At 42.5% G+C, this 70,954-nt stretch overlaps 5 protein-coding genes across 8 annotated transcripts; 2 read left to right on the forward strand and 3 right to left on the reverse strand.

The window, feature by feature from the left end:
- Positions 1 to 12,871: 12,871 nt before the first annotated feature.
- LOC4346998 (ABC transporter G family member STR) lies at positions 12,872 to 16,890 on the forward strand. Its single transcript, XM_015757132.3, has 4 exons — positions 12,872 to 13,571; positions 13,948 to 14,127; positions 14,370 to 14,638; positions 15,067 to 16,890. The coding sequence occupies exons 1-4, from the start codon at positions 13,050 to 13,052 to the stop codon at positions 16,718 to 16,720; spliced, it is 2,625 nt and encodes an 874-aa protein (XP_015612618.1). The 5' UTR covers positions 12,872 to 13,049; the 3' UTR covers positions 16,721 to 16,890.
- On the reverse strand, positions 14,985 to 19,862 carry LOC4346999 (TPR repeat-containing thioredoxin TDX-like). Of its 3 annotated transcripts, NM_001403754.1 has the most exons (10): positions 19,705 to 19,862; positions 19,307 to 19,420; positions 19,117 to 19,204; positions 18,890 to 18,970; positions 18,734 to 18,798; positions 18,493 to 18,633; positions 18,254 to 18,367; positions 17,994 to 18,024; positions 17,449 to 17,783; positions 14,985 to 16,695 (listed from the first exon to the last, which is right to left on the reverse strand). In NM_001403754.1, exons 2-9 carry the CDS (start codon positions 19,406 to 19,408, stop codon positions 17,452 to 17,454), a joined length of 954 nt encoding a protein of 317 aa, NP_001390683.1. In that variant the 5' UTR covers positions 19,409 to 19,420; positions 19,705 to 19,862; the 3' UTR covers positions 14,985 to 16,695; positions 17,449 to 17,451. The 3 variants fall into 3 exon arrangements, with proteins under 3 accessions (NP_001390683.1, XP_015612620.1, NP_001390682.1); XM_015757134.3 differs by lacking the exon at positions 14,985 to 16,695 and having other exon boundaries at positions 17,200 to 17,783; positions 19,307 to 19,417; positions 19,705 to 19,839; NM_001403753.1 differs by lacking the exon at positions 14,985 to 16,695 and having other exon boundaries at positions 17,223 to 17,783.
- A 2,435-nt stretch (positions 19,863 to 22,297) lies between these two features.
- LOC4347000 (protein TIFY 6b-like) lies at positions 22,298 to 26,616 on the reverse strand. Its single transcript, NM_001403749.1, has 7 exons — positions 26,366 to 26,616; positions 25,659 to 25,861; positions 25,267 to 25,538; positions 25,076 to 25,160; positions 24,618 to 24,978; positions 24,451 to 24,508; positions 22,298 to 22,994 (listed from the first exon to the last, which is right to left on the reverse strand). Exons 1-7 carry the CDS (start codon positions 26,439 to 26,441, stop codon positions 22,799 to 22,801), a joined length of 1,251 nt encoding a protein of 416 aa, NP_001390678.1. The 5' UTR covers positions 26,442 to 26,616; the 3' UTR covers positions 22,298 to 22,798.
- Positions 26,617 to 50,152: 23,536 nt separating this feature from the next.
- On the reverse strand, positions 50,153 to 53,858 carry LOC4347001 (plant UBX domain-containing protein 2). The gene is made up of 3 exons (XM_015795724.3): positions 53,003 to 53,858; positions 51,851 to 52,129; positions 50,153 to 50,757 (listed from the first exon to the last, which is right to left on the reverse strand). Exons 1-3 carry the CDS (start codon positions 53,777 to 53,779, stop codon positions 50,512 to 50,514), a joined length of 1,302 nt encoding a protein of 433 aa, XP_015651210.1. The 5' UTR covers positions 53,780 to 53,858; the 3' UTR covers positions 50,153 to 50,511.
- An 8,214-nt stretch (positions 53,859 to 62,072) lies between these two features.
- Positions 62,073 to 66,154, forward strand: LOC4347002 (protein XRI1). Of its 2 annotated transcripts, none has more exons than XM_015755381.3 (9): positions 62,073 to 62,343; positions 64,123 to 64,175; positions 64,264 to 64,374; positions 64,456 to 64,592; positions 64,671 to 64,749; positions 64,845 to 64,938; positions 65,029 to 65,081; positions 65,354 to 65,434; positions 65,524 to 66,154. In XM_015755381.3, the coding sequence occupies exons 1-9, from the start codon at positions 62,318 to 62,320 to the stop codon at positions 65,775 to 65,777; spliced, it is 888 nt and encodes a 295-aa protein (XP_015610867.1). In that variant the 5' UTR covers positions 62,073 to 62,317; the 3' UTR covers positions 65,778 to 66,154. The 2 variants fall into 2 exon arrangements, with proteins under 2 accessions (XP_015610867.1, XP_015610868.1); XM_015755382.3 differs by having other exon boundaries at positions 64,845 to 64,926.
- The last annotated feature ends 4,800 nt before the right edge of the window (positions 66,155 to 70,954 follow it).

The raw sequence follows: 70,954 nt of genomic DNA on the forward strand, positions 1-70,954 counted from the left end.
AGCTAGTGGTAAAATTAATTTGTGCTCGCAAAGAGAGAATTGGCGGTCGCTCTACATGTCCACACGCATAGGACAGACCGATATACGCCATCATGAGTGTTAATTTGCTTCAATTTGAAATTAAGGTATAAACTAGCTCTACAAATCCCCGCCAAAAAAAAAACTAGCTGAAGAAATTAATGTGACGGTCAATTTGTAAGAAAATTAGGCCTCCAGGGACTCTGGACTCAGAATTTTTTTTCCAATTTTTTTTGCGGATTTAGAGGATCTAATGCGTTAGAAAAATTGCAAACTGATCGTAATTAACTCGGTCAGTATCTTTTGTGCGTAGTGGAATTTACCTAGTCAAACTCAAATCTCTTAATTATATATTAGCTACTTTCTCCGTTTCCTTGGTTTTTTTTTTCTAAACCAAATTTTCCTAAGTTCGACTATGTTTACATAATAATGTAGCAACATTTATAACGCTAACGTGTTTTCTATAAAAAAGAATCAAAGTGTGCTATAATATGAAGAAATGGAGGGAGTATGTGTTCATTGTAGCAGGTGTACCTACGCTACATGAGTACATGATGCTAAACCTTCAATTTCATTTAGATGTATATATGCTAGGACACACCTAGGTAGGGTTTGTTTTTTTTGGACGGAGGAAGTAGGTATGTGTGTATGGGTGTGAGCGTGTGTATATCTAACGTGCAGTTAAAAAAGAAAAAAAACTACAAAATATTGCATCTTAGTCAAGGGCTTGAACTAGTTTTTTTTAATATTTTGATAGAGACGAAATACAAAGTGAGCAAAAGAAAACCATGATAAATTTACAGCATGCCTTAGAGCATCATATATATATGATTTCCCTTTAAATCTAATTAGAATTTTGTACATTATATTCTTTCTTTGCAAAATACTATATACTACATCCATCTTTGTATTGTATCTTTGTATTGTATGACGCTGGCTAGTTAAATTTAAAGTACTTCATTAACCTCTATAGGCTAGGAAGGCCGGTTAATCTCCTTTAAATCCTCTTCAATCCGAACAAATCTGGCCTACATACAAGTGTAGACATGTATCACATGATGTACAGTATCTCGCGGCGTTCATATTTTTTCTAAACTCTATTAGTAATAGGATGTGTTAAATGATATACTATTATTAGATTTGTATTTTTTATGTGATGGATGGAGTAGTAGTATGTACTGTCACGGCCCGTGTGAGTTGACAAGTTGACACGACCAATGAGACGAATTCTGCAAGCTCACTACAGTCAACTTAAACTATACTATTAACCAGCACAACTTTCTCGTACAGTATGAAACAATGTAAAAGCACGCAGGCACCAACCTGTAGATCTTCTACCACTGGTTATTGTATCTCGTCGCTGTTGCATATACAGTTTCTACACGCACGTACGACAGCAGCAACTCGTGACATATACTCTAGTAGTACTACCCTACTAGCTAAATATGCAACAGCGACAATAACTGATCGATCCATGTCTGAATCAACAAGGTGCATTATGCATGGTGTTTACTCGTTCCGTTCCAATATATAATAACATTTTTTTACGGGACCAATATATAACAACTTAATATAGAATTAGATTTATTATAGAACTACGAATCTAAATATATAATAATTTATAGTCCTAGAATGGATCTAATTCCATCATAAATTACTACACATATTGAAAGTGAGGGAGTACTAATCAGTACGACGCATATGTACACGTACGCATTATTGATCGTGTGAACAGATTTGACGCAACTTGCATGCATGTGTGCTTGTGAGGGCACCCGCAATGGTTATCTATAGACTCTTTATAAGATATCCATATCAGCATATTTTCCTACTTGGAAGAGATTAAATGAAGAGATAGAGCAAAGCTATCTACTGACCTGGAGATAGTTTATACAGAAAAACGAGGCAATGGATTAGAGAGCTATAGATACCCATGTAGATATACCATTAAAGTGGTTTACTATTAATCTAGTCTATTGCTGAGATGTATGTTTTATAGATAGCACCTTACTTTACCATTGCGGGTGCTCTGAGATTTCCAGTATAATGTCACACACAAGTTAATAGTCTTTCACACTAGCTATAGGCAGTAGTTATTTACTAGATAGAAGGGTTTGTGACATTTTTTTCACCGCGCGCTAATGATAGTTTGATTTTTCGATGAGAGCTGCTAAATTTTTCTAGCGTTCCCATTTCGACCAACCTACTTAATTATTAGGTATGCATGAAGATATATAAAAACAATAGTGAATAATTATAGTTTGAGGAAACTTTTATTGCTAGGGTTTCAGCTTTATTAACCAACATTTACATTTTAAACCAGTAACTTTATTTGTGTTACCTTTTAGTTCAAGTGGTCCAAAGTACAGTAACAATGAAATTATTTGATACGTGTACAATAAAAATGCTAAGTAAAGAGTGATCCAAAATAAAATTTTGATAATAAAAGATGACTAAGGGTGTGTTTAGTTCTTTGGGTGTAAAGTTTTTAAAGTATACGGACACACATTTGAAGTATTAAACGTAGACTAATAACAAAACAAATTACATATTCTGCTTATAAATTGCGAGACGAATTTATTAAGCCTAATTAATTCATCATTAGCAAATGTTTACTGTAGCATCACATTGTCAAATCATGGCGTAATTAGACTCAAAAGATTTGTCTCGCAATTTACATGCAAACTATGCAATTGGTTTTTTTCCCCCACATTTAATGACTCATGCATGTGTCCAAACATTTGATGTGACGTTTTTGGCCAAAATTTTTTGGGATTTAAACAAGGCCTAAACTAGCTAAAATGCACGCATAATTTAAAGGGTCATACTATATGTCAGTATCTCTCCGTGGGTAGGGGTGAAGCCAGGGGCAGATCCAACATGGGTGCACCCACAAAACTTATGGATACCCCCTGAGCACCCCCTTCGATTTTTTCACCATGAATGATAAACTAAAGGTCCCTAGATGACCGGAGGTTGAAGAAACTATGTAATTGAGCCTCCCCCCTCCAATTTTTTTTTGTTCCTGGATCCGCCCTTGGGTGAAGCTACGAACTAACATATATAAACATTTATCTAGTAGCTTAGCTACAACTTTCTAAAAAAAAGGAAATTCTAACTATATATCTAGACATAGCCAACATCTTTATATTTGGATGGATTGAATTGAGGCAGTAAGAATAAAGGCGAGTGCCAAATGTTACTTTCTCTAAAATTGCTCTGTTTTTTATTATTATTAAAATGAAGTGTATCACAAATCAGGGGAGAGCTAGCTCTTTGCTTCTTGCTAGCTTCCTTCACCCTTTTTGGTGGAAATGGGATCTCATGTCTTCCTTTTTTTTTTCTCTTGCGATAACATGTCTTATACTTTCTCAATTTTACTGTGACATACCACATATATTCACATATATCAACTTCTCTTAAGAAAAGAATAAATCATTAATTGATATAATAGTACTATGAGCGGTAGTTTTTATTCAAATCATCACTGGTAAAATTTTGTCACATATGTACGCTAATTAGCTACGGTAGTGTGTGAAACCACGATGTGTCAACACCTATACCAGTTTAGCTTGAATTGGAGGCATGCATGGGGCCAAGCCGTTGCTTGCATACAACAATATAATCTTTTTTTTCCCAATGCTAATCAAGCATTGAGTACGTTCTCTCGCTACGTAAACCAATCACAGTCACAACAATTAATAGTGTGGAAGTTATTGATTGTTTGCGGAAAATAATCCTATGAAACTAGGTCTCTGTTTAGACCCTGTTCAGATCGTGACACATATAGGCATATAATTTAAAACCAATTGATTTTAGCTAGGGTGAGTAGCTTTAATTATATACAGGGTTTAAACAGAAACCTGTTCGTATATGATTATTTTCGCATAGTTTGCGAGGGAGATTATCTGATCTCTCCCTACAGATTAAGATCATTTTTCTTCTTTATCTAAAACAAATAAAAATTACATTTAGCTTAATTGATCTATATATCAATCGTGCATGTAAGGTTAATTAGTTACAGTACATGAATTAATCATGATAATCTATTCTACACACGATGGAGGACACATACTAGTGGAGTCTAGCTATATATCTATCAGAACAAGACACGACTTGAAAGAGAAATGCACTTAACTGCTGATGATCAAGTCAAACCCAGCCCTATCTCGTACTATATACTACCTCCATATTTTAATATATGACGCCGTTAACTTTTTATCCAACGTTTGACCATTCGTCTTATTAAAAAAATTTATATAATTGTCATTTATTTTACTATGACTTGATTCATCGTCAAATGCTCTTTAAGCACGATATAAATATTTTCATATTCACACAAAAAATTTAAATAAAATAAAGGGTCAAACGTTGGTCAAAAAATTAACGGTGTCATACATTAAAATACGGAGGGAGTATTTCCAGAGAAACCACACTTGACAGAACGTTTCTTTCCAATGTTTCACCCAAACCTTTCCAAAAGCTTCAATCTAGGTTAAGATCTCTCTTGCAAAAAGGAAATTAATTAGGTAAAGTACCTTTGCAGACACGCTCTCCCCTCTGCATGCATGCATATATACATATGATACCAGAGCTCTCTTCTGGACTCTTCCAGGGGAGGCCCACAGGATGGCTGCCACGTGTAATCCAGCATTTGTGCTGGTTATGATGCCATTGGAGAAAGTGCTCAAATGGAGAAAAGGAAAAGGGCTTGACAATTGTAAGCATGCCAGAGGCTTTAGGCTTTACTTAGCCGATATCCCACTTGACGGCAAATTAATAAAGCTAACAAGGTTGGCAATGTGTCCCTTTGGATGTGTATGACATTGGCATATTTGGAGTGCTGTTCTATTTCCAGCTTCTCAAACAGAAACTTAATTAAGCTAAATTAGAGCAAGTTCAATACATGTGTAAAATTATTTCCCCAACTTTCCCAACTCATATAACTCGTTTTTCGTGCGCATAATTTTTAAACTACTAAACAGTATGTTTTTTTGGCAAAAAAATATTCTATACGAAATTAAGTTGCTTTAAAAAAATTATATTAATTATTTTTTTAAAAAATAATAAATACTTAATTAATCATAGGAAAATCCGTCGCTCCATTTTACGTGCGCAGGAAGTGAGTTCCTAACCTCACCTCCCGAAACACAGCCTAGAACTCACCGCGATCCCTACTGTCTTATAAAGGACGACATGAAACTAGTTTCCAACACTTTTTCATATGGAAACCCTCCATGTGCACGAACTACTTTCGTTAATTTGGAGTATTATGCCAAATAAATGTGAAAAATGTTTGATAAGGAAATCGTTGACTTAATTTTGTAGCATTGTGTGAGAGCTATATATTCTCTAATCGTTTGGTCAACGGCTGATAAGCCGTGAAAAAATAAACGAAGCATCCAAAAATAATTTATTTATAAAATTTTTATACTTATGTTCTTAACAAATTTCAAGCTCATGCATGTTGAAAAATATACTACCGTGAAAAAAACAAATTAACTCTAAATTTAAGCTTTAAAATTTAAATTTTTGGTTGTGGCTGATAAGCCAACAAGCAAACGATAGAGTAGAGACCATGCATGTTAGTATTAATATTTTGAACTTGAAGTAGGGAAAAAATCAATCTCTCGAGAGAATGTTCCCCATTTGCTCAAAAACTATGCAAATGGTTGCAAAAAATTCTTAAAAAAATGTAGTACCTTTCATACAATATACATATACCATGCCACAAAAAATCAAGCCCAACACCAACTAACACATAAAAAAAGACAGATTCAATGTATGAACAATACCAGTACTACTCACATAAGAACTTTGTCTCTTTTTTTTTCTCTCTCAATATGGTGTAGTAGTTCGACTTTGAACTTGGTATTTGGTTGAGTGGTCTTTTTTTTTTCCTCAATGGTGTAGTTCAATTTTGAACTTGATATTTCGTTGATTACTACACTACTAGAGAAATGATCTTTGATGGGTCGACCCAAAACCATAATAGTCCCGGTTTCAAAAAGAACCGAGTCTAAAAATGATCTTTAGTCCCGGTTAAAAACCCCACAGCCATTTTATGATCTTTAGTCCTGTTGGTAACACCAACCGGGACTAAAAATCATCTTTAGTCCCAATTCATCCCCTGTCAGTAGCCTATCAAGGGTCCGAGGATATTTAGTCCACCAACCGGGACTAAAAATCATCTTTATAGTTCTGGTTGGTAATACTAACTGGGACTAAAAATCATATTGATCTTTAGTCCCAGTTAGTATTACCAACCGAGACTAAAATTTAATACGTAGTATATAATCCCTATCACTTATCCTCTCCTCCACAATCACAACCACATCCTCACATATCCCTTCCCCTTCCTCTTCATAGATCTCTCTCCTCCTCCCCTTCCTCCTCCCCTCCCCTCTCCTCCCCCTCCTCACTTCCCATCCGGTGGCCGGCGGCGGTGGCCGTGGCGGGCGGCGGCCGGCGAGGCTGCGCCCGGCGGCGGCCATGGCGGGCGGCGGCGGCCATGGCGGGCGGCGGCGGACAAGCGGGCAGGCGGCCAGCGGGGGCACGCCTGGCAGCGGCCGTGCCCTCTCGTCTGCCGGCCGGCGTCCTCCTTTTTTTTGATAATTTGTGATTGATTGAGATGTATAATTTTGTGATTCATTGCATGTATCTGAGATGTATAATATGTGATGTATTTGATTTGTGTGTATTTTTTAGGATTTGTGATGTATTTGATTTGAGTGTATTTTTTTAGGATTTGTGATGTATTTAATTTATGTGTATAAGTAACTTAAGATTTGGGATGTTACTTTGAATTGGAGGATTTGGGGATTGATTTAGGGATATACATAGCACCAGATTCGGGAGAAAATATAGAGATTAACTCTGGCAAAAGAAACAATAGAAATAATAAAAAAAGGGGCACCATCTACTGCCGCTACTCCCTCTTTAGTCCCGGTTGGTGGTGTTATCAACCGGGACTAAAGATCCCTTTCTTTTGTCCCGATTGGTAACACCAACCGGGACTAAAGATCGATTTTAAGTCCGGGTATTTGAACCGGGACTAAAGATAGCGATCTTTAGTTCCGGATTCGTACTCCCGGTTGAAAAACCGGGACTATAGGCAGGTTACCAACCGGGAGTAAAAAGGCTTTCTCCACCAGTGGTAGGTGTCATTATACTTTTACTATTTTATAAATTTATCATGTTTTTGTAAGTTGTTAGGAAACGATAGGCAAATAAACGATAAAAAACAATTGATCAATCATAGAAGACATGAGATTTAATGTGGAAAACCCTCCCAAAGCAAGATAGAAAAAACCATAGGCGCCAGCCCAGCAAAATATCTTCACTATATCGAGGTGAGGTTACAAACGCCGAACGGCGGCTTACAATAAGTTTATATAAAGGTGAAATCCTAAAATAATAGTGATCCGTACCGCGAGGGCTCCGGCCCAAGCCTCTGGCAACGGGCCTCCGCTTCGCTCCGGTAGAAGTTGTCCTTTATATATGTGCAAATGAATTTGGATCACAACTCAGCATAAGTATGTTATGATTAATACTCCCTCCATTTCACAATGTAAGTCATTCTAGCATTTCCCTCCCACATTCATATTGATGTTAATGAATCTAGACATATATATCTATCTAGATTCATTAATATCAATATAAATATGGAAAATGTTAGAATGACTTACATTGTGAAATGGAGGTAGTAGATATTAGCACTGTGGTGTTAAGTTGTGTTTTGGGATATAAAAAAAAAAGGTGTTGTGCATTCTCTCCAAGAAACAAGTTGTGTTTTCATATATTTCTGACCAGCTGCCATGCATTTATGCACCTAAGTTTAGTTTGTACAAATTACACTCCTACTTGTGACAAACAATTGAACAAAATCAATATGATTTGACGCCAGAGGTATTAGCTTCATTTCCTTTAAGAAAAACAGCTGTACATACATGCAAGATGTCCCAGGCTTTACCAACTCCATGGGTCCTGCACACAATGTAATTGTTTTCCCCCAACATAGCATGAATGTAAACCCTAGCTAACAGTCAAATTATCAATTATACAGGATCTCATCACCCATGATATCACGATGAGGTCAGCAGACCTCTCTCACCTATATGATACGTACGATCTACTAGTCACTAGCTATTTGATCTTTAATTTCTGAGAGCTCTCCCTCGCACATAGTGAGTTGAATTGCATGCCAATGCAAATAGTTTTCCAGTTCAACTTAATTCAAAGTCGCAGTCTGCACAGATTCTGGAATTCATTTCTGGATGAACTGGTCACTTCTGGATGAAATATCATCAGTCGATCGAGCAGAGACCCGCGATATTCAACTTTTGCGGCTGTGCGCAGTCGGCAGTGTCAGGTTCTCGGCAAGATGCATAACAAATTAATTATCTAAAGATATTAAGATTAATTAAGTTGTCATATATATCGTACACATAGTTTGCTCTCAACCCTGAAAAAAATATATGAAACAACCATTTTTTAAAAAACTCTTATATCCATGTTCGTGATCTAAAAGCCAATGCTACAAATAAACTATGATGAGAAAAACTCTCAAAATCAATTCTATTTCATTTTTTTTGGTTTTTTCAAAAGTCTAAAGCTTATTTGTAGTTTTCAAGTGCTAAGTTAACTTGTTGACTAGAACCCAAGAAGTCAGTTCAGGTTAGTATTTATTGGTTGCATGCATTTGTATGGTTCATTGGTTTTGTCGCATGATGGATGAATCAATTACTCATTGGTCTTAGTGACAAAAGAAATATATAGAAGTTTAGTTCACGCTAAAATTGGAAGTTTAGTTGAAATTGGAACGATGTGACGGAAAAGTTGAAAGTTTATGCGTGTAGGAAAATTTTGATATGATGGAAAAGTTGAAAGTTTGAAGAAAAATTTTGGAGCTAAACTCGGCCTTAGTAACTACTGATCAGCTAACATGAATATTTACACGCACGCGCTCGCGCGTTCAGATCATTAATTCTAATATAATTACATATTTTCCACTTTGAACAACATAACTAAGACACCGGCCTTGGTCAGCACACAGTAACGTATACATATATAGTACACGAGAGGGAAAAAAATCTGCCATGCAAATTGCAAACGATTGACGTGACCACTATGACCGAGTTATTTTTGGAGTGATTTTGGTTGGTACCTGTCATGAGACGCCAAGCATCGATCGCAGGTTAGATTTCTAACGAAAATAAACTAATTCTACGAGATATATCTCATGTCTTCAGTTGACAAATCTCACAAAACTTCAAGTCCACGAGCAGCTAGCTAGCATACACGACCGCAATCTCTATCAATTCAATCCAACATGTTCTTAAGCTGACTGGGTAATTTGAAGTTTATGGGGTTTGAATATAAATTGGTAAATACTAGATACACTCCCTTCTTTTTTAAAATTTATGATGTTTTTTTATTTTTAATGTGACTTTGATCATTCATCTTATTCAAATTGAAATTAATTACGTAGATATATAAATCATGCTTAAAATACATTTAGTAATATAGCAAGAGCCATAGCTAGCAAAATAAATTATGCTTACATAGTTTTCTATTAATAGAATCACATATATTTAAAAAAAATGCAGTACTTGGAATTATGCCTGAGCTAGCTAGAACAGGTCATATGCTAGTTCTAGGTTCATCTGGGTTGGTAGTCAGATCATATATCGATAGTACATATGTCCACGTAACACACATACACGTGTACACACCCATAGTACTGCATATATAAATATATAATGCGTTTGTATATAAACAAGGGTTACAAAAAAGACTGAGATGGCCGAAACATGCATTGTCGGATTAATACGAGCATGATTTCACATTCATATTTTAGTTAGGACATCATTTGAGAGAACTGGTATGAGTTGTTTGACTTTGACCGGCGCCTGGCATAAATGGGAGAAACAATGATAATACTGAAGATTAACAATGACGTCCAAGTTCAATTCTCATGCAAAAATCTGTTCAGGGTCGTGCAAAAAATTATTAAGATTATTTTCCAATTACTCCTTTTTCAGGTTATAAGACATTTTGATTTTAATCAAAGTCAAGTTGTTTTAAGTTTAATCAAGCTTGTAGAAAAAAAGTAGTAATATTTTCAACCCAAGAAAAATTTATTTTTATTATTGATTTGATAAAACTAATCTAGTATTACAAATATTACTATATTTACCTATAAGCTTAGTTAAATTTGAAACAGTTTGATTTTGACCAAAGTCAAAACTTCTTGTAAACTATGGAGGGTGTAGCATTTAGTCAGGCCAAAAAGATACTACCTCCGTCCCAAAATAAGTGCAGTCGTCGAAATCCGTGTCCAACGTTTGACCATCCGTCTTATTTGAAAAATTTATGAAAAATTTTAAAAAAATTAGTCACACATAAAGTACTATTCATCTTTTATCATCTAATAACAATAAAAATAGTAATCATAAAAAAATTTCAAATAAGACGAACGGTCAAACGTTGAAGATGAATAATGCAAAACTACACTTATTTTGGGACGGAGGTAGTAAAAAGCATCTTCTGCCATCCTGCCATATGTTGTCCACAGCATGAATCGATCAGACATTGTAGTACACAATTTACACTTTCATTATGGGAACAGCACTCTTCAGTGATCTTTAGTGGAGTCCTGCACGCCTGCCTGCTGCCTCTTCCTCAAACTAAAAGAGCCAAGAACACACTTCAGCTCGAAAAAGAAATACTAAACATTGCTATCCATATCACCTCTGAAAGTAAGTTCACCCCAACAGCAAAATGTACATCGATGGACCCCTCCTACCATCATTATATTACACCCGGATTCTTTGGGCCCTCCAAAGTGTAGGGATAAACAGCATCATCTCACCAAATGATCAGGAGATCGATGAATGTAGTGTCACACTGCCCATGGAATGTCTCTGCATTAGTCAAGTTGACTCACCAACTGATCATCTCTGAAGATTGCAAGCTAGCTATGGCTTAGCTGCATATATGAAAGCTAGAAAAATAGTGATCTTAACACTACCAAACCACTTCAGAGCAACTAACAGCTGACAGATCAGTCAGTCATGGAGCAAATTGATTAATTAATTATCAAAAGCAAAGCAAAGATTAGCTATAGCTAGGATCCTTTTGCAATGATCGACTTGCCACCAATCAGTGGCCTGCTGCTGCTGCCTTCTTGTCCCTGCATTACCTGATGCTGTCCCTACACCCCTTGTAGTGGAGCTCCCTAGGTGTGCTTATGAATTTTAGTATGATTGAGGCTCTTTGAGGTTGTTTTCGCTTTTCAGTGGACACCAGCAGGCAGATGAATTCTGTGGTGATACTCCGCCGGCCGGCGCAGCCGTGTGGTCGTGTCGATCCGGCGCGGCCCGCGAGACCATGCACTCGACGATCGCCGGCCCGCCCCGGGCCCGGTCGGGCCCTTGTATGCTCAAGAATTTAAGGATAAGCACTTGGCTAGAGTTTGATGTGCTGATATTGCCCAGAGCATGTTATGGTTGCAGATGAAGTTAGTCCCTTTTGTCAGGATGAAGGTGCCTGCCCTGGTGCTGCATGAATTAACACTTCGTAGGTCAAATCCAGGCACATTCCAATTCATGCATAAAAGGGTGCATTTCAAGTGCAAGGAAATGATTTCAACCGTTTTGCTTTCTCTCATCTTATGATGGTATCATGACACAAAGATTGGTGGTAGCACCTTCTCCATCAAGCATGATTTCTCAACTATACAGGTCAACAGAAATACAGCATTAGATGGTAAATATTGCCTAGTTTTGTTGTTTTTGGTTCCAGATCAAATAGAGATTGTTAATATATGGCCATTCCCAATTTTTTGGAATGGTTGAATTTGGCTATAAACCAATCAAACTCGAAGTAGTCTACAAACAAGAAACTGAGATAACATGAGACTTTTTATGCTACAAGGGCTAGCTGTTGTGTCGTTAACCATAAATAAATTACCGTAATTTGGAACCATGCCATTATAATTTTGCAAAGTTTGAGATATGCCATCGGTATCTCAATGACATGTAGGACCCACGTGACATGTAGGACCCACGTGAGTCAATGACACGTGGGTCAGTATGGCATATCTCAAATTTTACAAAATTATAATAGCATGGTTCCATTTTTTTTCCAAATAGGTGTGAGGCAAGTATGTGTCACAAACAACTTAAACTAGACTAACTAGACAAACAAGATGAAAACACACATTGGATTGAGCACTTGGGCAAGAGATCCTCCTTCTTCTTCTTGTTATTGCAAACGTAGTGAGATTCGACATTGCAAACATAACAAAATTTCTGTATTAAAAAAAACAGCCGCTAAATTCCACAAGGAAGCAATGCAAACATGCCGGCCATGGCTTACAATGATTTGGCCGAACAATCTACGTCTCGTCTCGTCACGGCCCAATCCACGATGAGTCGGCCCGTTAAGGCCTACTCTCACGAGATCGGACCAAGAATAGCTTTTGGCCCATCACAGCCCAAGCGTATGCGTTTGTGTAGTGCCATTGTACTGTCAGGCTCAGGCAAGTGTGCCAATTAATGGACTCCAATTAACCTAACCATTTCTACACTGATACTAGGTAGAACTACAAGCTGTAACTTAACACAGTAACCATTAGTTATTGGCCCAGACGCCAAGCTTGCATGGGTGACTTGAGCTGCTCTGAAAGTCTGCCTCTACTTCAACGTCGCACAGCTATGTGCTACGCATGCAACAAAACGCCTCCTGCGAAACCAATGCCAAATCAAAGCATTGCCTCCAAAGTCATTTGGCAAGAGACAAATCACCTCAATTTTGGCCGAATTGATGCATTCCATCGCAGCATTGCACACTCAGAAATATATTCTTTTCTTTCTGGAAAAATTCTCTCCAGTAGAAGAACCCTTCTGTTTTTTTTCCCCTCGCAATAAGAAAACGATTTCTTTTTTTTTTTTTGGTTATGCAGCAACTATAAAATGGAGTTACACACCAATGGAGCAATGCAGGCTAGCTAGAAGGCTAACACAACAATGCAGCAGCAGCAGCGCAGCCGTGAGATGGCCAGGGCCGGCGAGCCAGCCGCCGCCCACCGCCACCGCGCCGAGAGGGCCGCCGCCGGCGAGCCGGCCACCCGAACTCACCGGACAGAGAGAGCCGGCGAGCCTGCCGCGGCCACCACCACCACCACCACCCGCCGGCCGCCGCCGACGACGACGGAGAGGAAGGAGAGCCTGGAGAGCCTCCTGGACGCGACGGACGCCGCCCGTGGCGGCCGTCGCGGCGGCGGCGGCGTGAAGGCGGCGGTGGCCAGCAGGCAAGGGCTGGAGTTCAAGAACCTGTCGTACAGCGTGGTGAAGAAGCAGAAGAAGGAGGGGGTGAAGGTGAAGAAGGAGGTGTACCTGCTCAACGACATCTCCGGCGAGGCCCCCCGCGGGCAGGTGACGGCGATCCTCGGCCCCAGCGGCGCCGGCAAGTCCACCTTCCTCGACGCCCTCGCCGGCCGGATCGCCAAGGGCAGCCTCGAGGGCTCCGTCCGCATCGACGGCCGAGCTGTAAGATGAATCGATGATCATCAAACACCCATAAAATTAACCTACTTCCTCTGTTTCCGTTTCATGTTACAAGATGTTTTAACTTTGGTTAAAACCAAACTACTTTAAATTTAACTAAGTTTAAAGAAAAAATAATAACATTTTCAACCTTAGACAAATTTATTATGAAAATATATTTAATTATTGATTTAATGAAACTAATTCGGTATTATAAATATTACTATATTTGTTTATAAACTTAGTTAAAAATTAGTTTAACTTTGACCTAAGTCAAATCGTCTTGTAACTTGAAACGAAGAGAGTATACAGTTCTCTCGTTCTTCTGCATAATCAAGTACACAATTAAGATGATCTCTTGTTCTTGTTGTTAATTTAGGTCACGACGAGCTACATGAAGCAGATTTCATCCTACGTGATGCAAGATGATCAGTTGTTCCCGATGCTGACGGTGCTGGAGACGCTCACTTTCGCAGCTGAAGTGAGGCTGCCCCCATCACTCTCCAGAGCTGAGAAGCTCAAGCGAGTCTGGGAGCTCATCGATCAGCTTGGTTTGCAGGTAAGTCAATCAAATTAATCCGATAGAGCAGTTTTCCGATACTTGAGAATGTACCAGGTCCAATTTAATACCGAGAGATACCAAATTTTACATTAAAAAAATACGGTATCCTTAGAACCGTAAAAATCTCTCTAATCTGACCATTAAACAAATAATATCGACAGAATTGTAGCTGGTTATACTCTACAAGCTAGGTTAGCAGCTTGCTCATTTTTACTGACAATCTGTGTGCCAAATTGCAGACAACGGCTCACACGTACATTGGGGATGAAGGGACCCGAGGAGTCTCCGGTGGGGAACGCCGGAGGGTGTCGATCGGCATAGACATCATCCACAAACCTTCCCTCCTCTTCCTCGACGAGCCGACCTCCGGTCTCGACTCCACCAGCGCGCACAGCGTGGTGGAGAAGGTGAAGGACATCGCCAGAGGAGGGAGCATTGTGCTCATGACGATTCACCAGCCATCTTTCAGGATCCAGATGCTTCTTGACAGGCTTGTCATCCTCGCAAGGTGACAAAACTATTTCTCCCTCCGTTTCAGGTTATAAGATGTTTTGACTTTGGTCAAAGTCAAACTGCTTCAAGTTTGATTAAGTTTATAGAAAAAATAGTAATATTTTTTACTCATGATAAATTTATTATTAAAATATATTTAATTATTAATTTAATAAAATTATTTTGGTAATATAAATATTACTATATTCGTCTATAAACTTGGTCAAACTTAAAACAGTTTGACTTTCACCAAAGTTAAAACCTTATAGACTGAAACGAAACGAGTTATAGATAGTATTCCAAATTGTTAGTGTCTAATTTTAAAAGTTTGACCAAATCTTGTCTGAATGACCGGAGGAAGTATCTGCCTAGGTCTAGAATTGTCTTTTGCTTCCAAAATTCCTTTTTTGTTCAATTTAAAAATACTGTCATTGATTCATCCAGGGGAAGGTTGATCTACCTAGGAAGCCCAAGCACACTGCAAACACACCTGGCTGGATTTGGCAGGCCGGTGCCGGATGGTGAGAACAGCATTGAGTATCTCCTGGATGTCATCAAGGAGTACGATGAATCAACATCGGGGCTTGAGCCTCTGGTTGCCTACCAGAGGGACGGCACGAAACCCGACGGCGCCGCGAAAACTCCGGTGCCAAGAACACCGAGAACGCCGCACCAGAAGTCGGTGCAGTTCAGGCAGATCCAACTCAAGAGCAACCAGTTCTCCCTCAACAGCGGCGCCGCCAATGGCAACACCTTCTCCAACTTCGAGTCGTCGTACAATGTCGATGGCGGCGGCGATGACGACGATGAGGATTTTGATAATTCGCTCGAGAGGAAGTTGCAGACGCCGATGCACGCCGGCGGTCCAGCTTCGGGGTACCAGCCGAGGCTGGCGTCACAGTTCTACAAGGATTTCTCGGTCTGGGTCTACCATGGCGTCACCGGGAGCACGCCGCACCGGCGGCCGACATGGACACCGGCGAGAACGCCGGTGTCGAGCTTCCAGCGTGGCCGCGCCGTGACAATGACGCCAACGCCGCAGAACAACCCGCAGCGGCGGCCTCCTCCGCCTCCGTCTCCACATGTGCCGGTGTTCAAGCCGGAGGAGCCGACGTACCACGAGTACGAGCTTGACCTGGAGCCGCCGCTGGACGCGCCGGAAGAGGACTACAACGGCGGCCATCGTCCCAAGTTCGCCAACCCGTGGCCGCGGGAGGTGGCGGTGCTGTCGTGGCGCACGGTGCTCAACGTGGTGCGCACGCCGGAGCTGTTCCTCTCTAGGGAGGTGGTGCTCGCGGCGATGGCGGTCATCCTCTCCACCATGTTCCGCCGCCTCGGCGCCGGCGACGTCCCGACGGTGAACCGGCTGCTCAACTTCTACATCTTCGCCGTCTGCCTCGTCTTCTTCTCCTCCAACGACGCCGTGCCAACCTTCATCCAGGAGCGGTTCATCTTCATCCGGGAGCGGTCGCACAACGCCTACAGGGCGTCGTCCTACGTCGTCGCCTCCCTCGTCGTCTACCTCCCCTTCTTCGCCGTGCAAGGGCTCACCTTCGCCGTGATCACCAAGCTGATGCTCCGGATGGAGAGCAGCCTGCTCCACTTCTGGGTCATCCTCTTCGCCTCCCTCATCACCACCAACGCCTACGTCATGCTCGTCTCGGCGCTCGTCCCCAGCTACATCACCGGCTACGCCGTCGTCATCGCGACGACGGCGCTCTTCTTCCTCACCTGCGGCTTCTTCCTCAAGCGGACGCTCATCCCGGTGGGGTGGAGGTGGCTGCACTACGCCTCCGCGATCAAGTACCCGTTCGAGGCGCTGCTGGTGAGCGAGTTCAAGGGGGGCCGGTGCTACGCCGGCGACCGCGCCGACCTCTCGCCGGGGCCGCTCGGGGGGTTCAAGCCCAGCAGCCTCCGGCGGGAGCTCAACGCCAGCGACGCGGCGTGCCCGTTGATGGGGCAGGACGTGCTCTCCACACTGGACATCACCATTGACAGCATCTGGGTTGATGTTGCCATCCTGCTTGCATGGGGTGTCCTCTATCGCCTCCTCTTCTATGTTGTCTTGAGGTTCTACTCCAAGAATGAGAGGAAGTGAATTACTATTAGGATGCAGGAAATGTATTATATATATACGGCATATGTGGAGTATATGTGTTTGGTGCATTTGTAATCTTTGTTTGCAAGAAGTCATAAGGTAAACCTATGTTCTTCAAAAGGATTTTTTTGGGGAGAGAAAATCAATAATAAATTTGTTTTAACTGATTCAGTTATCTGTTTCTACTTGCTAGGCTACAACAAATTGTATTTTCTATTGAGGTAAAAGTGCATCAAGGAAAACAAAAGCACATGCATGCTGCAAATGCTTGTCAAACAGAAGAGTTGATGATATGTGAATCAATCATCAGACAATATGATAAAATTTGTGCAAGAGAAAGTATATTTATATTAGGAAACACAAAAGGAACCTAAACTAACTTCATAATCACAAGGGTAGAGATATACAAGGCCATTATGGATTTATACGAAGTGCCAATGAAAAGGCAATGTGGCAGCATCTGCATGAACCTGAGTACCTGACCCACAGTAGCATCAGTAAATTTCCAGTAAAACCAATATTAGTTTTTGGGCCAACATAAGATTGCTGAAGTTATTTGCAACGATCATCAAAATATATCCAGCCTCCAGCAAGGCATAGAGCAACACAGAAAGTACACAGAACAGCTAAAAAGTTCTCGATGTGTATGTCAACTTTTATCCATAAGCACTTATTCCACGTCATAAAACATACAGCATAGAAGTAAGACAAGTAACAGGACTGCTCACAGTTTAGGATGATCCATGCTGAGCAACTTTCCTCTCAAGGCCATTCTTGTCAGCACCAACAACTTTATCGATCTCCTTTCCATTCCTCACAAAGAAGAATGATGGAACACTGGAGACGTTCCAGCGATATGCGACACTGTTTAGTTCATCGATGTCCACCTTAAGGAAAACAACATTCCGGTGCTTTTCAGCTAAGCTTTTGCAAACAGGTCCAATAAAACGACATGGCCCACACCATGCTGCAGTGAAATAGAGAACCACAAGCCTAGACAGGCTTGAGGCTGCCTTCAGCTTTGTGTCCAGCTCACTGGATGAGTGGATAGCGATCACATCACCTGATAAAATGCACAATACAAACGAAACAAATTTCAGTCAAAGTAAATTAAAAACGCACATAATTTTCTAAACAAGTTCTCAAAGAAATGCAGAAAAACATCTTAAGGTTTTTGAAGAAGTCATAACTTTGTAAATGCCTCCATCCAATATTATTATATAAGTGAGAGTATTGGGAGAACTGAACAAATAAGCATGAAAATAAGCCTTACCATCCTTCAGAGCAGCAGAAGCAGCAGAGACCTGCACGTAAAAATGTATAGAGAAACATTATTAGTGTCATGGGTCCTTACAGGATTAAAATGGATGATATGGCAAATATGCAATGTTTAATGGAACCAAAGGAGTTTCATCCTTAAAATTGATATAGAAGTTAAAAACATGGAGATCAGATTTGTTGGAGCTTCTACTTTTATCTGCGATTGTCTGAGACTGAAGATATTTGACAAACAGCCTTAGGAAAATTAATTACCTCCTCTGCATGTTTACGCTGTTTTTCCATTTCAGCTTTCTTAATGTCCCTCTCTTTACGTAATCTTTCATATTTTTTCCTGTGCTCCTCAATTTTGAGTACATTGGGTTCAACCTGTAGAATGGGAATGAGTGTCTCTGACATAGCTGTGTTTCTTTAAATAGAGGAGGCAGTGTTTCTTTTTCCAAATCTAACTATTATTCATGGTAAGCTATGTTAGTAGTAATTAGTCGTATAACCTTCTTAAGTTCTGCTCCAATCTCTTCATCATAATCCAATTTTGCTGCCATGCGAAGGTCCTGAGCAGCCTCTTCCCATTTCCCAAGCATAGCTTTTGCCATCCCTCGTGATTTATATCCTTTAGCAGAATCTGGATTAATCTGCGAGTGGCACAACAGACAGGAATTACATTAGCTTATAATCATATAGTTGAACAAGAATGGGTTTTATCATCCAGAACTATTAATGAAATGTTCAAACCTTTAATGCTGCATCTGCATCACGAATAGCTGCATTTGGTTTCTTTGACTTCACAAAAATAACAGCTGCATAGCAAAAGAGTGACATTTGGTTTCCATCAAACGGAGGACGATACATAGAGAAATGAAGGACCATATATAGAGAGAGTCATGATACCCCTAGTTGCATAGGCGATAGCTGAAGTCGGATTCAGTACAATAGCCTCTGTCAGATGCTCAATAGCTTCATCCAATTTACCTGATATAGAGAAATGCTTTGTTTATACACAAATCCATACTGATTTAAAGGGAAGACCAACTTATTGCACACCTTATTGCACAGAATTACACAATTCATTTTATTATAGTGCGAGATTTCAATAAGAACAGGCAAATAAACCTTGCCTTCTGAAAATGCATCGACGCCTTTGTTTTTGCACAGCTGCGCCTGGTCACGCTTCTCATCGGAGACTTCAACAGATGGATCTCCCATCTGTAACAGAAAAAGTCATGGAATTAAAACATCAATTCTTTCCACCATCAAACAAACATCATAAAAAGTCTCGAATCAGTTTGCATTTCACAAGTCCCCGACCTTCTGAGGAGGGTCATTATCTGGCTCAACAGCTTCACCTTCCAACTCAATGTCAGACTCCATGATCTCGTCCTCAAAGCTGCTGGCCCCAGCCGTCGCCATATCTACCGCCTTCTGCCAAAAAAAACAAGAAGGGGATTTCACTATAACTCGTCAGATTTGGACAACTTGCAGCGAACTAAACTAAAAATACCACACTAATCCCATCTAAAGCCAACGACTAAAAACGGTAATCGCCCATGAACTTAGCCCGAATCGACACCATGGCATGTAAAATTAGTATCATCTAGGGCAGCAGCAAGCAAATCTTCAACAGTAACACCAAGGCAGTAAGCCGGTAACTATCGAAGCTTGAAAAATTCCTAGTACCCACATAAACAAGCAAGATATCGACATACGCTGCGGTCTTCTTGCCGCCGCCGCTGCTCCGCCTTGCCTTCCCCGGCTAGTTGAAGCGCGACGATGAGCGGTCGTCGAGGCGAAGGTCGCAGTCGCGGGCTCGCCGGCGTCGCCGCGTCCGGTGGCCTAGGGCTAGGGTTTCGATCAGTCGAAATTTGGGGAATTGTAGCGGAGAACTGGGCTCTCTTCTCAGGTAGAAATGGGCCTTGGGCCTATTTGGGCCAGGCTTGGAAAGCCCACTCCAGACTGACGCCAAGATATTCTTCTTTCTTCCTCTCAAAAAGTGGAATAAGTTCATTTGAGGTCCCTTAACTTGTCAACAAATCCGATTTTCGTCCCTCAACCGAAAAACCAGATATAATGGGTCCCTCAACTATCAAAACCGGCGCAGATGACATCCCTCAGCGGTTTTGAGGGCGGTTTTAGCTGACGTGGCGCCTACGTAGCTAATTTGACTCGATCTTAATATGACGTGGCACTTACGTAGCAATTTAATTTAAAAAAATAATAAAACCCATGGGACCCACATGTCAGTTCCACACACAAAATAATAAAAAATGGTGGGACCCATGTGGGCCCCACCTGTCATCCTCGCTCCTCTCTCTACTCTCTATCCTCTCCCTCGATACATTCTCTCTCCCCGGCTAATGGAGCGGGGCGAGCGGCGGTCGGCAGAAGCGGGCGACGCGCGGGGCCATAAAGCGCAGACGGCCGCGACTGCTGGCGTTGTGGAGAAGGGCGTTGGCGGGAGCATCTCCTCCGGGTACTGAAACCACGACGCCGACTCATCCTCCGCCATCGCCGCCGGCCGCCGCCACCGCCGCCGTCGTCGCCGTCCTCTCCGGCCTCGGCGGCTTCCACGGCGCCTGACTCTGCATGATGACGTGGCCATTGCACCAGAGCAGCTCGACGAGCCCGTCGTCTTCGCTGCAACAACAACAATAACCAAAGAATCACTCATCTGATCGCCTCCAATCCATGGAAAGATCTCCAGCTTCGATCTAAGAAACGCACGAACCCTAATGGCGCAAAGCCATCTCCCATGCTGGTGGTGTTCCAATCAGGGACGAACTGGTTCATGGCATTAACAACCCTAATTAATCACTCACTGCAAGGAGAAGCACAACAACTCTGTCTTGTTTCTACTTGCAAAGCCAATGATCATATCAGATTCTGCAAGAATCAGAACAAGTACTTTCGCATCATGCAAAAAATATTTCTCTTTTTTTTATCAATGAAGCTTCAAGCTTTCCTGAGGACAAGAACAAAATTTGTAGGTTTGCCAAAATTTAAGGGAAAACTGAACTCCAAAGAACAAAATTTGTAGGTTTAGCAACGCCAATGCACGCCCTGGCTCACGGGAGATCGAGGCGTCATCTGGCTTGGGCGCGAGGCAGCAAGGCGCATTGCCCGAGAGGAGGGAGGCCGCCACTCCGGCGCCCACGCGCCGGCCCCCAAGGTCGCCGCGCCGGTGACCGCGCCCGAGGTCGGCTTCCGCGCCGGCGCCAGTGCCCAAGGCCGCCTCCACCCCGGCTCCCACGCGCTGTTCCCCAAGGCCGCCGCCACTCCGGCGCCCACGCACCAGCCCCCAAGGCCGCCGCTGCTCCGCCCGCCCCCTCCCCCCACCCACGACCTCGACTCCCGGGGGCTCTCCGCCGCCGCTTTGCCCACCCGCCGCCGCTCCGGCCGCCGTCGCCACTACTTCCTCGGACGACCTCGACTCCCGCGGGCTCTCCGCTGCCGCCTCGCCGGCTTCGCGCGCTGCCGCTCGGGCCACCGTCGCCCCGCCGACTTCGCGCGCCACCGCTCCGGCCTTGTCTTGCAGACTGCAGAGCAGGGGAGAGAAGAGAGAGGATTAAGGATGACATGTGGGACCCGCGTGGGTCCCACCATTTTTATTATTTGGTGTGTGAAACTGGCATGTGGGTCCCACGGTTTTATATTTTTTTAAATTAAATTACCATATAAGCGCCACGTGGATGCTACATGGAATGAAGACCTAGTCAAAGCAGCCACGTAGGTGCCACATCAGCCAAAACCAGGCACAATACTACCGAGGGACCTCGTTTGCACGGTTTTGTAAGTTGAAGGATGCGTTCTACCCGGTTTTGCACTCAAGGGACGAATTTCGGACTCGGCAACAATTTGAGGGACCTAAAGTGAACTTATTCCTCAAGAAGTTGCCGAGTTGCAGAATGCAGACTGCCAACTTCTCTCAAAGAAAAACTGGGGAAAAAAGACATTATCTTACCTGAGAGTTTGTTTGCAATTAGTGTTAAGTAAAGGCACTTGATCAACCTCTTATATAATCGAGTAAGAAGCAGGGTTTCATTTACCGCCGGGGCCGCGGTTACCGCGCCCCGGCGGTAAGCACGGTTACCGCACGGTAACCGCGGTAACCGTGACAAACCGCGACAAACCGTACAAAATTTATCAAAAATTCAAATTATTTTTTAAATTTATTTGAATTTGACGCGGTTACCGCGGTTTACCCCTTACCGTACCCCCGCGGTAAGCGCGGTAAATGCAACCCTGGTAAGAAGTACCCAATCACTACATATCCAGAGAGAGTATGGTCATCTCTAATGAAATGAAGACAAATGAGGATTCCATGTGATATGTTTACCATAGAAAAAAGATGATCATCTTGCAAGCACAAACATGCTCAGTGATGTAAAAAAAAAAGAACATGAACAAAGTAGTAGTATGCAGCATCTGTTCTTGCATTCTGCAGCTTGTAAGTTCATACAAGAAACAAGAATAGTACAGTTTTTGTAAGCCTATAATTTTGGTACTGCTAAATTTTGGCATATTTCTTTCTGCAATACAATGGCGCAAGGCCAACAAAAAATACTCAAGAGTCTGCAAGTGGCAGCTCTCTTGTTAGTTGGGGGGTTTGCACCAGCTAGACCAGCATTAAGCGAATTAACCATGTGAAAACACATCATAAACAAGAACAAGAACACCATCAATAACATACTATATATTATGCCTCTTCCCAAGCCCTCCTCCCCGCTTGAATGCACAAGATTCTTTATGTCTTTTGCATCAATCAGAATGGCCGAATCTATGGACACTGGGCAATCACCCAGATCAGATTTGTAGCTTTGTACTGGGGGACTCCTCGCAGAAGCTGATGGTCCTTGGCTGGCCTAATGACAATGATTCGTCGCGGTTGCTTGAGAGGGCAATGTCCGTGCAAGATGACTTGTTGTCATTGGCACTCCCCATTGTGTCGCTGCTCTCTAGCGGGCTCTTGGCCAATGGGTATGGCGCCACGGTCGTCACTCTGAAACAGAGCATGGGGATGAAGATCAGTTTCTGAGCATAAATTAATTGAGTTGCTGTACTCAAATACGATAAAATCACAATTAAATGTTAGGAGAAACCAATTTGACGTTATTTTTTTCAGTTTACTTATTTGACCCTGTTTTTCAAAATCAAAGATAAAGGCTGACCCTACTCCGTCAAATCGAGTTAACGGTGTTAACTAAGGGGTAAATAGCCCCTTTTGGCCTTGTTTATTTGACCCTGTTATATCAAAACGATATATTTGGACGTTTTGACATATTTATAACGAATTTGATGTATCTTTTACATTTGAGACAAGTTTAACAAATTTAGCTTCAATTTTTTAATTTGAAAATTTTGGATCAGTTTAACTAATTTGTCTTTCATTTGACGGTTTTTGACAAAATAAGGCAAATAAAATTTGGCATAATTTTTTTTAAAAAATTGACAGAATATTGTCTTATTTTGTGAATCCCAAATTACATACAATGAAGTAAAAACACAGATTATGATCAAATCCAACAGAGAAAATATCAAATAGCAACCGCCACCGACGCCACAGGCAACATTCGCCGCTCCCCCGAGCACCAGCACCGGTGCCACCCGCGCCTCCCTCCGCGCGCAGGTTTCGTCACCACTCCTTCGCGTGCCGGCGCCGCCCCCGCCTCCCTCCGCACACCGGCGCAACGCCACCCCCCCTCCCACCACCGCGCCGGCTGCCACGGCATCCCTCCTCGCGCCGCCCCCGCCGCCGCTCCTCCCTCCGCGTGCCGGCCGCCACCGGCCCCGCCTCCCTCCGCATGCCGGCGCACTGCTGCCCACTCCTCCCTCCACGTGCCGGCCGCCCTGGCTGCCTCCTCGCGCCACTCGCCCACCGCTCCTCTCTCCGCCGCCGCCGCTCCTCTCTCCGCGTACCGACACCCCCACCGCCGCCTCCCTCCATGCGCCGACCGCCACCGCCGCCGCCGCCGCCTCCCTCCGCACACCGGCGCACCGCCGCCCCCTCCTCCCTCCACGCGTCGGCCACCCCAGCTGCCTCCTCGCGCCACTCCCCTCTCCGCGCTCCGGCGCCCCCGCCGCCGCCTCCCTCCATGCACCGGCACCGTTGCCGCACCTCCTCCCCGCACCGCCATTGCCTCCTGCTCGCTCACCGCATTGGCGCCGGTGCCGCCGCCAAGATGTGAACGAGAGAGGGTCGGGCAGGTCATGACTCGTGAGATTGAGTTGAAAGTGAAATGTATGGAGGGCAATTTGGTCACTTTGAATAGTAAAATGCTTTTTTTTCTTTTCTTTTTGTGAAACCCTAACGGCGTAGTGTAAATAGGGTCAAACGGCATGCTCAATTTTGAAAAGCGGGGTCAAATTAGCAAACTAAAAAATGTAAGGTCAGATTGGTAGTTAGGCTTCGAAACAGGGTCAAATGAGCAATTGTCCCTTAAATATATGATCTCTACCTTTCCTTTCGCTTCTCCAAGAATCGGGCAAGGGATGCCTTCCGCGCTTGAGGGACAGCTGCAATGAAAAAAAGAGAAATAAATCATACACTGTAACAATTCATCTGAAGTTCTAACTACTATCATAACATCACAATACAATTCATGCAAGCAATTAATAGGCATACCTCTCGGCATAATAGCTGCAGCAGTGGTAGTGGCTAGTGTCTCAGGCTGGGCCGGAGGAGGCAAACTTGTGGGAGGAACAACCAATGGACCAGAAGATTTTGTCACGTTGGAGTCGACATTAGAGCTTGAGGCACTCCGTGGAAGACTTGTAGCTTGTGACACAACGGAGATAGGTTTGGAAATGGCTGGCACGGGAGACGAAACAAGCTGCGGTTTCTGAAGCATCATCGGTTTTGTAGGCGAAACCTCAGGTACAGTGACTTTTGCTGGGGGAAAGACATGTGCCTCTGGCATACGAGCAACGGTAGTCGGCGCACTTGGAAGAGATCCTCTGCTAGCTAAGAACATGAGTTCCTGAGCCTGCAACAATGAGAAACAGCTATTAAAACATGTCAATTGGTAATAATCATCCATAGTACAGCACAAAGATGCACCATCTGTCACAATGAAATCATACCTTCTCCGGCGAGACGTTGTTGAATACATTTACAGAACCAGCATAAAAGATGGTCAATTGCGCCGCCTTCGCCTTCGGCATGTCCCTATACAAAGCAAGACAAGCTATATATTTCAGTCCAATTTCATCTTTCATTTCCACTCTCACAAAAGTCACAAACCTCGTGCTCGATAACAGAGCGGATTAGCTACCTTGTTCCGTACACACCGACCGTAGATCCGGCAACCGCATTGCCCATGGCGAAAGGCGGCTGCTTGAACGCGCCACCACCGGCGCCGACGGCATTCGGGAGGTTGGGCGAGCTCTGAACCCTGAACATCGGATTGTTCGGGTTGAACGGCGACGAGGCCGGAATCACTCTAGCCCCATTCAGAACATGCGGTGGCTGGCCACGGTGAGCGCCGTGCACGGCGGCGGCGGCGGCGTACTGCGGGATGCCGTGGCTCTCGGCACCAAACGATTTCTGCAAAAAACATCCACATATCCACAAACTAATTAATTAGGATATCAATATCAAACAGAAATTCACAAGCAGCAAGTGAGCAAGAACAAAATCAAGAAGAAGAAGAACAGCGCAAGCCACCTGTCTTGCGAGGACGTGCGAGGCCTGCTGCATCTTGGCGCCGTCTAACGCCGAGAAGTGTGGGAACGCGAGCTCCCTCGTCTCCTCCCTCGCCGCCGCCGCCGCCGCCGACGACGACGACCTGAACGACATCAACGCGGCCCTGCTCGCGAACGACCAATCCATCGCCGCCGCTGCCGCTCCTCCTCCTGCTCCAAAGTAATCTGAAAATTGCGCACGCACACACACTCAATCGAATACTCATCCGCCCAGCTCTATATATATGACACAATCAACCAAGAATCCGTTAAGCATCCCAATCGTTTCAGAAGCAGCGACTACTCGAAATCGACTAGCGACACGCGCGAGCGGCAGAAAGATTCGGCCGGCTTTCTCCCCCGGAGAGAAATCCTCGCTGAATTTCTTCGCCCCGAATCGAGCGTACACGGCAAAGTGAGCCATCGAAAGCAATTAGGCCGCCATACCAAACGCGACCACCTTTCCTTTCCCCCCAAAAGAAAAACAAAGAAAAGAAAATCCAACACAAAATCCATGGAAGAGGAGGATGTCGCTTTTCTTCTCCGCCTCACGAGCCATGGCGGCCATGGCCACATCCAGCAGTTAGCTCGCCGAACTCACCCACCCCTCCTCAAGATTCCCCCCCGCCGCGGCGCGCCAAATCGCCCCGAAACAGGGAAGGCGAGCGAATTCCCGCGAGAAAAGCTAACCTGATTCCTTCCTCTCCTCCGCATGCCTCCGCTGCTCCTCGTCCTTCCCGATCGCGCCCAGGAAGTCCCTCTCCATCGAATTTCCCCCCAGCCAGCCAGGGAGAGATGAGATGAGATGCTGCTACTTCGTGCCTCGCTACCTCCTCCTCCTCTGAACCTTCTCTCCTCCTCCTCCTCCTCCGCTGCCGGTGACGACGACGACGACGACGACGCAGCCTTGACCGCTCTACGCTTCTTCTACTACTACCACCACTACTCGCTCTTCTTCTCTCTCTTTGTACTAGGATGCGTGCGCTAATCAATTGTTTAAGTTAATCACGCGGTTTTCGCTTAATCTAATCCGGATTGGTAATAATTATTAACAGAGGGAGGGGGTGGGTGGGGCCCACACCGCGGGTGACCGGCTCGGGCCGGTCGCCCTCCCCCCACGTGGCCGAGTATACGAACCAAGTCCACCCGGTCTAGCGCTACGCGAAGTCACTGACGACGTGGGCTACAGCGCGTGCAGGGGCCCACCTGTCCGTGACCGGGCCGCCGCCTCCGCCGCGCTAGACGCGGATCCCGAGGTTGCCGAGGCGCGACACGTGTCCCCCCCTTCGCGCACACGAGCCGGAATTGCGCGGGGGTATGGCTAGCTACCGTCGGAGGGAGTACTACTAGTGTGGGTATACTAGCCTGTCACGGTGGGACCCACGTGTCGGTGGGGCCCACGTGGGCGGAAAACGTTGTGGGGGGGGTGGTGGGTAGGATTGGACGCGGTGAGAAAAAGAAAACGAGGGAGGAGGGGTAAAAAGAACGAAAATTAGAAGTAATAATTAATTAATTTAATTAAATAATAATTTATTAAAATGGGAATAGAATTTGCGTCACGAGGGTTGGACTTTAGTGGGGTGGCGTGCTGGGTTGGGGTTTTGTTAATGTTTTCTCGCCATCACCATGTGGCATGTGCGCACGCACGACGTTTTAGTATTAATTTATTCGTTGCTTTCTTTTGTATATTTCATATTCATTCAATTCATTTATTGGTTGCGAGTAGATCATTTATGTGCTTTGTTTTCTAGTATTGGATATCACTTTATCCGTTTAAAAATATAGCAACATGTGTCATTTACTAATTTTTTCTTTATCTACCCTCTTATCTAAACTAAATACGACTGTTATTTTCTCCACCTACGTATTCTCTCAACCTATTCTATCTAATTGGAAGTTAATCCCTCCGTTTCATACTATCGTTGTTCATTTGTTTACTTACTCAAAGTACTTTATGTTTGATTAGGTTTATAGAAAAAATTAGCAACATTTATGATACTAAATTAGTTTTTATTAAATTTAACTTTAAATATATTTTGATACAATATTTGCCTTGTATAGAAATGTTACTATATTTTGCTACAAACTTTATCAAACTTAAATAAGTTTGACTAAGGAACGATCGAACAACTTATAATACGAAATAGAGGAGTATCAAACTTTAAAATTGATGGAGTATTAGATACTAAGGTACTATAAAAAGAAATGTTTTTATTTATTTAGCTGAAAGGACATTTATACCACCTATGAATGATGGAGCATAAAATAGGGAAAAGTCGGAGTAGCACGGAAGCGTTGAAATATATAGAATCGAAGGCTTATAATATATTTATTATTTTTTGACATTATGTGAAAGTTTCTGATTTTTTTAAATCTGAGCAAAACAAATTATATTTTTTATTCCCCGCAAAAAAATAATAATATTCTTTTATGTAAACACCAGGGTATGGGATTTTTATTTCTATAAGGTGGACAGGGTAATTCCGTAGCGTCCCCTTAATAGAATATAATGTCGTTTATCTAGAGCGTCCAGCCTTCTCGCGGACGTGATATTGTTACCGTGCCCATAGCCTATGGGCCAAAGGCTCTAAAAATAGTACCCCTGCATATTTCAACCAGTAACAAAATTATATATCAATTTCCATTCGATTTATTCATGATCAAAATATTTAGTATATACTACATGACAGGAAACACTAATGACATACTCCTTCCGTCCCATAAAATACAAATCTAATATTGAATATGATATATTCTAGCATTATGAATATGAACATATGTATTCCAGATTCATATACAAGAATGTATCATATATGTTACTAGGTTGTTTTTTTTTATGGGATGAAGGGAGTAGAACATATTCCAATTGCATGTGCATAGGTAACAACGATATAATTGTTTGATACAGTACTTTCTTTTTACTTGTGCTTTCGAATAGCAATGCCGCAACAATTGTGCAGATTTGAATCATGTATATTTCGTTACAACTGTAAACAAGTTAATTATTTTAGTAATCCGGAGTGTAAAATAAGCTTAAAAAAAAGAGAAACGCACAGGGCTAGAGCTATTCTGGCTAGCTCCGTAAAACGGTGAGCTAGACGTACGACCTTGATTCAAAACCGCACCTCTTTTAATTATTTGATATTAACTTCTTCCCTAAAATTTATGTTTTTTAAAATAATAAGCTAAAAATACTTTAGGGGTTAAGTACAACTGTAAATAGCTAGGCTTTATTTTAAAAAGAAAAATGCACAGTTTGCCATGTCAAACTTGTGAGACTGTGCCACTTCTTCTAGGATTTCATGATTCCTTCTGCATACCATGATCATAAATTAGAAATATACTCCTACTGCTACATATTTATATAACTGAAAGGTTAATTTAAAGTACAAATCATGTAGAGCTAATTAACTATATATCTTATTAGCTTGGAGCAATAATATGTAGTAGTAATATACTCCGTATTAGGTTTGCTGACTTAAATATTAGCATGCAGGGTGGTCATCACAATAGGTTTGAACTTAAATAAACAAGGTTATGTACATCATTACTACATGATGCAGATCTGTCTGGAGGAACGTGGCGATCCTCTGTTGGATTAGGAGCATGGTCTTGATGGCCGTAGCTATAGCTTTGTTAAAAGAGAGAGTAGGCAAGACTGAGCTGTTCTTCCTGACAAGCATGTGCTTCTTCTTAATTTGTGGCCTTTTACAGTTAGGATATTTTTAAATATATCATTATTTTTAGAAGCACCCAAAGTTAATAATCAACTGCTGATCTTCTCCTCAATCGCTATGCAATCTTCCTTTTGCGTACGAAGGAGAATCATATTCTTGATTACTTTAATTTGATTTCAGTTATAATTATAGTGATAATTAGTCAGGCACAGGAAAAGTAAGTGAAGTTGACTTGACTACAATTAAGTAATTAACAACCTGCAAATAATCATGCCAGTCCACTTCAAATAATCATGCATGATGGGAACACATATGTGTGATCCATAATTAATGGTTTGTTTACAATGGAGTAATTATTTCTTGAAGAAAAAACGTAAATTTACAAACAGACCATATATATGGAACTTTGCATCATGTATCCTGGTGGCTAGTATCAAAACTGGAAGTAGTTAGTTGTGCTTTGGGTCTAAGTCAACAAATATTTTATTAGCTGGATCAAGCTCTTAATTAGTTACTCCCTCTATATTTTTTTTCTCCCTTCTGATTTAAAACATCAACATGGTGTACAGTGTAAAAATATTGACACGAACTACGATGCATATATTTAATCATTTTGTTCTCCAAACATATTGTTTTTTATTTTGCTAATATAAGCATTTTTGGCTATGCATTGCATATAATAAAATCTTAATGCTTTGAATGTATCAATGATTGAAAATTCCCTGGTACTCAGGGGTCCTTTGAAACACAATATTGAGAAAACGGAGAAATAGGGAAACCCAATACTTCAGTGGGAACGCAAGTATAGAATAGAGAATTACAAAATTCAAGAATAACCATTTTGATTGAACTGTAGAAAAAAAAACTCTAAAATTTAAGGAGAGAAAGACTCAGAAAGTTTTCCATGAGCTATGTTGGATCTCATGTTAATTTAATTTCCTCCCAAACATGCATGGAATAGAATGATCTAGGCATTCCATAGAAATTTCATTGAATTCAACATTGTACATTACTTTGTTTCAAATAACCATTAATTTAGGAAAAAAATATATAAAATTAGAATCCTCTGAAATTCCTATGGTCTTCCTTCAAATTAAAGGGTCTAAAGTGTGCATTATAGAACATAATCTGTTTTAAAAAGATAGGGAGACATGTTATATATGCCAATGTGTAAAAAAGAGGTGCACGCCATCCATGCATCTTGAAAAAACAAAAGCATTTGTTCATCGATCATTAGGAGATCAAGGACACATGCCAGGAATCAATCGCCTCGCTTTCTAATACTCCCTTTGTCTCAAAATATAAGAGATTTTTGGGTGAATATATCGCATCCTAGTATAATAAATCTAGACAAATTAGGATGTGTCATGTCTATCCAAAATCTCTTATATTTTGGGACGGAAGTTATAATAAACAAACAGTGTGACGACCACGCAAATATAGGATTGAGAATTAGGGTCTATCCAGATTTATTATACTAGTATACGTCACATCCATCAAAAAACCTTATACTTTGGGGGAGTAGTAAACTAATGATGTGACGACTACGCAAATATATGGCTGAGAATTAGAATTCAGAATGTACGTACAAATGCTGGGAGGATATATAATTGACGACGTTGATGAACAAATTAAGAACTCTCTCTATATATATACCCTCAAAATGTGCTCAACGTGATACGATTTTAAACCATTTCATTGCGTGTTAACAGCGAAATATATACTAATTAATTTGGGCCATGCATATGCATGCATGGAACTGGATCTTTGTTCAGGATGTTCAGTGCAAATATATCTCGGCAGATATAGTGGTTGGAACTTCTGGATACACGTAATCTTTTAATTCGTATATATAGCTGATACTGTCAGATCATGCTTGTAACTGCAACAGTCTGACTGGGCCTTTGGCGACATTTCTTTTTCGAAATAGATTGGCCACATTTTCTGGACAAGCTAGCATGCAGGGAATATCACTGATAAATTGGTATACTACTCCGATGTGACAATCCGAAGCATATGGAAGCTACATATCGAGACTAATACGTACCTATAGTGCTAATCAAGTACTCCAAAAATAAAATAGAATCTTGTCCCCTGGGGTGACCAGGGTTTACAAAACCGCACGATTATCATGGTTATTACGTGCGGTAACATTCTCAGTGTTTGCAACCACGGTATACCTCGCAATAACCGTGCGGTTTTTACGATAACCGCACGGTTACCACATAACTGCCAAACCGTGGGGTAGCAGTAACCCCACCCAAAACGGTTTGGCAAACCCTAGGGGGGTGACACAGGAGGAACCAATCGGTGCCGCCATCGCCCCTTATCTCTCTACTACCTTGTTGTGGTCTGAACGAGCCGCTGGAAATCCGTGTGACCGTAGTGATTAAGATGACGGTGGGCATTCTCCCAACTGAGTCGGGCGGCGGCCATGGCCTCGAATGCTTGAAGAGGGTGTAGGCCATCGATGGGCAGATCCTACATTGAAGTGGCCGGATCCGACACCCCTGTGACGGATGCAACTGGGGTTGAGCATGAGATCAAGCGACAACTGCCGGATCGAGTGAGACGGTGCGTGGATGCATGGCTTGGCATGGTCCACGTGGAGGCGAGGCAATGAGATGAGGTCATGGAGAAGGGATGATGCATCCATGAAGTCAAGGGGAGATAACAGGATGATGTTGCATCCTCCATTGACCTTGACGGTGGCAATATTGGTGGGTGGCCTCTGGCGCCCATCCCTCAACAGTTGGCGGGGCGAAGAGGGAAGAAGAGGGGCTACGGAGGAGGTGGGCATACGATGATGGCTTGTGCTAGATGAAAGCCAAGGAAGACGAATGTGCTCATTCCCCGGGAAGATCCATGCTACAACAACTTCGATGGCACCGGTTATTAATGAGTATGATCCACATGCAGGGAAGGCAGGTCTAGCCAACAGCGATGACACCGGCATAGTGATGGCAATGGATAATGTGGATGGCGGCAAGAGGGAGGGCACCGGTAGTGCAGAGATTGGTGGAGGCTAGTAGCAAAAAGGTGTTGATGCATCGATGTCTACACAGTGGCAATAGTTGTTTCTGGTGGGACAATAGGTTTGTGGCTGCACAAGGTGGGACAACGGGTTTGTGGGTGCCTAGAGCTTTCTGGGCCGACAACAACGACATTTTTTAGTGATGTGATCCCTCTAAAAGGCGTTATCGAGGCACCTCACTCGATTGCTGGTGGGACTCTCTGGATGAAATTTGTGTTAGGATTACATGAATAGCAATGACGATGCTATGTTGTCGTTCCTTCTTTGAGGTGTCACCTAGCAGGTCTTATTTCTACCTCTTATGCCTTTAGATAGTTGGCTTGACACTTTTGGATGGCAACAGGACTGTACGAGGGACGAGTAGATCTTCTTCAATCTCTCTCGCTCTCTTCCTATGCAACTCTTCTCGTTGATAGAGTCAAGAAGTCAGTTGGTTGGAAGTGTTGATGAGATGTTCAATGGTGGCGCTGCATTGTAGGTTTGGAGGCTTTCGATCGCACATAGCGGTGATTGGTGCGATGCTAGTACTTTGCTCTGTGGAAGCGTTGTTGGCATGTGGTAGCCTCTACGTAAATTTTTTTTCCTACTATAACAATATTAAACATTGTATTGTTTGGTGTTGTTGGTTAAAAAATATGTAGCAGTACATATAAAACCAAACTGACTTTTATACATTTACTTCGACCACAATGTCTTCAGTATAGAAAGATTGGTTCGTTGCCTTATGGCGAAAGTTAGGATGTAAAATATTTATATTAATTATCTTCTAAAAAGTACACTATGAATTAATATATACAATTCTAAAGCTTTGATCAAACCATGCAAGAGTATTGTACAATTATAAAGCTTTGATCAAAATTGAGCGCAATGTTTATTAAGCCTCTCTAGTCCTCTTATATGTATATACCGAAAGATGGTTATATTTCTTTTATCATATTTAATTTAGTAATTTCGAATAATTGGGCGCCTAGAGACATCGATCGGTCGACCATGGCAAAGAGGGGAAAAGACGATCTTTCAGTTTCACTTCAAAAACAAATGACTCCATTCAATTTAGGGAAATAACTACCTAGCTATAATACCACAATTTTCTGGAGAATACTTCGAAAAATCCAGTATATTTCATTTTGAAATTATATATTCTGCAAACTCTTTTCCTTCTAATATATTGACATGCAATCTTTTTACGCGTTCACGATTTTTTTTTTGAAATTATTAGTTTGCAGCTGTCTGTCGTCATCGTTTGTAAAATGCGTTTATTGTGGCAAATGTGTCCTTTAATTTGAAAGAGATGGGGAATCATATGCATATATGATACAATGATGAAATCTGTTATATCCCTTTGAAATAAAAAGAAAGTCGCTTTCGGAATAAAGAACACAGCTAACGAATACTTGGAATTTATGCTTGAAATATAGATCGACCGCGTGAATAATTAGATGCTTAGACTATTTATTCTAGGATCGATGAAAGCGTGTTACTTTGCAAGGAGTATTCCCTAGCACCCAAAAATAGTTCATGTCTCTATCAACTACTATGAAAATGCCCTTAGCTAGAGGTAATTTTAGCTAGTACTCCTACTGTTTTCTGAACACGGCACACAAACACGTATACACACGCAATCATTCGTAGAATTTTTTTTATTTATAATTTTTTTTATTAAAAGTTTTACAAAAATAATTTTCCATTTTGAAAATTAACGGAAATAGTCGCCTACCGCCCTTTGGGAGGGCGATTTTTAAAAATCGCCCTCCCAGAGGGCGGCGAAAATGACGTGGCAGACGGCCGTTCGCTCTCGGGCGACGGCCGTCAACGAAATTTGCAGGCGGCCCCCTTGCCGCCCTCCGCGAGGGCGATTTTCTACTGTGCGGGGGGCCGCCTGCAAATGGGCGGCGAGGGGGGGCATGGAATTTTGCAGGCGGCCCCCTTGCCGCCCTCCGCTAGGGCGATTTTGCACTGTGCGGGGGGCCGCCTGCAAATGGGCGGCGAGGGGGCATGGAATTTTGCAGGCGGCCCCCTTGCCGCCCTGGGGGAGGGCGATTTTGTACTGTGCTCTATATTTTTTTTATATAAATATCAATAGTTATCAAATCTTTTTATATTGAAAACTATACAAGATTAAAATCTCCAAGACTGGTAAAATACAATTTTATTATTTTTTAGGGCATATTTGGAATGTTACCGTACAAATATTATGTTAATGCCAAAATATAAGCAAGTTTTGGCACTACCAAATATTTGGTAAGGTAAAATTGCATTTGATCATATTTGGTTTGCTGCCAAAATGTAAAATTGTAGTGAAGAATGTTGTACATAATCTCAATTCTAGATTACGTATTACCAATTAATAGGCTTCCATTTTCGTGTGTGGTGTGGTAGTGGGAAAGAAGATATGAAGAGGTTGCCTTCAGATTGTCAATTATATAGCGTCGTTTTCACTGCAATATATGTGAACTCAATGAGATACATTATTCATTAGATGTGACAAGACGATCACGCGTGGGCGTGATTCACTTTATGTCAACAGGCAGCGCCGAAAGTTGATAGTGATAACTCGAGCTGCCGCTTTTCATGTGTGCTGTTGTGGACTGTGCGCGCTACTGGATATGGCACTACCGTGAAGCGCCGAAAGTGTGTTGTTGTGAGCATAAGTTGTTCAAGCACCATACGAATGAAAAGAACTACGTAGACGAGACAAACACAAGTAGTACTGCAGTAGTAATAGCAAAAGTAGTACTGCTTTACAAGTTTGTAAGCCAAAAGAAACGGTCACATAAGGACTGAAGAGGTAGAACACTACTGACGAGGCCTCTTACCCCTGTCCCTCCTACCCTGCGCCCTAATGTGCCCCTGGGAGTACGTGAGTCGGTCCGGGGGTACGGCACGGCCAACCCGTCCTGCCTGTACAGGTGTGACCTCTGGCTGCTCCTGAGTGTGCGCCTCTGGAGCTCCTCCAAGCTGAGAGGAGCCTAGTACGTCCTGGTGGTCTGCACCGTGCAAGTCATCGTCGTAGAACTGGCTAGTAGGACCAGTCCTACCGGCGTGAGACGAAGAGGCCCAAGTACCGAAGATCCCGGCTGCAAATCCTGCTGGACAAGGACCATCAGTTTCGTACAGGTATTTAACAGTATTAATAAAAAGTAAAGTACCGTGTGGGTGAGGGATCGACGCTCCGTGAGAGGAAGAGCTGGCGAACGCGCCCGAAGAGGTGGCGAACGCCCCTGCGGAGCTCGCGGAAGGGCCGGTCGTGCCTGCGAACGCGCTCGAAGGCATACGAGGTCCTGCGATGAGGAAACGTGCAGTTAAAACATGGTGACACATTCGTGTAAAAGCTGAAACAAAAATGAACTAATATCTGGGCTGAACTGTACCGTGCGAAACCGGTGCTGTAGGTCGCACTGCTCCGAAGCTAGGGGCGCTCGAAGACAAACGAGGTCCTGCTCCGACGGTAGGACCGCGAGGCCGTGGGTGTACCGGACCAGCTGGAGGTACGACGTCCACGGCGCTGCGACAGGAGAAGACGCGCAGGACCGCACGCATCTTCTCCTGCATCCGGTCGAAGGTCGACCTCTGCTCAACGTCAGTCAAGTGCAAACCTCTGCTCAACCTCACCTGGACTGCGGTGATATCGGCACTGATATCCCGTGCCGCATCAGCCTATGCAAGATGGAAATAAAAAATTCAGTAGTTGTCCTATATTATGCAAGATAAATGACATAATTGTTGGAAGTAATACAAATTGGACGTACCGCCACGAAGTAGTCTCGGTCACGGTGCGTGGGATACGCGTCCGTGACAGCGGCAACGTGCGGCTCTGGGGCGTCTGGAGTGAAGGTCACACGCGCACGAGTGCGAGGAAGGTACCAGCGAAGGTAGTCACGGTAGTTCTCCTCCGTGTGTGGGAAGAGCTCGTTGATCACCTCCTCTGTAGCTAACACCCAGTCGTCAACGTACTGCTGTACACGTGGAGCCCAAAGTGCGCCTGCTAGCTGTCCCCGTCGAGTCAACCTGTGAAGAGAGGTAAATTGTATGGCTCGATGATGTAATTATCATAAAAATTTAGAAATGAACAATCCGAACTCACGAGTGGTCGGCAGGGGGGACGGTCGGCTGCACGTTGCCCGGAAACACCTGCCTAAGTCCGAACTGTCTCATCACACGCTGCGGGCAGTGAGGCTCAACGAAAATGTCGAACACCATCGGCAGGATGGTGAGCCAGTAAGCCTGGTCGCGTGTGCACAAGGACGAAAGTCCTAGCGGTGCTCTCGCAGCGACGGCCTCTTCTGTGTACGGCTCCCAGATGACGTCGCTCGGCTGGAGACGGTCAAACTCGAACACGAAGTCCGGGTAACCACGTCTCACCTGGACGTGAGCGTAACGACGCTGCAATAAACATGATCGGAATTAGACATGTTATGTGAAGGAAAAAAAAAAGAAGAGGACTGATAAACTTATAACGCAGCGAAGTTGCACTAACCCCACGTCGACACCAGTAAGTCCCCATCGTGGGACCGTCCTCTGGCCACTGCGCGCTGCGACCAACCCCGTAGGGTGCGCTGTCCACCACTGGTCGCCCTATGGCAAACCTCTCGGCTGCCCAAAGCTGAAGCAACATAGGACAGCCAGCGATGATCGCTCCCGCGTCAGTCTTCGTGCACGCCTCACAGAGGGCACGGTACGTGGCTGCTAGCACGGCAGAACCCCAGCTCCACTGCGGCACGTCCTGTGGCTGAGCATCCGCGATGGACCGTGCGTAGTGGACCAGCCGGAAGTCCACAGCGTGCCCGTGGGTGCTAGTGAACATCACCCACCCGAACAACCACAACAGGTACGCCTCAAGGGAGCGTCGGACCGAGTAATCATCAGCGTCAGGGTGCAGAAGGTCCGCCTACAGTTAAGAATGAAATGTTAGTACAAAACACTCATCCGGTCGCAAATAAGCATGTATGATGATAACAACTTATTTACTTACAGTGAACTGGAGCAACCAAGCCTTGCTAGGCCCGACTGTAGAGTACGGAGGAAGGGTGGTGGTCGGTCCTAGGTGTGGAAGGCGCATCACCTGCTCGAAGCGCGCAGTGATATCCTCCTTCCACCCAAAAACACCGTCGACGGGACCAACTGGTGCTCCCGCCAGCGGTAGCCCGAGCAGGTACGACACGTCCTGCAGTGTCGGAGCCATCTCCCCACAGGGAAGGTGGAACGTGTGCGTCTCAGGTCTCCAGCGGTCTACAAGAGCGGCAAGGAGTGACCGGTCTGCATCCCACCGCTTCGCTGGGTCACGGTCGTCCGCCGCCGCCTCAACAAGCCTACAAAGTGGTAGAAGGCCTGCCGCACGCAACCTGTATAGAGCAAACTTCAAACATAAGTGCAAAATCGCCCTAGCGGAGGGCGGCAAGGGGGCCGCCTGCAAAATTCCATGCCCCCTCGCCGCCCATTTGCAGGCGGCCCCCCGCACAGTGCAAAATCGCCCTAGCGGAGGGCGGCAAGGGGGCCGCCTGCAAAATTCCATGCCCCCCCTCGCCGCCCATTTGCAGGCGGCCCCCCGCACAGTAGAAAATCGCCCTCGCGGAGGGCGGCAAGGGGGCCGCCTGCAAATTTCGTTGACGGCCGTCGCCCGAGAGCGAACGGCCGTCTGCCACGTCATTTTCGCCGCCCTCTGGGAGGGCGATTTTTAAAAATCGCCCTCCCAGAGGGCGGTAGGCGACTATTTCCGTCAATTTTCAAAATGGAAAATTATTTTTGTAAAACTTTTAATAAAAAAAATTATAAATAAAAAAAATTCATCATTCGTATGAGCACGTGCACGCACATCTTATCCTGACGAGCATCTATAAACCAACATATCTAGTATATCTAGTGGTGATCTAGAAAATTGTTTCATTGGTATCATAATGTGCCTATCATCATCGTCATAGTCATAGTATGTTAATTATACTTAGATCATAGTGTTATTATATATGAATAAATAATTTAATCGTAAGTTTGGTCAAAAGTCATCGACGTTGCCTGACACCGGCACTAACACTGTAGATCCGCCTCTCGACATATCTTGAGCCTGACAAAATCATCATAGATACATCATTTTGATAAATATATCACATATATACCACCGAGAGAATAATTAGTTTTAAATACGAGTATATGTGATGAGTCATATTCAACCATGAGTTGGTAGATTACACCAAAAGAAATCTAACCAACTGAGGCTGCGTTCGTTCCCAACTCCTACTCATTTTTCACGCGCACGCTTTTCAAACTGCTAAACGGTGCGTTTTTTTAAAAGGTTTCTATAAGTTGCTTAAAAAAATCATATTAATCTAATTTTTTACAAAATATAATAAATATTTAATCAATCATGTACTAATCACTCCCGAAACGCAGCCTGAGCTACCGTTTGATCAAATTATTGTGAACTTATTTCCTCAATTATTTTTAATGCAAAAAAATCTTAGATACTACGTACCGAGAAAATCTAAGCCACGACTAAACTCAACCATCCAAGGCCACTACATTATATTTCTTTTTTTTTTTTGAGAGGAGACCAAATATATCACCAATTGGGTGGAGTACATAATTGGAGCATGCATTTCTTTCCCTTAAAATATGACAGTGAAGCTCACGTGGTAGTACAGCTTAGTAGAAAAAACCGAAGCGCTGAAAGCGACGTGGCGCCGAACAGCCGGGCCCACGTAGGCCTCCAGAATGGCATCGCCCCCACGTGCCGCCCGTGAACCGTTGTCTTCCCAATTTCCCATATCGGGCAAGCAGTGGTAGTTCCTATACAGCCTTATCATCGATTGGCTTAAAAGCATATTTGACACAAGCACCAGCTTCAGCTCCACCTCTCCTGCAACCTAGCCAAACAGTTTCATTTCCGTATAAAATAGGAGTGAAGTCGAGTAGAGCGCTCTCACAAAATGAATTGGAGAGGTGGGGTACGGTTGGGTTTAGACAGCTCTACAACTCCACTCCAGACTCAACTCCTGAAGCTAAATTTAGGAGTTGAAGTTTTACCAAACATGCTCTTAATAAATCAAAAGCAAACACCAAAATTTAAATTTGTGAATTTAATTTTAAAGTTGATTTTATAAAATTTTCAGCGCAATTTTTTTAGCGGTGGGTTTTGACTCGGTATGAACAAAATATATAAAGTTTTACCTATAAATTAATTTTTATTCTCTTATAAATCGTTTTGGTAATTTTTGAAATATGAACAAACCGATGAGATCTATAATTATTTTAAGCGTGTTTCGCTTCAATATATTTATTTTCCTACAAAGAATTTGTAATATACTCCATAAGACACGGTTCTTTTCTCACCTAGACATTGTGCTTACCCACATGCGAGCCAACAGTGCCCGGGAATAACGCCGCGCCTGCAGGACCGACTCCACCTGCCGCTATCGCGCGCACTGTACCTGGGGTCCAATGCTTGAGGGTTTTTTTTTTTTTTTGAAGCCTCAACTCTTCAAGTATAAGCTGTAGTATCTGAACTCAATGCTTGAGGGTTGAGGCTACTCAGAACCTATCATATTCTTTTCGCTTATCGCCGTGTTTAGTTCCGAAATATTTCTTTAAAATTTTAACTTTTTTATCACATTAAAACTTTTCTATACACGTAAACTTTCAACTTTTTCATCACATCGTTCCAATTTCAACCAAACTTTTAATTTTAGCGTGAACTAAACGCAGCCTAAATCTATGTTTATCAGCCAATTTTGAAACTTTCAATGTTAAATTTTAAGCTGATTTTTTTCATCAAAATTATTTTTCAGCCTTTGTTTTTAGATAGCCAAGAACACGTATATAATTTTTCATTTAGAAATTACTTTTCATTCACAAATATGCACGAATAAGCCAAATGATGAGGCCGGAGCTCATGTCCATTCCAAAATATAACAACTTATGAATCTATTTAGTAAAAAAAAATCTATGATAGAGCCGTTGGGATGTAAATCTATCCAGATTTGTAATAATAGACGTTGACTAATTTAGTAATAGATTATTATATTTATATGGAAACAAGATTTTCTATCATACAATGGGTAACATTGAGACCGTAAAATATATGTCAGTTTTATTGGTATTGAGATCATGAGATATAGCTCTATTTTACAATATGTCTCGACATTCTGCCATTACGGCAGATGCTCAAAAGTATATGCAGCTACTAATGTGTGTATATTTATTTATTTTTACACATAAATAAAGCTTGGGTGTTCCGTATACAAAGCATAAAACCTCTTTATGCTCATTGTGGAAGAGAAGGCGAAATGCCACTCTACGGCGATCCAAAGTGAATTTGCTTTGTAATATGTTTCTTTTTCTCGATTTATCTTAGATTAACCTAACTTGGGTTGTAGTAAATACTAGTAACTGTTTACTCTGAGAATTAAAGGAGGTTAATTACTGGCGTCTAATTAATATCACTTTCTATTTTTTGCCCCTGATTGTGATCGAGATACTGATATATACTCCTACTACTGCAGGGACCATATATAATTATATACTATTGTACTTATATCAGTACAGTGTTCATCACATGTTGGAGCGTCAGCATTAAGCACTAAAACATAACCTCGTTTCAGTGGCAGTGTATGGTACAGATCGCTAATTAATACTATCGATCAGTCGCCCATCGCGAACGTACGGGTGCATGCATAGACATATTACGTAGGGCACTTATTAATCAATGACTGCTTAACTAGCTAAGCATAGATCTGCTGGTGAGCAGACATCAGCGGCAGATGACCTACGTTCTTGGTAATCTTTAATTATTGTAGCCTCGATCTGTCGAGTAAAATTAATCATACATCTTCGGCCTATGTAGATAGAGATTACATGCACAGATTCATGGTACTATAAAATATATATTATTCGGCTCTATTTTCTTATACTTTGAGATGGAGAGAGTAAAATAATATTCCCTCCGTCCCATAATATAAGGGATTTTGAGTTTTTGCTTGGAATGTTTGACCACTCGTCTTATTCAATTTTTTTAAAAATTATTATTTATTTTATTTGTGACTTACTTTATTATCTACCGTACTTTAAGCATAACTTTTCGTTTTCTAATATTTGCAAAAAAAAATTAAATAAGACGAGTGGTCAAACGTTACAAACAAAAACTCAAATCCCTTATATTGTGGGATGGAGGGAGTAGCTAGTAGTTGAATTAAGAGCTAAGACAAATCATATATGTACATTCAAGCAACTATTCACGAAAGAAAATTTCTGAGTGTCACATCGGACGTTTGACCGGATGTCAGAAAGTGTTTCCGATATGAATGAAAAAACTAATTTCATAACTCACCTAAAAACCGTGAGACAAATTTATTAAGCCTAATTAATCCGTCATTAGCACATGTGGGGTACTGTAGCACTTATGGCTAATCATGGACTAATTAGACTCAAAAGATTCGTCCCGTGATTTCCATGCAAATTGTGCAATTATTTTTTTTTCATTTTATTTATATTTAATGCTCTATGTACGTGTCCAAAGATTCAATGTGACCTTTTTGGAAAAAAAATTAGGAACTAAACAAGGCCTAATTTTAAAACTCAGGATAACAACAAATCTAGATGGTTTTCTTCCAAATTCTTGCACGATATCTGAAGAATTCCAAGGGAAGGAATAGTTATCAAAGAGTTCTTGCAAGAAAATCAAAATGTACCCCACTATGCACAGTGAATCCTATTGTACTATTTCTTGACTTCAACTTCTCCAGCACACTATTTTCCTTTTTTTCCACAGTGCTGTACACTTCACTACACAGTGCACCCAACTCAGACCGGAAACTTTTTGGGCTGACAAGAGGGATGGAGAAAAAGAGAGAAATAACAAAAGTAGGAAAAGAAAGCTATAGTAGCTTGCATTGCATGAACACACAAAAGATAGATAGGGGAATATATGCATTGCATTCACACAAACGCGTGAGAGCAATATATGCATATGTGCAGTTCGTAGGTCCCCCAGACAAATGGAGGCCATGCATGCATGCATGCTTGTTTGTTCAAAGATGATCTTCCAATCGTGGGTTTGCCTTATGTTATAAGGCTGGGTACGAGGGAGAGGGGACTGAGAACATACGCAAAATGAGATGAGCCATTAGTGCATGATTAATCGAGTATTAATTATTTTAAACTTCAAAAATGGATTAACATGATTTTTTAAATTAACTTTCATATAGAAAATTTTTGCAAAATACACACCATTAGTAGTTTGGGAAGCGTGCGCGCGAAAAACGAAACAAACAATCTCCCTATGTTCTCCGAACTAACGCAGCCTAAGTCGCTGTTAAAATTTAAATTTATTTTTTTTTAATTTTAAAGTTGATTTTCGTTGTAGTTTTCTCTCTTCATTAAAAAATGTTAAGTATATTTTATTTTCTAGTTTTTCTAAAGGATACTGGCATATTTATAGTCTCTATATATCAAAACTTAAATGAAGATATGGTCTTTTCATTAAATTATTGATTGAAATCTAAGAAATATCTTAATACTCATTGGATACATGCGTACATATAGTTCTTGATCTCTATTACATGCACAATGAGTTATTTTTTATTAGTCTTGGCGATAAAGAACTTATGCTTAGACTTTTGGATGGAAAAGATATTTTTTAATATTGGTTTTTAAATCGCTAAGAAAATATTTCCTCTGTAAAAAAAAACCAAATAGCATGTATATATAAGTTCTCTCTCTTTTTTTTCTAATAAGTTAACCAAGAGGTTTATAATCAGTATTAGGCTAACTGATGAGGACTTCTTGTCTGCTATCCATTGCATTGCATTATGCGCAGGGGCGGATCTAGCCATTAGGTATAAAAAGGTGCGGATGCCCAACATATTAGTCCGTCTCTTCACAACACGCTACAAACAATAATCAAGGCAGTTATGCGATTAAACTATAAATACGATATGCGTTGTGTTCGATTGCTCTTATCGAGTGAACATCTCGTCCCACTTATATATTTTAAAGCTGCATTCGTCACTAATCATGCAGATGCATTTTCTATTAGTTACCCCCTCCCTCTCATTCATCAATATGATGCATATGTCCACCAAACCTAGAGAAATCGGCTAGCAGCACGCACAAAAACGGGGGACCCCTACCATTGAAAATGATGATGAGGATTCTAATAGGGTGTTTGAGAGAGAGAGGCTGAAAAACATAAGCCTCTCCCATAGAAACTTATGTTTTTAGAGCCCAGACACCCCCTAATCTAAGGTCCCAACAACAAACTCCTTCTGAGAGCCTTTTCCCAAAAATGTACAGTAAAAAACTACCAAATGGTTTACCTCCACGTGCACACATCTTTTCTCACGTCTTAGCAATCGAATCGAGTGTAGTTGTAAAAGGAGTCCATGAGTACGTGTTGGTGAAAAGACGTCAATGCGTGTGCGAGTATGGGAGAAAAAGAAGCTAGCTATAGCGTTGCTGGCCCGGACACGGTGGTGCACGCCATGGCACGTCACCGTCCTCTTCACTTCAGCTCCAAGTCAGCACACCAGAATTTAAACACGGATAAGTTAATTAATCAGATTAGTATTAAGAGTTAATTGGATCTATATCATTATAAATTTATCAATTTGAAAACAAAAATGCTACACCTATTCACGATATCGGTGCGTGCCACTGAAAAATTATAAAATTCAAACTGTGTCACTCCATAACGATTTCTATCAACACCTCTGTTAGCTCCAACTCTCATCAACACCTCTATTTCTTCTCCAACTCAAGCAAATCTATGGTGGTGCTCAAGCTCGTGAAACGGCGCAACGACAGCGATGCAAATCTGGCGACGACAACGAGCTCAGCACCAAGCGAAGGGCGGTGAGGCTAGATGTGAGCATCGTTCACGGCCTCTAGATCTAACGGATCCGACCTAACGCTGACGGTTGACCTGGAGGGGATTGTCAGTCACGACTTTTAGAAGCAATGGGTTGCATAGGCGAGGTGATTGCTGGTGGAGCACCGCGCGCTGCGGCCAACGATGCTATGGTAGAGACGAGGTTGGGGATGGAGACCCACACGCCACCTCGTTTTCTCCACCACGACCTCCAGAGACGTCTTCCCTGCGATGGAGCCCTACACACTACGGCTGATGACGCTATGGTGGAGACGAGGTCGAGGACAGAGACTTGCATCGCCTCATCTTCTCCCCCACCTTCGCAGCCGACGACGCCACGCCGAGTGCTGGAGCTCGCTCCCTATGTGCTATCGTCCATGAGCCCAAGTGATGCCAGAGAATTGCCTGAGTTGAAGAACAAAGGGAGGCATTAGCCGGAGTTGAAGCTAAAGGAGGTATTGACAGAAACCGTGACAAAGAGGCATGGTTCAGATTTTGTAAAAATTCCAGTGGCACGTACCCGATATTGCGAACAACAGTGACCTTTTTTCAAATCGACAAATTTGCCTATAAAACATGAAAATAAAAAAACCTCATTATAAAACATGAAGAAAAAACAGATTTCCCTATATAACATGAAAATTTTAAAAGAAAAAACAGATTTCCTAGCTAGGATTGATCTGATTAATTATCACTATTTGAGGTGGACTAAGGGTCTGTCTGTTTCAGCTTAAGATTATTATAATCTAGATTATTAAATCATATTATTCTAAGCTGGATTATAATAAGCTAACATAAAATAATCTGCGAGTTGTTTGTTTCTCTGGATTATTAAAGGGATCTAAGGGTAGTTGGTCTTTAGCCAAAAACTCCTCTAAAGTAGATTATTAGATTATAGTAATCTAGCTTACAGATTATAATAATCTATTGTAATAATCTACTTTTTTATTTCAGCTTACTCCTAATAATTTAAATTATAATAATCCTATACTAAATCAAACATGGCCTAAATTGGACGACGAGTAGCAACCGGACGCACAGCCATACAAGCCACAGGCCGATAATATCACACTGTATATCCACGTATCACCAGTAACGTGGCAGTCAGCCCAGCAGCAATCAATCTCTCTCCCCTCAAATGAATAAATGAAGAGTAAATTCCCTGTGTACGCCTGAAAACTCACTCAATCCTTTTCATACCCCTGAAATTTACCCGATTCCTTCTATACCCCTGAAAATTCAATTTGATCCCTTCCATGCCCCTACCGTTACATTTTCCATCATTTCACTGTTACGTTTGGTTGCAAATATCCTTTTTGCCCTTGATGCTTTAGGTTTAAATATAAGCTTAAAAAACAATTGAAAAAATTTTGTTTGGGTGCACAGTATGTGCATTTTATAAGACTAATGAAACTAAATAATTAGTGCAGAAAATTTTGACATAAATTTTGAAAATAAAATAAATGTAATAAATTAAAATTTTTATTTCAAATTTTAATAGGACAATGGATTTTTTTTATCGGGAGCATTCATAAAAAAAATGTTGTGAACATTGGTAGTCCTATCTTTATATGAATGCTCCTCATTTTTATGACTTTTTTTAAAAAAATAAATACGTGTTTTTTTATTTCATTATCTAAAAATATTTTTGGGATAAATAATGCATCGCACAACAAACTCATAACTATAATAGTCTCATGCGAGAAGCTTTTATATTTTTAATAATGTAATTCATGAATTTCTTTGTTCATCCAAGGGTAAAATGGTCATTTTTATGGAAAATAGACGGTCAACTAACGGTCAACTGATGGGAGGGGTATGCAAGGGATCAAAATCAAATTTTGGGGGTATACAAGGAAGTAAGCAAAATTCAGGGGTATAAAAGGGATTAGGTAAAATTTCAGGGGTATATAAGGGATTTTCTCATAAATGAAACAGGGTCACTCTCTCTGACAGCGACTTTGGTTTGAAAAGAATCGCATGGAAACACAAGGCCGAGAATCTCCCACCAGTAGTAAACCCAAACAATAGTCAGCTAATCCTTCATCTAGCGAGGCCGTACCGATCTCCTGTCAAAGAGACGAATCATAGCAAGTTTAATAGTATAGTTCACTACTAGCTTTAATTTATCTATAACCAATCTAATAACTAATTCATACAATAATTACTTACTATACTATTAATATATGGTCCCACCTGACATACACATATTATGTCTTAGAGTCCGTACTGCAGCTGGTTACATATCTGTAAACCGCTGCTCTTCTCTCTTATCGTTTATCTTATTAAAATATATTTATAGCTGGCTAATATTGTACCTGCTCTCAAAAAACCAAAGAAAAGAACATCATCTGGGCTAGTAGGAGGAGGGAGGAATCCGGAGATCACGCGGCACCAGTAGAGTAGTACCACGCTGCACCGGCACCCCCCCTCCCCCCCAACTCACACTCGGGCGTGTGGCGATTCTCACGTACACCACCGGTGATTCTCGCGTACGCCTGGGCGCGCGGCTGGGGTGGGTTGGTTCCACGTGAGGAGGCGAGCGAAATCCCGTCCTGTCCTAGTCAGTCTCTCCCACGTTTGGCGGCAGCGCGCACGGACCACCACCATCCGCTGGGGTCGCCAACTCGCGACCGCGACGGCGCGGGGCGAGACGATTAGAGAAGTTTGTTAATTCATATAATAGTTACTTACTGTTACTTTACTGTTAATATATGGTCCCACCTGTCATATACACTATGCGTCATGGAGTCCATGCTGTAGCTGACTACAGACAGTAACCCGCTGCTCTTCTCTCTCATCTTTTATCTCGTTAAAATATATTTATAACTGGCTAATAGTCTGCTATTATAGCTGCTCTTATTCGCCTCATCAACGAGGAGCGTGAGCGTGCGCGCAGGGCGCCACTCGTTTTTCCCACACGTTTCGCCGGTGGTCCAAACCGCGTTGAGTGTTCTGTTCCCCCTCCTCATCCTCGTTCACTTCTTTTTTTTCCTCTTTCTTTTTTTCTCTCCTTTCCTAATCAGCACCTCAGAAAAACTGTTTTTTATTTCTTCTTTTTTCTTTCTTTTTAAGACGGGACCGGCGTATTTTCCTAATAATATGAGTACCTCCGAAAAACTGTACCGGTATACTTGAGATGGACGAAGTCAGCATGTGAGGCGTACGTCTCCTACCATTGAAAAATTAATTAGCCGTAAATACGAACATCTGTACCAAATCTAATATTTGAACATTTTACCGTAAGAAACCTAATCAGTTGAGCAGTTGAGCTAGGTTTAATTCTTTTTTTTCTTTTTCTTAGTGATGAGCAATTGAGCATCCATATCCATCCATGCATTGGAATATCCGATCCATCCATCCATCCATCCATCCATAGTTTACATGGGAGGGTGCGTGCCTGCCTGTATTTCGCTGTTGTTAAAGGTGGAGATGACTTGACTAGTACTACGTACTTAGCTACGTTCAAAGCTAAATTTCTCGTGTTGGAATTGCCTTGTTTAATTAAGAGAAAAGTTGGAGAACTCCGTGTAGATAATCCCCTATCATAACATAATTGGACAGCCTCGGTGACGTATTATTATAATGTTAAGAGTAAAATTTTCAAGATAAATATAAATGCATGGTTTTTATACTTCCCAATCTTGATAGTTTAAACAAAATATCGATGTCCAAAGTTCTGACCTTATTATATACAAAACAAAGTCCTTTGCATGAGGACTCCGTTACCGAAGAATGTTCAGAATTTAATTAATTATAAACAGCCCCGATGCTGAACACGTTCTAAAAAGTCCTTATGATGGCGCCCATGATGCTGACAGTATTATTTATAATTAATTAGTTGCACCAAAACAACGATTATATTATAATAACGAGCAACACAGTTCACTACGAGTAGTACACTAAACCTAAGCTGGCGTGAAGAAGGGTTTAATTAGACCAGAGCAAAAGCTGACTATACTGCAAATCAGTGGCTGGTAATGAGAGCATGATTCAGTCAAAGATTTCGCTACCAAGAAATCTTGTACCAAATCTACGAGCTGCAACTGCAAAAGAGGGATGGCGTCATTCGCTCTGCATATTATAATTAAATAAGATTAAAGCGTGCTAAACTCGCCGGAAAAAAGAACCTTAAACAAGTGTCAACTGGTGGAATAATTGCAGCCTTGCAAAGGGTAACGTGAGAGTCAAGGTGGATTAGGCACGTTAATTTAGTGAGATTAGGCGGCAGCTTTAGAACGTCGTGGCTGAGTTGGTCAGTAAAGGAATATCAAATACTCCTATGTGTTTATTGCACTCACTCCAGTAGTTGTTTTAGACATTGATATGGTCTCCAAAATGTAACATTATCCATTATGTTTGTAGTATCATTTATAGAAACTTTTGAAAAACTTGATAAAAACAATAATGTCATTGATATAACGAACACAAACTTGTATATAGAGTTCCATCGTTTGCTCTTCAACTTATCAGCTGCAACCTAAATATATATTTTTTTACTAAGTTAATTTTGAATTTTTATCATCATAGTTTATTTCTTCAGCATTGGCCTTTTGTTGCTAAGAATACTTTTACTCACAAAAGTGTTACAGCTTAAATGATGGCAGTACTGTATTCTATATATGTGTCTAATCCAAATACTATTTAATACAGATATTGGTGCTGAAAGAAACACGCCCTTTTAACAATGTGTTTTTACTAAAGTCTAAAGCTGGTAGCTACTACTAGTTGAGATTAATTTACCGGAAATAATGTAAACTTGCCGTGCATGTTGCATGGTGGGGTAAAGAAAGGAAAGGCGAAAGCGAAGCGAAGGTGATGAGCTGACGTGCCGGTGATAAGGGCACCACAATGGTTATCTATAGGCTCTCTACAAGATATCCATGTCAGCATATTTTTCTATTTTGAAGGTATTAAATAAAAAGAGAGAGCAAAACTATCTACTAACTTAGAGATAGTCTATAGAGAAAAACGAGGCAATGCATGAGAGAGCTATAGATACCAATGTAGACATACTATTAAGGTGGTTTACTATTAATCGAGTATTGCTGAGATGTACATGTTTTACAGAGAACAACTTACTTTACTATTGCGGATGCTACGAGGGACAGCTTTGGCTTGGTTTGGATTTGATGCGCGTGCGTCCTTTCATGCACATGCAGATCAGCAGCAGATGCGTCCATCGAGATGTGTACGCGATCGCATATCATTGCGTGACATTTTGCCTCTTCTCCCGTAATAGTTAATTAATTTAGCCATGATGCTTTAGCCTCACGAGGCAAATATGAAATTCTAGTGTTTACCTCACACATGGGCCTTGGGCTGGGCGCCTGGGCCATATCTAGTAAAACCAGAGAGCCCATTGCTGAAATTTTCTGGCTCGGTCGAACCGGATGATTATACAGATTATAAGCAGAAAAAGATTGATCATGTAGGTGAATTAAGATTATGAAGCTAACACTAGCTAACAAGTACTTATTCCGTTTCACAATGTAAGTCATTCTAGCATTTCCCACATTCATATTGATGTTAATAAATTTCATTAACATCAATATGAATGTGGGAATAGATAGATTCATTAACATCAATTTGAATGTGGGAAATGCTAGAATGACTTATATTGTGAAATGGAGGAAGTAGCTTAGAAGAAGTTATCTGAGCAATGTTGATATAGAAAATTCTTAGAGAAATCATACTTTTGAAAGTGTAGCACGAATAATCCACACCTTTGTTAGCTGTTTAGAACACGCCTACACTACAAACCCACATCCGAAAAAAAAAAACTATAATCCTGTATAAACTGAAAAATAACAGTCAGTGTGCTTACACCAGCACATGACTACATGAGCAGTGTCTGGAAACGATTCAATCTTGAAACGACACAGAATATTCCAACAAAACACATGCAGATATATGTCAGACCAGAACTACTAGTATACTGTAGTATTGATTTGGCAGAAGCTGCCATATTGAGAATCACAACAGCAAACATGAAACCCAAGAGATGTTTCCATGTATTGTTTTTGTACAGATAGCCCACTCATCGCACAAGTTACAGAAGAATGTAGGCCTAGGCCTGATGAATTGTTGGCCTCTTCTACGGTATGGTTTGTCATTTGGCAATTGCCAAGCAATTACATGTATCACATATCAGGTATCCAGCCTTCAATAGCCCTGTGTCAAATTACAGCCATGTAACAGAGCATTCGGATATCTGTTTTACACAATGGAAGTCAGCAGCTGCGAAATAATTGCCCGCGGTATTCACGGTTCATGAGGATGCAGATGTGAACGGCTCACTGGTCTCAAGAAGCTCGTCCAACAGACCAGTGAACACAACCGAATCAGTCTCTTTGGGCTTGAAGGTGAGCCGAGCAGAAGGGACTAGGTCTTCATCCCGCAGTGTGCGTGCCTGTTCCCCTGGTTTTGGAAAAGGAGGTATGACGCGTGTCCTAGGACCCGCTGGACAGATAAGATCGAATTCCAAACTTGGCTGCTTCAAAGAAGATGCGACAAACTACATCACGAAAATAACAAATTAGCCAAGTGCCACAAAACCAGTAAATGGCATGGATACCACTTTAGCACTGTGGAGAGAAAAAAAAATGAGTAGCACAGGTTACAACATAACATAAAGCACAGGAACAAATAAAGAATGGCCATATGCAAAGTGCACAATGGAAATTGATAAACATGTATAATGAGGCTATCCATTCAGTATATCGTGCAGTACCTTCTATTAGTTGGAGTGCTAAAATCACTGAAGGTTACTCATATCAACCCTGAAGCTGTACTCCTAATAAGGATTAAGTACAGTGCTGAGCGTCATGCATCACGAGCATTCACACAAGGAAAGACCTGTTGTTTCTATGCCAAGACATGCACTGACATACACACCGAGATCCATCCAATGGCATGTGAATCCACTGTCAATCACATGGCTAGCCAGTGGATACTATTAGGTGATGTTCAATTGGTACCCATGCATTCTGTTCATTTTCGCAGCAGCATTAAGGACATCTATAGCACTGGGGCTTGTGGAGCAGTGGAAGCAATAAGGTCAGTGAACTTATCTTAGCCATTTATCTGTACTCTGATAGGATGGGCTCAATTGTCAGAAAAAAGAAAATCTAGAGATCTTGTGTGAATAGATTATGTAGTTTCAGGGTTAAAGCCAGGACACCATCTAACTTCATAACTCACTACCCACTATTTTCTACCAGGGAAAAACACTTTTGAGACAAGTCAACACTTAATCCTGTAGTTTGTGATGTGTACTCTTGGGGATAAGAGCAATATTGTGATCCAAGATGAAGAGACAACAAATTCTATGTATCTACTGGATATCCCCTCTCATCTCAAACAAGTGATACTTTTAGACTTATCATGAATTGTTTTCATTGGTAAGCCAGTTTTACAAATGCTACCAGGTTACTCTTTAATCGATCATGGCAATTGCAAAAGTATATGCTAAGAGTGTATGTGCCAAGATATGCTTCCATGATACCAAGATTAGCTATGAATATATGCTGAATTGACAGGGTAAAAAATGGTACTAAGCAAACCAAAATGAGAAACATGTCAAACATAAGGTAAGGGAGTTAAAATACCTCATATAGTGAACTAATGGGCTCCGCGGGAAGGAACACACCCTGCAGAATTACTCCATCCGGAAACTGAATTCGAATCAGAGCTTGTTTATACTTCTGTCGGGCAGCCAGTGCCTGCTTCTCCTTATATGACTTTGGAATCAACAACCGAGATTGTTCTAGCCTCTCCCTCCTCATCTTTGCCTCATTCCTGATCTCCTCATTACTAAGGCTATAGAAAGAATCTGGTAGATCATTTTCTGCAACAGAACTTGCAGCAACAGAGAAGAACACCCGAATCTGTGGTTGTAATAGCATTTCAATAAGCCACCGTTCCACGAAAATAGATAGAAAGAATAGAAGGCATCAATGCGCAGATAGTCTTAATATGCTTAAAACTTGAGGTATGCTGGGTACTATTTATTTACTCTTAACACACGATGGCACTACCAAGCAAGCGATCTTACATTAATTACTAGGAGCAACATGTTGAGTAAAGAAAATTTATTAATGCTGACGGTTACTAAGTTGTAACCAGACATTAAGGACTATTTAGCTATAACTGATTTTACATTAATACTCCGTACGGACGGAAACATATGACGTTTCAGAGTGTCGAATTGACTTGCGCTTAGTAGTATTTGCTTGTCAGAAACGACAAGTAATACTGACCGGAGCGAGCACTACCCTTCTACTCCCACGAGATACTAGTACAAAACATATGTTTCAATTGGTATATATGCTACATTCAACTATTCAAGCTACTAAACAACAAGTAATACAGATAGGAGGGAGCACTACTCTTCTACTCCCATGAGATATTAGAACAAAACATATGTTTCAATTGTTATGTTTCAATTGTTACATATGATAAATTCAACTGTTCACGCTACTAAATGACAAGTAATACTGATCGGAGGGAGCACTACTCTCCTACTCCCATGAGATATTAGAACAAAACATATGTTTCAATTGCTACATATGATAAATTCAACTGTTCAAACTACTAATTAATTTTAGCCCAACTATGTACTAGATGAAACAGAATTTGGCACCGAAACATCATACTATAGGCAAATCGCAGCAGCTGAATTGATTTGATTGGCAGATAAATCTTTCTAGTGACTGAAACAAGCAATCGATGGATCACGATTAGCGAAAAGACAGCCTCACCTGACGATCAACCGGCTTCTTAATCCCCTGCTCTTCGCTAACTCCATTCGGGCAAGTCTCTTTGGCATCTGCCTGTGTCTGCGGCGGCGTCGATGGCCGGGCCCTCTCGAGCAGGAGCACGGCCTGCCTGATGCCGCCGAGCCTCGCGTCCCCGGGCACCTCGTCCATGAGGGCGAAGAGCTCCCCGCCCTCGTCGGCGACCCTGAACCCCACGGCCTCGAGGAGATCCACCCCGCCCTCCCTGTCCGCCAGGGCCTCCTTGATCCTCGGGTTCCCGAGCCTGACCTTCCTGTACTTGTCGTTCCGGGGGTCGGAGAGCAGGTTCCCGAGCAGCCTCTTCACCACCTCCACGGCGGACGCGGGGGGGTCGCCGGCCAGGTAGGCGGCCGCGCGGGGGCGGGCTCCCCCCGCCGCCGCGAGGCAGCCGTCGAGGTGGTCCGACACCGCCAGCTCGGAGGGGAACGGCTCGGCGCAGCTGGGGCACGCGACGGCGTCGTCCTCCCCCGCCCCCGCCCCCGCGGGTGGGTCGGTGCGGCGGGAGGAGGTGGAGATGAGCGGGGAGTAGGGGGCGAAGCCGGAGGAGGGCGGCCTCGCGGAGGCGGCGGCCTCTCGCCGGGGGGCAGCGGGGCGACTAGGGGTAGGGTTGGAGGGGCGGGAGGAGGGGTCGGGGCCGGAGCCGAGGACGTGGGCGGTGCCCTTGAAGGAGGAGGACGACGAGGAGGAGGAGGAGGAGGAGGTGACCTTCCTCATGAGATCCTTCATCTTTTCCTTCATCATCGTGGCCGGCGGCGGGAAGACCTCGTCGGCGGCGGCGGAGGAGGAGGAGGAGGTCGAGGCGAAGCAAACGAAGGGAGACAAAGTCTCAAGGGGGGGGGGGGGGGGGGGGGGGGGAGGGAGGGGAAAGAGATCCACAAATTGGTAAGGTGGGAATTGGGCGGAAATGGTGCTTCGTGGCCAAGGCATCTTCCGACGGATGGGCCCGGGTGGCGAATGGGCAGGTGATGGGCCCATCCAACTCTCGTGTGGGCCGAGAGATTGTTGTTCGGAATAAGTTCACTTTGACTCCCTTAATTAGTGACTGAATCTCATTCGTATCCCTCAACCGCATTACCGGATATTTCGACCCCCCAACTGTTAAAACCGGTGCAGTTTTACTCCCTCGTTGGGTTTGGAGGGTGGTTTTGCTGACGTGATGCCTTACATGGCGGTGTTGATCCTTATATAGCGGTGTTGATTCGGTCTACGTTCCACGTGGAGATGACGTGGCGCTTATATGTATTAGAATAAAAAAAATACGTGCAGGACCCATTTGTCATTCACAAAAAAAAAATTAGAGACCCATTGACATGTGGGGCCCACATGTCTTTCTTCTTCCTCCTCCGTCTCTCCCTTGTCTCTTTCTCCCCGTTTCTCTTCAAAAGCGGTGGCCCGTTCGGCGGCGGCGGCAGCCAGCGAACGCCTCCTCCAACCTCATCAGCGGTGGTGGCGTCGGGGTCCTTCCCAGCGGCGGGGACGATAGACTCTTCCCCAGCGGTTGGCCGGAGCGGCGGTGGCCGGCGCCTCCCCAGCGGTGGTGGCGGTGGGCTCTGGCTCCTTCCCAGCGGCGGGCCGGAGCAGCGGTGGCCACCTCCTCCCCAGCGGCGGGGGTGGCGGGGTGAGGGCGCGGCGGTGGAGCCGGGAGGAGACGCGTAGGATCTCCGCCTCGATGTGGCCGATCTAGGCCTCGACGTCATAGCCGGCGGCGACATCAAGCTCGCGGTGGTGATTCTACTTGTCACGCCAACTCGCGGACGGCCACGATGCCGCGATTGTGGGGTTTTGGGGAGCCAAGCCAATCTGGAATGTGGAGTGGCGAGATGAGCAGGTCCTCCTCGTCGGTGATGGCTCGGCGCTCATCATCATCGCTCCATGTCGTCGGTGGAAGCCGTTGCTGGAGACCACTCCTCGCTTCGCGCCGCCGCCTCGAGGCCGAGACATATCGTTGCTCCGCCTGGAGGACAACGAGCCGTAGATCCGCCTTGAGGTCGCGTTGTCGCCGCACGGTCTCGACTGTCTCGAGACAACGTCCGCCCTCCCGCTCGCCGCCGCCTGCAGACGAAGAGAATGGGGAGAGAAAGAGGAAGAAAGAAGGAAGAAGAGTATATACTTGTGGGCCCCACATTATTTTGTATGAATGACAAATGGGTCTCGCACATATTTTTTTAATTCTAATACACATATAATCATTTCCATTAGTGTTGGTGAAATATGTGTACACAGGTACAGGTATTTTAAGGAGAAAATACATCCGTCATGCGAGGAATGGGTTATAACTGTCCATGGAATGGGTTATAACTGCCATAACCGTCATCAGGGCCCACCAGTCAGCCTCCTGGCCAAAGGAAAGGCCAGGAAGTGGGAATCAGGGCCAGAAGAGTCCAGCTGAACCACCACCGGCACCTCTGGTCCTGGCCTTCCACGTGTACGTTCCTGATAAAGTCTCAATGACGGTTACAGGGTATTTTAGACATTTTCCATAGTTGTAACTGTCATATGAAGGCTATAAAAGGAGGAGCTCTTTCAACCATTATTCTCCATTGGAAGTCAATATGTTCTTCAATTAGAAATCTTGACCTTTTCATTTTCACATTGATTGATGTGATGCAGCGCATACGGAGCATTATACATCCTCAACTGGGCCTACCGCTACTTCACTGAGCAACACTATGTGCATTGGATAAGTATGGCATATCTAGATTGTGTTATTCTGTATTTAATTTATATGCATTGGGAACAATCTACAACAATTTATGTGTGTTTCTTTAACAACCTGGATATCGTGATTCGTGCAGACGTTGTTGTATGCTGATTTCTTCTATTATAGGTAAGCAATATGCCTTTAATTTCTCACTATTTTCATTTAATGAAATTCCATGTCACAATGTTGCACCAGATCTTCTAGCAATAACTGATAAACAATACCTGACATTTTTGTAGTTTGAAGAACAATGTGAAGCTCACCCTACCAGATTGACAACTCAACTAATAAGTGTAATTTTTGGTGTTGTATCATCTGAAATGTGGGTGGCTTGGCATGTCCAACCAGAAAAAAGAAAGATCAGGAAAAAAATGTTTTCATACAGTTTTGAGAGGTGTGACAATTGAACAGTGCAATAACATATGTTGAAATCGTGGTGTGCTCCATTATGTGGAAACCGCAGACGTCTATGTTGTAGATTTGAAAATCTTATAGAGGATACACGGTAAATTAAAGGGATAATAGCGCATTGCACTATGGAGATTGGAGATGAATATTACTGATATCTAGGTGATCAGCTGTTTGAATAAATTATTTTGTAAGGTCCAGGACTTTCTTCAGCATTGCCATGAGCTGCTATTGTTAAACTCTTTGTCATCATTTTGATCAGTCTAAAATTTAAATCGTAAGGTCCAGGACTTTCTAGAGCAATGTGATGTGCATGTTTAGTTTGAAGAGATCCTATAGTGACAGTTCACTTGTCAAGTTGTAAACATTTTCCCTTATGAGCTGTGAGAAACCTCAATGGTCACTACTTCCCTTCTCAAGAAAATCATATGTGCAATTGTTTGAGCTGTGACTTATAAGTAGCATCCAATTTTGAAATTGTTTGAATAAATTCAGGACATTGTTTTTTGTCATTTCTGTCACTTTAACTTTAGCTTCGAATAAAAGAAGTATAAAAGTCTTTACCTTTGAAATTGCTTTCGTTGTTTATGTCCAGGGTTGACAAATGTGATGGTAAATCACTTAATTATTGTGGTTATAGGACTTAGAGTTGGTATGAATTTTGAAACCAATCAATAAAATGGCCAAATTTATTCAAATTAAAATCCAAATCTTTGGCAACAATCGTTTGAATTTTACCACAGCTGAACAGTAATAGTTGTAACCAATAAAACTACTCCAAAAATTACAAAAAGAAGTATAATATTTGTAACTGCTTCGGTTATGTATCTCTAGCTTATGCGCCATTAAGAAAAAAAAATGTCCAAGCAATTTTAATAATATAGCCAATTACGAGCTTCAAAAAGTTGAAACATTATCTATAACCAACCTAATATTTCACTCATTTAATAGTTAGTTATAGATATGTATTGCGTTATTAATACATAATCCACTTATCTCTCACATAGTTTATTGGAGCTTGAGCTACAGCTGGCTACAAATCTATAGTATGATTTTCTTCTCTCAACTCTTCTCTTTCCTCCACATAAGAACAAATGTGATGTGGCAACTTGTACAACCCACTTACACCAAATAAATATCAACATGTACAACATACTTACATCATCTTATTGTACTCGCTCTAATGAGTTGTCTTTAGTAGTTCGTAACAATCCAAGTCAACATGAACTCCCTACCACAAATATACAAAATAGCACTTTCATAATAGACAAACCAACAAAAATCCAGCGGTTACTTTTTTTTACAGCCACCCAGAAAAGACGAATTTACCCGACTCTCTCAATTAACGCATGATCCATCAACCCAAACAAGGGTGCAGCCGAAGGAGAGGGGCGTCGTTGCCCCCTCCCCCCTTCCTCCAACATGCAAAGTACTACTACGTGTTATTAATATCTAACCTATCTAATCATCAACTATGTAAAAGAAAATGGGTCTAACAATATAACTATTATTCACATCATTATATGGCTAATATTTCAATTTCAAATCTCTAAAATACTAGCAGTTGTAATTTCTTTATTCATTTTGTCATTTTTTTCTAATTATTTGTCTATTTATCTAGACTTTTAGACTTTTAGCTTGGATGATTTTATCATCATTTATAATTTGTCTGCCCATCGCTTATAAAGCTGAATTGAAATGAATAAATATGTACACATTATAGCTACATGATAAGCCTATTTATTATATTAACATTTTGGGAGAATTGCAAATATGCCACTACTTTCATCCCCTAATTCTGAATAGCCAATATAAATACGCAAATTGCAAATTTGCCATCAAACTTGGCTTCTGTTGCTTCCGTTTGACACTGCCATCTGAAATAGTGCAACTAAAAGGCCAAAAGAAATTCATAAATCTAAAGTCATAAAACAAGGAATATAATAAGACAGCTTTGTCCTTGACCAAAATAGATCCCCTCGCTACCTCCTCTCTCCTGGATAAGAACCGATCCCTTCCCTCTCACTCCAAGAACCCTGTATCCCTCCTGGATACAGGGTAGCGGTAGGTACTTCGGCGGCGGCAACGCGCGGCAGAAGCACGAGCACTCGCGGCAGCAGCCAGCGGCTAGTGGGGAGGCTGGGAGCGGCAGCAGCAGCTCGCGGCAAGCGTCAGCAGCACACGGCAGCAACAATAGCTCGCGGAAGCTCCAGCAGCAGCAGGCTGGTCGTGTTGCAGCAAGACCGGCAATAGCAGGCGCAGGAAGCAGTAGCGGGAGGCATGGGCATATCCTTGTCCTAATTTTTATGAAAACACACCTTCTTACGGTGTTAGTCTGATCTGTCAGTTCAATGGCAAGTGTTATAGGTTCCAGCTATTTTTGGTGGCTACTATGCAATTATGTTTTTTATAAGGGTTAATTTGATCCATGCCCCTGTAAATGTGACAAATTAGAAAAATGCCACTGCTATTCACGATATCGGCTGGGTGCCACTAGAATTTTGAGAAATTAGATCCATGCCACTCCATCATGTTTTCCATCCTTCCTGTCACCTTTTCCTTCCTCCCGAACGACGACAACGATGACGAACCCTCGCTGCAGAGGCCGGCATCGTGGGCGGCAGACGGCGGAGTCGACGGGTCAAGGAGGCGGAGTGGCGGAGTTGCTGCCTTGCCGGAGCCGCCGCTTTCTCCAAGCCCCCAGCGCCCCCCCAGCCCCCCTCCCTCTTCCTCTCAGATCTGCCCGGAGGGAGGCCGGCGGCGGCGGGCATAGTTCACTCCGTCCTTGTCGTCGAGCGGCGGCCACCAGGGCTCGGCGTCGTTGGCCAACGGTGGTGGAGGCGGCTTGTCGGCAAGGAGGAAGTCAGTGTCAGTGGCCTCAGCGTTGTCAGCATCGCTGGGACAGAGGCTGGAGGTGATAGTGGAACCGGATAGCCCCGGCCGCCGTAGCGAGGGTTCGTTGTCGTCGTCGTTCAGGAGGAAGGTGGTGCGTTTGCGCTCCGTGGGGTGCGGCAGCCGCAGCTTCTTAGGGGATTTCCTGGAGCTTCTCTCCACAGGCTTCAGCGACTGCGTGCTCCGCCGCGTGGAGTCCCACTGCGAGCCCAAGCCCAAGTCATCCGTCGGTGCGCTCGTCCACTTGGGCGGCAGCCACTTCGTCGCCGGCAACTACGACAACAACGAGTACGAGTCCACCCAGCAGCACCGCATCAAGTGCATCGAGTTCTTCGGCGGCCTTGGCGCCGCGCCGCCGCTCACGTCCTCCTCCTACTGGTTGTCCACACCACCGCTGACCCTCTCCTCACCTGCTATGGCGTCGTCTTGCTTCGGCTTCTCCATGCCGGGCCGCTTGGCCGAAGTTGGAAAACGGCACGGAGTTAGGAAATTAATGGGGAGTGGATGAAAAAGTGATGGAGTGGCATGGATCCAATTTCCCAAAATTCCAGTGGCACCAGCCGATATCGCGAATAGTAGTGGCATTTTTCTAATTTGGTATATTTGCAGTGGTATGGATCTAATTAACCCTTTTTATATTGGCAAAACCACAATATCGGTTCAAACCAGTGGCAAATATGCAATTGGCCCTAACATTTTCTTATGTCGATATGATATATTACCTATGAAAAATCTTAAAATTCGTTTAATTTCAGATCAACACATCCAGCCTAATTATCAGCCTCATTGGATTAACTCCATCCATCCTCTCCCAAGTTAGTACTATTTACCACCCTTTATCAGTTGTGAGAAACCTAAATGGTCAATGTTTCCCTTCACAATAAAATCATACTCCCTCCGTTTCAAAATATTTGACGCCGTTGACTTTTTATCACATGTTTGACCGTTCGTCTTATTCAAAAAATTTAAGTAATTATTAATTATTTTCCTATCATTTGATTCATTGTTAAATATTTTTTTTATGTAGGCATATAATTTTACATATCTCACAACAGTTTTTGAATAAGACGAACGGTCAAACATGTGCTAAAAAGTCAACGGTGTCAAATATTTCGAAACGAAGGGAGTATATGCAATTTGTTTAAGCAATTTTTCGTTGTTTGTGTCTAGGGTTAACAAATACGATGGTAAAACACTTAATTATTGTGGTTATTTGGCTGTCAGTGTTCGAGAGGAGTTGTGAACTTCTCTTCTCAACACGGAAAACAAGATAGCAGATTAGCTCACGATTAATTAAATGTTAGCTAAAATTTGGAAAAGGATTAATACGATATTTTAAAGCAACTTTTGTATAGATATTCTTTTGAAAAAAAACACATCGTTTAACAGTTCGAGAAGCGTGCATGTGTAAAATAAGAGAGAATTCTTATCTTCTAACTACAAGTACAAACTTGTAGTTCCTAACACAGTCTTTGAGTTGGTAGAAACCGTTATATAAAAGTTATTCAAATCAAAATTAAAATCTTTGGCATAATATGTTTGAATTTTACCATAATCAAACGGTAATAATTATTTTCCAAAATAATGCTCAAGAGTGTCGCTACATGACCGATTGGCTTTGTACATGTGTCCCTCGCTTATGCGACGTTAAAAGAAATGAGTTACCTTTAGTAACGTCGTACAAATCCAAGTCAGCATAAACACAAAGCAACAAAAATATCAGCTCCATATAAAACAAAAAAGGCAACAAATCGGCGGGTACACTTTCGGACATCTACCCATAAAAGATGATTTTATCCTTATTACTCTACTCTCTCAATTAACATGTAACCCGTCAACTTGACTGCTTGCTTAAACTCGTATCAATATCCACTCCCTAGTTCTCAGCCTTATCGGATTAACTCCATACATATCCATCCATCAATCCATCCTCCTCCAAGTTTAGCATAGTATTTACCACTGCCCCAACACCCCTTCCATCCATAGCATCAAAATCCAACCCTAGCCAGTCACACCTCTTCCAAAACAAGAAAGAAACACACCCCAACACACAGTTGACAAATCGACTGCTCCCTCCGACGAGACTCCGACGAGAGATCTGATAATTTAACACTTTTTTAAAATGATCTTCGATTATTTGACATCCTAGCCCACTTTCGTTCACTTGGATAATCCCATGTATCATCTTTGCAAGTGGCTCATTAAAGTAAACCGACCATGAAAAATGTCCTATCAAATTATCAAATTCCTCGTCTCTGTCGCCCAAGGCTGTGTGAAATGGTGTGTGTTAGCTGGACCTTCGCCAGTTTGCCACCATGGCTGTGGCTGGGCTGGGATTGGAATTTGGAAAGGCCATCAGGGCCTTCCTTACTGCAAAAACGTGTAGATAGAGAAAATCAGACGGATGAGGAATTGAGGTGAGAGAGGCCCTGTTTATTTTCCAACAGAAACTTTTCACTATATCACATTAAATGTTTAGACACATGCATAAAACATTAAATGTAAAAAAACAATTGCACAGTTTGCATGTAAATCGCGAGACGAATCTTTTAAGCCTATTTACGCCATGATTTGACAATGTGATGCTACAGTAAACATTTGATAATAACGGATTAATTAGGCTTAATAAATTCGTCTCGCAGTTTCCAGGCGGAATCTGTAATTTGTTTTGTTGTTAGTCTATGTATAATACTTCAAATGTATGTCCATATATCTGATATGACACACCAAAATTTTTTGTGCGCGAACTAAACATAGCCAGAGTAGCAGCTTGAGCACGCGACGGCACGATGACCCCCGAGCGGGGAAATTTAACTATTTGCCACTTTTACTTTTGGCAATTGCTCAAATACCCATTTTAGTTTTCCGGTTAACAATATGCCAGTGAAGGGAGAAGCTTTTCTATTTATTTTTTTTTTGCCACCTTTTGCACTATACACAGCCACGTGGCTTGCCAGCGTGGAATGGCACGTGAAATGACAAGTATACCCCTGCATCCAAAAACCCTAAATCAGGCTCTATCCTCTGTCTCTTGTCTCTCCTGATTCCCTTCGACCGACCGCCACCATCAACGGGCGACGCCGCGCCGTCGACCCACCGCCCGCCGGCCCACCGCCCCGGGCCGGTCCCGTCGTTCTCCACCCGCGGTCCGCCATCGACGCCGCGTGATCGGCCGTCAGATCCACAGCTCCGGCATCATCCCGGCATTTTGTTCTTCCCCCAACAGCACATCGTGACCTGGTGGGGCATCGTCGCCATCGGTCCTCCGGCCGGCGGCGATGAAGTCCTCGGTTTCCCCTTCTTGGTAAGTTCGTTTTCTCTCTTGCCCTCCCTGCTTGTATTGGTGTTGCATGCATGGAGTTAGATGTGTTCTATAACTCCATTTTTCTTTTATGAATCTGTTTATGTCAGGATTGATCCTGGCAATGCGCTTAGATTTGTTGTTAGGGGTTGCTAAGTATGTTGCGAATCTAGAGTATGGAATGCTACCAATGTCAGAGCAAGACTATGATTGGTGGGTTGATATTAGCAGTGAGTGGGTATGATTTGGATAAATTTCGTGATGAAATGGCTAGCAAGGTAATCTGGGGGCCAAGCAAAGAAATTATAGTTTGGGGGTTTGGACACTGAAATTGGAACTGAAATCTGGGGACCAAGCCAAGAAATATTAATCCTTGGATATATGTGTGTTGTCATGAACTAGTATATGTTATATATTGCCCAAGAAAATGTTATTGTTCTTGCAGTCCTATATATGTATGGTTTCTGTTGTAGCCCTATATTACCAAATATTGTTTCTGCTAGATATCAGTCAAATGAATTATACAATCAGCTAGTAGTAATAAGTTGTATCATTTTTCCCAAATATCGTTTCGGATTCAGCTCTATATTGCAGCCAATTGCTACCAGGGGTATACTGGTCATTTCAGGTGCCCATTCCACGCTGGCAAGCCCATGTGGCGATGTACAGTGTGAAAAGTGGCAAAAAATTAGAAAAGCTTCTCTCTCGAGTGGCATATTGTCAACTGCAAACCTAAAAGGGGTATTTGAGCAATTGCCAAACGTAAAAGTGGCAAATAGTTAAATTTCCCCCACGAGAGAGGGTGGCAACGTCCCTCTCGCCCGGAAACCAGCCCACACACACACTCACACCGCCCACCACCCTACTCCTACTGCCCTATCGCCCAAATTTCCATTTCCTTCTCATCTCCTCCTCCTCCTCCTACAAATGTGGCGCAAGACGAGAATCATCGGGGCGGAGTAGTAGACAAACATCATAGCGCTCTTGTCTCCTCTCCTCGTTTCTTCTACTCGGAGTCAAAAAATCCTCCCAAGGCGAGGGAGGAGGGCGCTGCCGTTGGCAACGGCTATTGTTGTTGTCGGCCGCAGTCATGGACCCGTCCGGTGGCGGCGGAGTCGGAGGCATCAGCGATGAACAAATGTGGGTGTGGGGTTTACGTCTTCGGGGGTTTACTGCGCGGCCGGGGGGGGGGGGGTTGCGCGGATTGGGGTGGGGCGGGGTTTGATTTGGTCGTCGAGACGGCGGCCATGGGGAGGGGGGACTGGAATCCGGGAGGGTTTGTCGCCTCCTTTTGGGGATCTAGGGGAGGGGATGGAGAAGTCTTGTGGTTTTGGCGATTTGGTGTTGTGAGTTTGGTAGATTTGGGGGTGATCGGGTCTGGGTAGATTCGTATGATGATTTAGTTCTTGTCGGAAACGGTTTAGGTTGATGCGGTTGGGAAATGCTAGGATACTAGGAGGAGGACATGACTGTCCTTGGATTTGTGTGTTAGATTGGAAATGTTTCGCTTGAATTTTGGGCTCAAGGGGTTTGGAAATAAATGGACACATACTGTCATTGCAATGCCGTGTTGGTGATAATCAATTCCGGTTTAGGCGTCTGTCATAACACAAAGTAAATTTCATTATGATCTATGCAGAAGCTATAGGAAGAATTCATTATGATTCAATCTGTGTCATGCTTTGACTGTCCGCAGAACTGATTACTGTCTAAATATGGCATGCTATTTCACCGTGTTACTTTGATTGCGATTTATGTCTGATCTTGTAATGCTTACTGCAGTCTTTGGGACTGGCAAGCAGCGGAGCATTGTGAAAGCAATGCTGCAAGTCATGGTACATCGCTCAAAATCCATAAATCATAATGGCACCTTTACACAGATTCGGATTCCACTTACTATTTGATTGTTTCTTTTTACATTAGATGTTTCTAGATTCATGTGGGACTGCCTCAATCAAGATGATGATGACCTACTGGGATTGCTGGGCAATCAAACTCCTCTAAGAGACTGTCGTGGCTTCTTTGATATTGATGGTAGGGAGTTTCTTGTTCTTACCACCATCAGTTGTTATTCCTCTGAAATGTTTGCTTAAATGGAGATGTTACTCGAGTCAGATTTCACCTGCAAGGAGACGTTGGACCTTGAGGAATCTCGGGAATCAAAGCGCCGCCGCATATTGGAGTACCCTTCTGAGTCTAATCAATCAGAAGATGGAAATCGTGAAATAAGTTCTACCTTGGGCACATCTGAGGTACACTAGCACCTAGATATCTTCCAAGTTTGTTCATTGTGCTCTTGTTTACACTTCTTTTTCTGATCCATGTCTTAGGTATCAGAAATTTCATTGCTTTGCACCGATGAACCGCAGAGCTTCAATTGGGATTCACAGAACAATTCAAATAATTTTGGTTTGTCTTTTGCTTTTCATATTATATTGTTTGACAACTTAAATTGCTATGCCTTTTTTGTTAGCTAACTGAAATATTGGCATCCGATACAATAGATTCTTTGTCAACTGGAGCATTCTACCAATCATCACATAGTCATTCGAAAAATTGCTCTGATGAAAATCAAATGCATTTCAGGCATGACCAAATGTTAGCTACTCTCTGTTTCCACAGAAACCACAGTATTTGCTTTATCATTATATTTCAATCATGACATGTTAAGCTTGGATTCATTTTTAGGCATTCTAGCCAGGAGAGCGTTACATATACCAATGATCAAAGTGGTATTTCAGGTCAGTGCAAAGTGTACATCTACAGCTTTGTTTTTAAAGTCATTTTCATTTGATTTTCCAAACATGGTTTGTAATCTATACATGAGCATTCCATCTCATCACTGTTTGTCCTTAAGTCCCCATGCAAGATATTTGTAGAGAACATTTTGTTTGCTGTTTTCCTTCAATGCAATGCCATGTTTTCAGTCACTGCAAAATTCTATACTGATTGATGGACATACTGATTTTTTAGTTTTGGCAGGAAACTTACCAGCTCTTTCTATCTATGACAGGAACTACTGAGAATGATTCAGTGACAGAAAGTCTTGTAATGCAGGAGACTAGGAAGCTTTCTACACTTAAAGTATCTAAAGGTATTTTCAGTTTGACAGTATCTATGTCATCAACATTTCTTACTTTGAGTTTTGTCTATGCTGATCATTTGTCCCTGCTGCTATACTAGGAGCCTCACTGGTTAAGGCGAAGCAGAATTTAACTACAACTATAGCATACCCTTTTACCCTCATCAAACCATCCTGGGAGGAAGGAGACGTCATCACTCTGAAGGATATAAATCAGCGAATCCGTGCTCCTCCGAAGAAGGCTCCAGAAACCCTAGGGACTTCAGCCTTCTCTGGCAAGCCAGTCGTTGGCAAAACAAGGATCAGAACTGACGGGGGCAGAGGCAGCATCACGATACTAAGAACAAAAGGTTGAGAGTCCAAACAACTTGTTTCTCAGCCATTACCTGGATTGCTTTCAGCAATTTGATCTCCGTAGCTCTCCAGTTTTTCGTTTTGATTTTTTTTTTTTGGCCATGGATTTGGTATTTAGGATGACTATCAATGGCTAACTCTTCAAAGATTTACCATTCATCCTGTGTACATTAGCGACATGCGGCTAATGTTATATATGAGAGTTTTGTGTTCAGAAACCATGCCCCTCTACTCATCCAACTTATGTCGGATGTTGTTCAGGGTTTTCTCCCATTTTTCTGAATAGTTGTCCATTCTCGAATGGACGCGTGTAATCGTGAAACATTTGATTATTTTGTTGCTTACAATATATAGCACACATACAGGGGAGTTTATGTACGATTGCATCCAGTACTGCATTTTGTTCACATCCTGGTAACAGGAAGAATATGAGGTATCCCAATACCTTCTATTGTATCATATACCTCTCATTCCCCTGACAGTCAATCGGATGGCACATGAATCTTAAATTTTGACCTCTTGTAGCTTGTTGGCACAGAAGATGATGATTGCCATCTCTTATTCGTGAAGATGTCGGCATACCAGGATAGAGAGGACAGAAGAACTCGAACATTAGCCTCTCCTCTATGAACTATTCAGTGAATACCGATCTCGATATGTTGATGTGGAATTGAGTTCTGATGGATACCGATCTCAATATGTTGATGTGGAATTGAGTTCTGATGAATAGGTTGCAATGGTGAAATAACAATAGATAATAGTCGTTAAACACAATCATTTTGGTGCTTCTAAATTATCCATGCTTTCAAAGTAACTAGATGATACCCCGCGCGTTGCTGAGGGATATTTGTATTGATGCATATTTTAAAAAATTGTATATACACTAGTGAGAGAAATGAAAGCAAAAGAAGAAGAAAATAATGATAGAAGGCGTATCCGCGTATAAAATTATAGATGGTAGTATATCGACTTTCGAAGAACAAATAGAGTACAACACGACACACATTTTTTTTAAAAAAAAAGCATCACAATTTATTAAAAAACAACGTTTAGGGGAATTGAATTCCCGAATGCATCGCCAGGATAAGCATAAGAGTTGAACCATCTTTAACAGCGGCACACATGATGCATCACTTTGAAAGCAATGGGATGAGGTCCTTGGAGCTTATTCAAACATGACTAACCAATAAGTTTAAAGCTAATAATAGTCTTTACATCTTGCTTAAGCAAAAATTAACAAATGCTTTCATATGCGTATTTTGACTGAAAATACTGTAGCCTAGCTATTGCCTAACCGAGCAAAATTTCTACAGATGAAAAGCCAGGTTAAAAATGTATAAATGGAGCATCGAGAAGAACAAAGCTGAAGATACTTGATACAGTTATTAGGTTTGCTAATGATATGAAGCTTATTGTGCAAATGTATCACAGATGGAAGATCATCAGCATAATAAAAAATAAAAAAATATGAGTCACCCAATATACATACAAAATCTGGAGAAAAGGTTCAGCATATTGTTTGGCTGACCTGGTGCTAGATCCTACATGAGAAAACCGGATTCATGGATTATTGACTCATTCTGGCGTTTTCTCAATACATAAAAAGGAAGATAAAATGGTAGATGAATCAAAATGAATGTGGTGAATAAACAGTAAACTTATTTCAAGATAGTTTTGAGATCATACTACTATTACTTCAATTATGAACTCCGAACTGATATAATATTGGTGAAGAAAATCCAGCAGGAGGGACTCTAGCACCTATCATTGATCAGTATATAAAAAACAACCGAAGCTTGAGGGTCACACAGGAAAATTTGTATGAAATCACCATGCTTGATATGATAGAATAATATCTCTGTTCGAATTACCGGTTCACTAATTCAGTAGTGATTTTTCCCTCATTGTTTACCTTAATATACACTGTGTTTACAAAATGATCTGCATATCAAATAACTTCACTGAGACTTGGTTGGTGATAAGAATTTATATGCGGAGATTCAATAGGCCTGTTCACTACTCAAGAGTTTTCACTGTGCAATACAACTGAAACCAGTATAAAACATATAGTATTAGTTGTTGGACAGCTCCAAAGTAAAATATGGAAAACAAATGAGCATCATAGGAAATATATAGTTAGCAACCAAATACAATGTATGCATCGAGTAAAAAATGATGTAATGTATGCATACATACCATGAAAAGAAATGTGCCCCAATATTTCAACATCATAGGTACTAAATCCAGCAATAAATCTGTAAACAAACCATGAAGAATTAATCCTGTGAAGAAATTGAAGGAAGTGAATAATTAATCCGCAGGAGCAAATATTGATGTACAGAGAAGAGAAAAAAAAAGGGGGGGGGGGGCAGATCAGGATACTGAAATCTGTTCGAAATTGATAGCTTAATTTGCGAAGAGATTAGCTCGATTGCTCAGACTACGTCAATCAATATTGCTTGGAAAGAGAGACTTAGCTGGATTAGGGATAAACCCAGAACAATGGAGATTGGCATGAAGTGAAACATCCTCCTTGTTGGCCTAGCAGATGGATCCAAAAACGTGCATGCTCAGATGGGCAACAATACCAAGATTTGTACAGCTTTTCTTCTTGCGTCGTCATTAGCAGCAAACAATAGCGTGCGTTGTGACATATATGAAGATGGGATGTGTAGGTGGCAAACCAATTAATAGAAGCACCGGTTATCGTAAGACGAAGACGAACGGACAAAAACTGGGAGCCCGCTAGGTCTCCTGCAGCCGAAGCCCCTTTAACTGGTGCGGTGGTGCGTCGCGGGAGAGGAAGAGATGAGCGCCATGGGCCTTAGGGCAGGGAGGCGATGCGGTCGCGGGGCTGGGGAAGCACGGCACCAGAGGGAGAGGCGATCCTCTACCTTCAAATGCACCATACCTTTATCACTGACAGGTGAGCCCAGAGTTCGTCGGGCTCACATGTCAGTGACAAAGGTACATGCCTTTGAAGGTGGAGGAACCTGATCCGTGGTGGGCGGCGCAGGCGTGCTGCTGCTGCTGTGTGGGGACATGATGTGGGTGGGTGTGGTGCGGATGGATGGCCAGTCGATCGTTTGATGGAGATCTAACGGTTGGCAGGTAATAGGGTGACGTGGAAGCATGAGAATGCAGAGAATTCCTATTAACTACAACTAAGAGAATGCGCCACATATCAAAATCGTGCTCGCCCCCCGTTTCGGTCGAGTATGGTGGCGCGACGCGGTGGTTCGGCGCTCGGTGGCTGGCAGCCATGCGGGGAGGGAGCGGCGAGGCACGCCACCAAGATGACGACGCGGCGAGGGAGAAGGGGCTGTGCGGGCGGCGCGGGAGTAGCGGCCGTGTGGGGCGCGTCTGGCGGCTGTGCGCAGTCGGCTGCGGGCTCGCGGCAGCTCGCGGCGACGCCATGCTGGGACTCGGTCGGCTGCGGCTTGCGGCAACGCCGTGTGGGGCGCGGCCGGTTGCAGGCGCCACGTCAACTCCATGTGAAACAAAGATCGAGTCAACACCGCCACGTAGGTGCCACGTCAGCGAAACCACCCTCCAAAACCGCCCAGGGAGTCAAATTGTGCCGGTTTTAATAGTTAGGGGGTCAAAATATCCGGTATTACGGTTGAGAGATACGAATCAGATTCGGTCACTAGTTAAGGGAGCAAAGGTGAACTTTCCTTGTTGTTAATGGGCTGGAGCAAAGGTGAACTTATTCCTTGTTGTTAATGGGCTGGATTTGATGCGGCCGATTGGCCCAAATCAAACGGATTAACAGCAAGGTTTACAAAACCGAAAGGATGATGATAACCCCACCCAAAACGGTTTGGTAAAACCTGATTCACAGTAACAATGATTCCATAAGCAACATGATAATTGTCGTGAACAGCTACATAATGGAATTTTTTTTGTCCGAGATGGAACATATTTCATCGTCCAAGTGATTACAGGATTCACCGTAAAATACAGTGGGTTACAGATTCACCAGATTTTGGTGTTTGTCTCCGAACCGGAGAGAACCAGGGTAGTTCAAAACAAAGCTTGAGTGGTGGCAGCTTTCATGCAACAAATTGCTCCTTTGAAATGCAGGATTGCAGGATTCTCAAATAAAAAAAACAAGAAAAAAATGCAGGATTGAAGTGCTATGGCACCGCAAATACTATGGATTGAAAAAACAAAGAAAAAAAAAACATATAGGAATGGCCGTTTGGACAGAATGTAGAAAAAATAGGAACTAAGGCGTGTTTAGATTCAATTTTTTTTCTTCAACCTTCAAACTTTTCGTCACATCAAATGTTTAGACACATGCATGAAGCATTAACTATGGACGAAAAAAAAACCAATTACACAGTTTGCATGTAAATCGCGAGACGAATCTTTTGAGCCTAATTACACCATGATTTGACAACATAATGCTACAGTAAACATTTGCTAATGACGGATTAATTAGACTTAATAAATTTGTCTCGCAATTTACATGCGGAATATGTAATTTGTTTTGCTATTAGTCTACATTTAATACTTCAAATATGTGTCCATATATTTCAAAATAATTTGGCACACGATATAAACACAACCTAGAAGGGATAGATCCACATGATTTTTTTTCCCAACAGGTTGAAGACCATGTCAAGAGCCCCTACGAATCAAAGGATTTGTAAAGGAATTTTATACCTATAGGAATTTTTCTTATTTGGCCCTTCAATTCAAAGTATTGGAGTTTTCCAAACCCTATACAATTCCTATAGAATGGCTCATTGCATAAAGGTTTCGGAGAAAATTTAGTAAGAGATCCAACCTCTTGAAAAAATTCTTTTGAGTCTATCTCTCTTAAACGATCATTCATTTGTTTTTCCTGTGGCCCAATCAAACGATCATTCATTTGTTTTTCCTTGTTTTTCAATTTCTATTTAACACTTTTATTCATGTTAGAATCATATGTTTTTCATATTTCTAATTCAAAGATACCCTAAAATTTATACTCCCTCTATGTTCGTAAAGAAAGTCGTTTTGGACAGCGACACAGTCTCCAAAACACAGCTTTGACTTCTTGTTTCTATAAAAATATTTATTGAAAAGTGATAAATATATACTTTTATAAAAGTATTTTTCAAGACAAATCTATGCATATATTTTTTACATTTTCAAACTCAACAATCAACAACTTGAGATTATTTATGA

This window comes from Oryza sativa, chromosome 9 (assembly GCF_034140825.1).
Source record: "Oryza sativa Japonica Group chromosome 9, ASM3414082v1".
Lineage (NCBI taxonomy): Eukaryota > Viridiplantae > Streptophyta > Magnoliopsida > Poales > Poaceae > Oryza > Oryza sativa.

What these genes read in the sequence shown, in the direction of transcription:
- LOC4346998 (XM_015757132.3), top strand. Translation starts at nt 13,050, where the DNA reads ATGCAGCAGCAGCAGCGCAGCCGTGAGATGGCCAGGGCCGGCGAGCCA. An exon ending in TCCGCATCGACGGCCGAGCT is followed by an intron (nt 13,572 to 13,947) that starts GTAAGATGAATC and finishes TTGTTAATTTAG; the next exon opens with GTCACGACGAGCTACATGAA. An exon ending in TCGATCAGCTTGGTTTGCAG is followed by an intron (nt 14,128 to 14,369) that starts GTAAGTCAATCA and finishes GCCAAATTGCAG; the next exon opens with ACAACGGCTCACACGTACAT.
- LOC4346999 (NM_001403754.1), bottom strand. Translation starts at nt 19,408, where the DNA reads ATGGCGACGGCTGGGGCCAGCAGCTTTGAGGACGAGATCATGGAGTCT. An exon ending in CGTCGATGCATTTTCAGAAG is followed by an intron (nt 18,971 to 19,116) that starts GCAAGGTTTATT and finishes TCTCTATATCAG; the next exon opens with GTAAATTGGATGAAGCTATT. An exon ending in TATCGCCTATGCAACTAGGG is followed by an intron (nt 18,799 to 18,889) that starts GTATCATGACTC and finishes TTTGCTATGCAG; the next exon opens with CTGTTATTTTTGTGAAGTCA.
- LOC4347000 (NM_001403749.1), bottom strand. Translation starts at nt 26,441, where the DNA reads ATGGAGAGGGACTTCCTGGGCGCGATCGGGAAGGACGAGGAGCAGCGG. An exon ending in ACAACGTCTCGCCGGAGAAG is followed by an intron (nt 24,979 to 25,075) that starts GTATGATTTCAT and finishes TCATTGTTGCAG; the next exon opens with GCTCAGGAACTCATGTTCTT. An exon ending in TTGGAGAAGCGAAAGGAAAG is followed by an intron (nt 22,995 to 24,450) that starts GTAGAGATCATA and finishes GCTCTGTTTCAG; the next exon opens with AGTGACGACCGTGGCGCCAT.
- LOC4347001 (XM_015795724.3), bottom strand. Translation starts at nt 53,779, where the DNA reads ATGATGAAGGAAAAGATGAAGGATCTCATGAGGAAGGTCACCTCCTCC. An exon ending in AGAAGCCGGTTGATCGTCAG is followed by an intron (nt 52,130 to 53,002) that starts GTGAGGCTGTCT and finishes TTACAACCACAG; the next exon opens with ATTCGGGTGTTCTTCTCTGT. An exon ending in CCATTAGTTCACTATATGAG is followed by an intron (nt 50,758 to 51,850) that starts GTATTTTAACTC and finishes TTCGTGATGTAG; the next exon opens with TTTGTCGCATCTTCTTTGAA.
- LOC4347002 (XM_015755381.3), top strand. Translation starts at nt 62,318, where the DNA reads ATGAAGTCCTCGGTTTCCCCTTCTTG. An exon ending in GAACAATTCAAATAATTTTG is followed by an intron (nt 64,750 to 64,844) that starts GTTTGTCTTTTG and finishes CCGATACAATAG; the next exon opens with ATTCTTTGTCAACTGGAGCA. An exon ending in TACACTTAAAGTATCTAAAG is followed by an intron (nt 65,435 to 65,523) that starts GTATTTTCAGTT and finishes CTGCTATACTAG; the next exon opens with GAGCCTCACTGGTTAAGGCG.